The sequence below is a fragment of the Dryobates pubescens genome, chromosome 35, assembly GCF_014839835.1.
Source record: "Dryobates pubescens isolate bDryPub1 chromosome 35, bDryPub1.pri, whole genome shotgun sequence".
Taxonomy (NCBI): Eukaryota; Metazoa; Chordata; class Aves; order Piciformes; family Picidae; genus Dryobates; species Dryobates pubescens.
This window is the reverse complement of record NC_071646.1, coordinates 5208820-5276893: the sequence shown is the minus strand read 5'-3', so window position 1 is coordinate 5276893 and position 68074 is coordinate 5208820. Positions and strand designations below refer to the sequence as shown.

Here is a 68074-nt window from a genome sequence, read left to right as displayed (position 1 = left end):
AAAAAAAAAAAGAGCAAAAAAAAATACACCCCCCTGGCTTTTCTGTGGTGTGTGTTCTGGTCTCTTTGCCATGCTCCTGTGCAGGATTGGATGGGCAACACCACCAAGTTCCCTTCAACTTTCAAGGGATGTTGTTGTTGATGGCGTCTCTGCCATGGTGTCACACCTTAACGTGTGCGAGGCTACACAGGGCGGTGCAGCAGACAGCTTCTCATCCCAGCTCCATCCTCGTGGGAAAAGCAAGGGCTTCACAAGCCAAGAAAGGTTCTTTCTTTTTTAAGGTTTCAATCGGGATTTGTTGTTGTTGTTGTTGGGTTGCTTTGTTTGGGGGGTTTCTTTTGTTGTTGTTGTTGTTGTTGTTGTTTTGGGGTTGGTGGTTGTTTTTTTGTCTTCCTGAGATGGCAACTTTCAAGGCGAGAAGGCAATAACCAAAACCAAACCGAACCCAAACCAACACAACCCCAAAAAAAAATTCCCTTAAAAAAAAAACAAAACCCAAACAACAAACAACCAAAAAAAAAAACCCCCCAAACCCCAAACCGAAACAAAATGTCCTCTGGATCACATCAGCGCTGCCAAATCCATGGAAAGGTCAGCACTCAGATTCTCCCCCACCACCCCACCTCCCCAGAAACAAACAAACAAACAACCAAACAAAAAACCCCCCCTCCACAAAACCAGAGGACACACAAGAGGTTAAAATGCTACCGTCCGGCAGTGACCGGCTCGAATCACAGCAAGCCGATGTGTAAAACCGCCCGCCCGTCCAAACCCAAATTAGACCCCGGTGCTCTCTGGTACTTTCTAAACAGAGAAGAAAGCAGGGGCTTGGTTTATTGAATCCTAGAGAACAAACCTTTCCGTCCGGCTAGCCCGCGCAGCCCCGCGGCTCTGCCTGCACCGAATAGCCTTAACGCTGCTAATACAAAAGCTCAGTTTGGCAATTCCAGGCATTTTCAGTGCTCAACATACGCCAAAACTACCCACTCTCTGCCTCTGACTTTGGTCTCGTTCCAAAAGGTCCTTTTTCTTTTTTTTTTTTTCCCCTTTTCTCTCTCTCTCTCTCTCTCGCTACAGCCGGTGCCACGTAGAGTCAGGAGAGTTGGGCTCAAACATGGCTGCAGCCTCCAAAAAAGAGCCAAGTCCCAGCGTCCTGGCTTCCCCCTTCCAGGCAGAAAACAAAATGGCCATGCAGCAGCCATTTTGTTTGCTGCGGGATGGGAGGGAGAAGGGAAGGGAGGGGAGACGCGGGGCCAGGCAGGAGCACACGGGAAGGATGGGGGTGGAATAGGGAGGGAGAGGGGAGGGTGTCAGTTCGGCAGGAACCCAAAAGCTCGGCGGCGATGCCCGGGCGTGTTCCTCCCTTCCTCCCGCTGGGGCCAAGCGGCCCCGGCCAGCCCCGCAGCAGGACCGATGTGCAGGGATGGACATGGAGTCAGCTTTTCCAGCCTCTCCAGGCCGGTTGAGCTCCAGCTGTCCAGCCTGACAGGGGTTACACCTTCTTCCCTGGGCCTGGCTGGCACCTCGTCCTGCCCACAGCACCTCATCCTGCCCGCTGGCACCTCGTCCTGCCCACAGCACCTCATCCTGCCCGCTGGCACCTCGTCCTGCCCACAGCACCTCATCCTGCCCGCTGGCATCTCGTCCTGCCCACAGCACCTCATCCTGCCCGCTGGCATGGGCAGACTCCTGCCCGGCCACAGCCAGCCCCACAGGGCTCAGGCTCTGCCGGAGCTCCCGATGGGAGCCGGGCAGGAGAGCGGAAACCAACCCAGCAACGTCAAACTCCTGAACTTCCCTGGGCAGGAAATGGTGTAAATAACACCCGTGGGGAGGGGGAAAGGAACCCAGAGCAGGCCAGGAGGCATGGGGACAGCAGCATGGGGACAGCAGCATGGCTTCTGCAGCCCAGAACCTAACAGCACCTGTGGCCAGGAGGCCTGGGGTGAAGCCATCCAAGGTTCCCTTGCTCGCTGTCACCCACACCAGGCTTCATCTGGAATGGAGTCGCACGGCTGAGGCCTGTGCGGCGTCCAGGCTGACCTGCCACGATGCCTCTCTGCCCTCGAGCAGTCCTGGTACCTGCACGTGACATGGGGTACCTGCCTGTCCCTGTCCCTCCAAGCACGCCAGTGAGGCTGTGGCTTGCAGGCAGCTCTCCCTGCCTGGGGACCAGCTGGGTTTCTCCTGCCATACCTTATACCTTCAAAGTGAGCTCCATGGCTCGCAGACCTTCCAGGGACCAACTTCACAGCTGCCAGCCCACACAGCACACCTATGGCTTGAGGGACCAGAGCAGCATTTTCCCCCAGCCCTCTCCCCACTAAAGCACAGGGCTGAGCTCCTAGTTGGCAACCTTACCGAAGAAGCCAGCAAGCTGCCCAGATAAATCCCACCCTCCACCACAGAGGTTAAGTCCCTGCAAGTCCTCACCAAAACCAGACAGGACGTTTTTAGACCTTGCAGGAGAGTACCCAACACAGGAAAATCCTTAGGAGAACCCAAATCAACTACCCCCTGTTCTGAGACCATCCATAAGAGTCAGGACTATTCCCAGGATTTGGAATGGGCAAGAGCTCCCAGTTACAAGCCCTAAGGATGCAGGGAACTGGAAATGCCAACACCCAGCATGGTTTTGAAGCTATTACAGATCTTGGAGGCAAATCCTATAAGGAAGGTTGTTAATTGGACTTTGTGGGATTCACAGAGTCCAGTTCATGTGGGATAAATGTAAGCACTGTAGGCTGGACCTTGCTAAGCTTTACCTAGTCAGAGGGGAAGGCAAATTCTACTACAGAGTAATTCAGAGCAGAAACCTAATGCTAACATCTTGAATTATCCTGTGAGGAAACCTCGAGGCTTTGAAAATCGCTATCTGAGCCTCACCAATGCTCTGCAAAGTGACCTCAGTGACCATCTGCAAATTGTTCTGGATTTATGGGCTTGGCCATTTGCTGTGATTGATTAGGCTTGTTAAAGTGATCCTGAAAATAAAGCATCACCTGCAGCAAATTCTGCCAAGTGCCTGCCCATCCTGACTTCTCCTGTGGGCCTGCTGGGGACCTGCATGACCTCAGAGGTAGGTTTGTGCACTTCATCTTGAGCTTGTAGCAGAGGAATTTTGCAAGTATTTGAGAGATCCAAGTCTGGTTTCTTTTAATAGGATTTGGGAAGGAAAGGCTCACCAGAAAACCTCAGGCTTTGCACTGAAAGAATATTGCATTGCTTGTGCAATACTCTTCCAGGAAAAACATCACAGCAGCTTGCAGAATAAAGACCAAAGGGCTCTAGATGCCTGCAGCAAGAGGTCAAGAAATGGCTGCATGCAGCATGTTGGTTTTAAGTCAGGAATGAGAAACTATTTCAGCTGCTCTGGTGCCAAAATCTCTTCTTTAAAAACAAAAGCAGAAAAAAACCCAACCCTGCCAAGCCCTGGGGAACTTGGTCCTTCCTCTGAGTGAAGAGTGTTTTGCCTTTCCTAGGAACAGGGTCCCTGGAACAGCTGGGCAGCACCTTCCTGGTGGGTCCTGAGGCAGAGCAACAGGAGATTCAGGACATGCAAGGGGCTGGGATTGCTGAAGCTATTGATAGCTCCCACAAACCTGCATGCAGCCCCCCGTCATTAGGTGCTTGTTCAACATATGGGGTGGGGAGTGGGGGCACAGGGTGAGAGATGGGAATGAGAACTCAGGAATAAAGAAGAGGGTGTGTGAGCTTGGGAGGCACGTGGAGGGGAAGGTATCTGAGTGTGGGAGCACGGGAAGGAGATGACAAATGTGCAGATTTTGTGGACCTGGGTTACAGAGAGAGCTGAGATGGTTTGTGTTAGGAGAGGGAGGTGTGAACACCATCAAAATGCTGGAGTAGGGTTGGTATTTTCGTAGCCTCAAGTCTAGGCTGCTGTGGGCTTAGTAAGCGGTGGTAGATTAAGACATGGTCGTGAAAGGAGTCCCTTCACAGGACAGGCAGCTCACTCGTGGTGCTTTCAGAAGTTGCTGTTGTGGGCTCACCAGAGCTCTCCTTCAAGGTACAGCCTTGACACTGCTCATCAAGATTGCAGCGTTGTGAAGGGCTCACTGCCTGGGCAAAAACTGGGTGGAAGCCAGGAGCAAAAGACTGGTAAGGCACAGGGGCTTGTATTTGAGCCCCTGGGGACCCTCTTCCTCAGGGTGAATCAATGAGCACAGGACTTGGTTCTTCTGCTTTCTGATGAGGCTTGTCATTTGAAGAGCACAGAGCAAAGCATGCTGCCAGGCTTCAGAGCTAGGTGGGGAGGAGAAGGCTCCCATGCCTGGTTGTGATCAGGACTCGTGAGAAAGGCTCTGTGATGCTGTCATGGGTCTTGCAAGCCAAAGAACTCTGCCCTTGTGCTTTAGCTCTGGTTTTTTCCTACCACATTGTAAAGCTGTGGAAATCAGCTGCTCATCATCATGTGGCTGAGCTGGTGGAGTTCCCCAGCATCAAAGCTTCCCTCCCCTCCCCCCCAGCTGCTTGCTGGTGTCTCTTCAGGTCTTATCCTGCTGGTGTAGTCACATCCCAGTGAGCCCACACCAACACAGCCCCAGCATCAGCTCTCACATGCTCTCTCCTCCCAGCACTGGCTTTTTTTGCTTCTGATTCAGGAAATTTAGAGTGGAAAATGTGAGTAAGGAAGGAAAGGAATTTAATTCACTTGCTGGTGAGAGAGACTTCCTTTGTGGATGGAGAGGAGCAGCTTTAGCTTCTCCCTTAGCTGCTGCAAGCATGTGGTGAAGCAGGTTGCCTTCTCTGGGTATATTTGGATGGATTCTTTTCTTCTCAGGGTTTGCCCAGTCTCAGCAGGTCTGAGCATCCTCTTGAGAGTCCTTAAGACTCCTCCATCTCTGTCTCATAAGGCAGCAGCAGCAGCAACAACAAAGTCATTGGGGAAGGAAAAAACAGACTTAAGAGCTGCATGGCTGAGCTCCTGCATCCAGTCTCAGTGAGACACTTTGCCTCTGTTTCCTCCTTTGGGAGATAGATGCTCTCTACCTGGAACACTGAGAAGGTTAATTAGTTAATGCACTAATTAATCAAATGTGCTTTGAACAATGGAATTGCTCTAGGCAGAAGATCTCATGAAGGTCTAACTCTAATACTGGCTTTAACAACAGTGGGCTCCCAGTTCTTATCAGCTAGGACACCTTGCCCTCAGCCAGGGAGAGAAGAATTGAACTTCTCTGCATTATTCATCCTGTTACCACAGCACATCTGAAGCAGAGTTGGCCAGAGACCAGCCAAAATCTTCCCTGCTTGTTTCTTACATCAGGGCTGAAGGTGCAGCTGACTTTCTTCTTCTCACAAAGAAGGGCTCCAGACTAAGGAGTTGGAGAAATTCAAGCTAGGGATCGTTTGGGGGTGTTTTTTCACTTTGGTACATGCCCAGCAATTCGTTTGTGACTCACACCCCACCTGGCTCTGGAGTATTGCATGCACACAAGGCAGTGTCTCCTCTTTCTTCCAGAAGATGGGTGGTGGTAGAGAGCACTCTGCCTGCGAAAGTGCGAGGTGGCTTCACTTTTCACATCACTGGGACCCATCCCAAACTGGATTTGGAGTGGCAGCTGCAATGAATCCTGCAAGCCAAACCCTTTCAGACTTTGGCTCGTCCTGAGCTCCTCCAAAAGCCATTTCATGCAGCTTCAAACACCTTCTGTGCCTACAGAGGCAACTGAAGAGTGAAGTCAAACCCCACAGCAGAAGCTGTAACCCAGCTCTGAAAGGTTCCAACAAAGATGTAACCTCCAGAGCTGATGGAGGCTGTTTGCCTTACTTGGGCATGAGTACAGCAATCCATCTAGAGCCTGCACTTCATCAGGGTGCCAAAAGTTACCCCTTAAGAGGGAGACTGTCCCCAGGCCGTCCTGTGTGGGCTGAGTGGAAGAGAAATTGTGACAGTTCTGATTGCTCCAGGAATTGAGGTCAGGTTTGATTTCCAAATGTGAGACTAAATTCTTCTCACACTACAGTTCTGCAGGCTCCAAAGCTCTGCAGGTTGAGCTGGGTTCCTAACCCAGCTGGGAAAGCAAATGCAAGGCAGTGTCACAGCTCTTTCTCCTGTGCCACATCCATACAATGCAAAGGCCTAACCTTAAGGAGCTGAAAAACCACCATTAGGCAGGCAGGAGCCTACAGGCTGAAAAACTGCACCCCCCCTCTTTCCAGCCTGCTCTGCTCTGAGGTGTGCATTGTATTAGACTCTTAGGGGCTGAGCGTGCAGAGCTGCATTTCAGAGCTGAACTGCTGCTGAAAGCAGGCCCCCTAAAATAAGCAAGATTAGCAAATGTTCCCACCTCCACCAGCTCTGACGATGACACCAACAGGCAGATTTTCATCACCCTTTTGGCTGAGCCCTTCTGCAACTGTGGACACATTTTCTGCAGGCAGAGTTCTTTACAGAACTCCCCTTTTTCCCTTTTTCTTTTCCCTTTTTTTTTTTTCCCCTTCCCAACACAGCAACTCTACAGATTCCTACTGGCAGCCAAGTTTGACCACAGATAGCATAACACAGATCCATCTCTCTTCCCTCTCTGTTGATGCGAAAATGCCTCGGAGGAATGATACCAATATGTCTTTGCTAATTTGGTGCTGTTGTGTTGGCTTGGACCCATCAGTTGATTGGCCATCCTCAACCCTCATTTCCTAAAAACAACATTTTTGCTGCTTGTTTATCTTCCCCTGGCCTTGTTTGCACACAGCCACCACCAGAAAACCTTCTCTCTGTCCGGGCAGGAGGATTTATTGCCTCTGTTTTAGTAGCAGCAGAGCACAGAACAATGCTGGGCCTCTGCAAACAAGCAACTGCTGTTTTTCTTTTGCTATTCACTTAGTCCTTAGTGGTGAATCAGTGCATTCCAAACCAAACAACAACAAAAAGATCAGAAGATTATAGGACCCCAAGAGCAGTGCAGAGCAATATAACAGGGGCTGAAGACAGGTTGCATTTAGAAGTTCAGCCACAAGTAACCCCTGAAGCAAAAGAAATGTTTGATCTGTGATGCACAGGATCATAGAATCAATAAGGTTGGAAGAGACCTCAAAGATCATCCAGTCCTACCTGTCACCACAGACCTCCTGACTACTAAACCATGGCACCCAGTGCCACATCCAAGCCCCTCTTGAACACCTCCAGGGATGGGGACTCCACCACCTCCCTGGGCAGCACATCCCAATGGCTAACAACTCTCTCTGGGAAGAACTTTCTCCTCACCTCCAGCCTAAACTTCCCCTGGTGCAGCTTGAGACTGTGTCCTCTTGTTCTGGTGCTGGTTGCCTGGGAGAAGAGACCAACCCACTCCTGCATACCCCAGATTGTTTCTGGCTGGGAAGGATGTTTTGGCACTTTGCAAATGGCAGCAGTTCAAGTGCTTGGATCTCTTAATGCTGCAGATAGGAGAGGTCCTAGACTGAGAGTCTGAACTGCTCAAGGCAGGACCATCTTGATCTTCCCTGTGTGGGCAGCACTTGGTACAGTGGATGCCTCAAGACACTTCAGCTCCAAATGTGACACAAGAGTTAATATAAGTGCAGGCTGGAACAGTTTGAGTGCATGGGACACCAGGAGTGGGAATTATAACCCTGACTTTTTTTTTGTCCTGACTCTGTCACCAAGCTTGACCTTTCAGAAGAGCCTAAAAGATGATGCAGGCTTGAGCCACTGCACTATGAAACCACACAGATGCACACACAGGCTCCTCCTCTGACTTCATTTCAGCCCAAGCTAACACATTGGCCTGGCATTTGCAAGCCCAATGCAGGGCTGCCATGTGCTTTTTGCAGAGCTGGGCAAGTTTGCCAAGGCCAAGAAGGTGGAGCAAATCCTGAGGGTCCTGCACCAGCACCGATCGGCTTGAACCGATGTCCTTACAGAGCAGGACTGAAAGCCCTTCAACAGCCACGTGGGGACTCTGTAAGCCCTACTCAGGATCCCAGGTGATGAATGAGACTTTACAACTGACCATAATCCACCTGTACCTCCTTGTGGTAAAGCTGAGCTCAGACGAGCAGGCAGAGCCTGGGGAGCTGAGCTTAGCAGCCTCTTACAAAGCTCCCTTTGAACTCTCGTTCAAAGCCCTGTGGAGAAGACGCCTGCCTGCCCTCCCTCCAAAGAGGCTTTTCCTGGGCTTCATCTGGCTGTTTGCAGCCAATGCAGCTGCCCTGTGGGCTGCAGCTCTGCTGGGCCTCCCTCTGGCCTGTCCCAGGCTGCTGAGCCCAGCGGGGAGAGGAGGCAGACGGCGTCACGGCACCCACGGCTCAGAGCAAGGCTTGCTCTCAGCCTGCCTGGAGCAGCCATGGCAGACAGGGAGGGAAGCCCTGCCCGGGAGGCATCTGCCTGCAGCAGGGCTGCACTGGTGATGCACAGGGATGAGCAAATGGGTTGATTACACAGGGAGAAATGGACACTAATCGTATCCAGATTCACCAGCTGCAGGATTTCCTCCTGAGCCCTACAGCACAGGAAGCTCTTGGAAGCTCTTACCTGCTTCGTTATCCTGGCTCTGTTCATTAGCTCTTCCCCCTGCCCTGGGAACCGCGGCTCAGCTAATCCCCTGGGCCGGGGAGGGCCCAGACTTGCAAAGCTGAGCTCCAGATGGGAGCTCCCACAGTGCTCACGGCTGGATCCAGCTCCAGGTCAGGGGCCTGTCCTGGCTGTCGGCTCCAGCACGGCCAAGCTCAACCAGCTCACATTTCCTTACTCTGGAGCTTGTTGCCAGGCTCTTCCTTTGCTGCTGCCTCTCTGAATGGTCAGGAAGATTCCAGAACCAAGCAGAGCAAGTTGTGTAACAAAGACCATGCTGGGGTTCGGCACATTGTGTGTCTCCATGTCTCTGCTGAGATGCAGCTGCTGCTGGGGTGGAGTCCAGCGTGTGTTGAGCAGCACATGGCTGACAAAGCCAGCAAGTGAAGGAGCTGCAACGGAGCTGCAGCAGAGGCTGGCCAGACTGAACTGGGAGGTGGTGCTGGACCTCATCTGCACTCCTACTCCTGGGAGACTCCAAGCTGTTGAGTGGTCAGGTTTCAGCGCCTGCTTAGCTTTTGTGCAGTGCCAGCTTGGAGAAAGGAGCAAAACCCTCCTGGCCTCAATGATCTTACAGGCCTGTTCCAACCTAAACAGTTCTACAATTCTGTGATTCTATCCATGCTCCCCTGCAGCCACCCCAGCTCTCTCCAGCCACAGAGATTAGCTCCCAAGGCAGTGCTGCCGGAGGGATGATCCCAGGCATCCTCCCTGTGGAGCTGCTTGGCTCCCAGGCTCTCAGCCCAATCTTTCTCCCACAATGAGGAGCCCTGGGAGCAGCTATGCAGAAATTCAAGCTGTTGGTCGTGCTGGTATCAGCACCACCCTACCCTGACTTTTGGTGGAGTTCCCACAAGAGGAACACAGCCTGCTTGAAAAATGTTAGCACCCAAGCTGTTGCTCCAAGTCAGGCTGTTTGGGACCCTCTCTCCTTGCATGCCCAGGGTGCCTCCACTCCTAGCCTTCACGTTTCTGTTGTCAGACTCAGTGCAGGCAGATTAGCCTGCTCCCTGCTCCCAAGCCATCCTGGCTCCACACACCAGGATGCCACGTGCTGCCCCTATGACCTCCCAGTGCCCAGCACTGAGAAAGCCAAGACTGAAGGAGAGAAGTGCTCCCTGAATTCTTGGTCCCAGAACCTCCCTGCCCAGCCAAAGCTGCTTCAGATCACTATGCCTGGCACTAAAACATCAGCAGAGGCCATCCTGTCAGTTCACACCAGGCCCTGAAGATCCTAACTGCACAGTCAACCAAGCCAGAGGTGGCCGCAGTGCCCCGCAGAGCCCTCAAGCTGGGAGGGAAGGAGGAAGAAGCACAACCCTTGTCGTGGTCTTGCAGGTGAGGAGATACCTCCTGCCTTGTCCTACATGGGCCAGGGCTGCCCTGGGGTGCACAGCCATCTCCTCTGGGCTGGTCCTCAGCCCCACAGGCCCAGCAGGATGGTGACACTGATGTGCTGGCAGCAGGCACAGGTCAGAGCAGCACTGATGGGAGCAGGAGAGGTGCTTGCGAAGCCTGCTTACAGACCTCCTAAAGCCACAGGGTGCTATCAGCAGGGTGATTTTTGGCTGCCATCATCACAACAATGCAATTTTCCTCTCTTGGTCTCCACAGACCTCCCTTTATGCAGCATATTGGTGATGCTCTTTGCTGGGCTGCTTCTTCTCTTACACTTTGTGTAGCCAGGACTATGCCACGAGCGACCTTAGCTTGCCAAGCCCAGTGTGCATCAGCCCTGCCTATCTCCTGGGCTTTCCAACCACAAAGCCAGACAGCACAGCTCAGTGCCCATGAGCAACCCCTGAACAACAAACCTCTTGCTTTGTCCTCCCAGACCTCACCTTTCTCAGCAACCAAGGGCCATCAAAGATAAACAGTAGCCACGAGCAACTCCACAACAGCAAACAGGAACCAGTGGAGGGAAAACGAGGAATGAAAGAGGTGGAGAGAGAGAGAGGGAAAAAACCAAACTGCAGGAAGGAAAACAAAGTAGATTGATTCTGAGTGGTAGTTGTAGGGTGGTGTGGAGGGTGAATGAAATCTGGGTACTTCTGGACACTATTTGTTCCCTGTGGCACATGAAGCTGCTAGCATCAGCTCCTCCTTGGATGTGTTTCTACAAGGATCCCATTAAACTGCACCCAAATCCATGGGACCAATTAGTGGAAAGGCTCAGGACAGAGCCCACAAAGGCCAAATTCAGCCTCTTTGCCCTTTTACCCCCTCTTTCCCCCCAAGAAGTGGTCACTGGAGTGCTGAAGCTGATGACATGGCTGGTCCAGGGTGGAGGAAGCTGATCCCTTCAGGTCTGCTGGCCTGGGCAACACAGAGCACAGCACTTTCTGCCACTCTTAAGTCAGGGCATTTTCAGCAGGGCAAGTTTTGCTCTGAGGTTTTTCTGGGGGGAGGTGGGGTTGCAAAAGTAAAAAGTAAAAAGCCTGCTTTGGCCAAACCTGGCCCTTTTAAGGAAAGGAAATTTCCCAGAGCCACCCTTGACAAACCTGGAGGCCTGATCCTGCTCTCAGGAATGTCAGTGTGAATCCAGAGTGGCTCTGCTGGCTGCTGGGGGTTAGAGCAGCCGAGCGAGGCTCCTGGTCTCCTGCCTGGAAATGGAACAGAGCACCAGAGCAGCCTGAAAGCAGCCTTGGGATTCAAAGCAGCAAGATCCAACTCCCAGTTTCAAGAATTCATCTTTTTTTTTTTTTTTCTGCTGAGCCATGTTCTGGAGCCCAAGGCCTATTTTGCTGTGAGCTGTGTGGAATAAAACAGCTGCGTCCCTTGGCTGGATGGCTCTTCCAGGGGTGCCAGATGTTTTGCTTAGGACACGTCAGAAGTGTCTCTTGCCTTGAGCCCAGACTTCTTCTCTCTCTGTCTCTCTCTCTCTCTTGGGCTGCCCACTGCAGAGCCCACTGGAGCTTTAGTTCTTATGTCCACCCTCCTCCAGCTGTTCCTAGGGAAGCAACAGGGATTGGGAGCAAAGTGGGGGAAAAGTCTGGGTTCACCTCAGCTCTTATTTGTATCAAGAGTCTGTAAGGAGAAAGCTGCACTGATGAACAAAATATTTGTGCTGCCTTCTCTGTGCACAAAGGAAGGGTCTGGATGTTGAGCAGTGTCTGTGCACAGTCCCATGAAGGGGCAGCCCAACACATCTTGCACCCCATAAATGCTCCCAGCTCCCTCAACATGGGAGTTGCAGCTTCCAAACCAACCACAAAGGAGCCTGAAAACCTACCTATGGCTATCAGTGAAAGTCCTGGCTGCCAAACCTGGGTGCAGGAGGCCTGGCAGCTCACTGTGGGACCAGGAGGATCCAGGACACCCAGGACAGCATCTCTAGGAGGCAAGGGGTAGGGGAAGCAATTTTGGAGGTGTCCCCAGAGCACAGCTGAGGTAGGCAGCATGGTGGGTCACAGAAGCAAGGCTGGGCTGGGGTGTTTGGGTGCTTTGTGGCCAATTCAAAGGCTTTCCTGCAGGGCCATGTGTCACTCACTGAGAGAGGGATAGGGAGGAGGAGGAGAAGGAGGAAGAGGAGCAGGGGGGAAGCCAGGCCACACGGAAGGAGGAGGGGAAAATTGGGTGAAGGAGAGGGGTGGCCCCGTGTGCCTGCAGAGTGCAGGGCAGCCGGGAGGGAGGACCCTGCCCCGCAAACAAGCTGCTTTTGTTGCACCCCAAAGGGGGCCGAAAGGAAGTGTGACAGGAGGAGGGCAGATCCGCAGGCGCTGCGGCCGGGCTGCGGCCGGGCAGACCCTGCAGCGCTTCGGCGTGGCGGTGCCGAGTGCCAGCCGGGTGTGAGGGCAGAGCCACAAACCTCCACGAGGCAGGAGGTGCCGGGCGGCTGCCAGCAGCCCTGCAAATCATCCCAAGGCCTTGGCGAGGCAGCTTCCTCCCAGGAACGCCCGGCTCAGGCCGGCTCCAAAGCCTAAAGGCCTCCAGCGCCCTGGGAAAAGCTGCTTCCAGAGCATTCCCTCGGCTGGCTTCATCCTCTTACCGCGCTGCTGGGCATCTCCCCGGCCCTGCTGCCCGCCCTGGCACACGGTGCCAGCCTTGAAACACAAGCCAGCTTCTAAACAGTTAACGCTGACAAAAGCAGCCCGCTTGAGTTCCCTCCTTCCCCAATGTTCCTGGTGTAATTCACCCCCCCAAAAAAGCGAAATCAAACGATCCTCCTCCTCCTCTGACCTCGCCCAGGCGTCCTCCCTCCTGTCCTCCCTCTCCCTCCTCTCCCACCCTTCCCATGCCCCCACCCTGCGCTGGCAGGGTGGGCCGGGAGCACGCGTGCCCGCTGCTCTGCTCGGCACCAGGAGCTGCCACCACGTTAGCTGCGGCTGCCATGTTGAATTGCAAATCCGACATGATTCGACAGATTTTTTCCTGCCCGCCTCAGTGGTGCCCAGTGGGGAACCAAAGAAGGACCCAGGCGACGGGCACCCAGCCCCGGGTGGCTCTCGGGGACGTCCCGGGTGGCGGGGTGAGGGCAGGGAGAGGAGTCGCCCTCCAGCCCCGCTCCAAACACCGCAGGTAGGGACCTGCCTATCTGCCACACATCCCTCTCTCTCTCCAGGAGACCCATTTTAAAGTGGGCTGCTTTAGCACCAAGAGCCAGCTGGGCACGGCGAGAAGGGGCTGGTTTTTGTTGAGGGGGGGAAGAAGAAGGCAGCTTACAGCAAGAAGAAAGCGCCGGAGCAACTGGAGGAACAAAAGGTTACTTCGAATCAAAGGCAAAAAAGAAAAACACCAAAACACCAAAAAACCAAACCTAAACAAAACCCAAAACCAAACAACAACCAAAAAAAAAACCCAACAAAACAACAACAAACCAAACCAAAAAAAAACAAAACCCACCCAACCCCACGGACAAAAAAACCCAAACCAAACCCAAAAAGAAAAACCCCAACCAAAATTAAGAGCGAGGTTCAGTTTCGTACCAAGGCAGCAAGGGAGACGCACCGTGGAAGGGAGTGGGTTTGTGGTGGAGCGGTGGCTGGGTTTAGCTCCGCTTTCTCCGGACAATCACCAGGGAAGGATCCTTTTCTGAGAAAGGCCAGTTTGAGTGAGACAGCTTTTTTTTTTTCCCCCTTCTCTCGCTCGCTCTCTCTCCCCTTTCCTTCTCCTCGCAGCTCAACGCCAAGAAATGGGCGGTGCCTGGATGCCAGGCTCCATCTGAACGAGACACCCAAGGCCAAAAGGGAGGCTGGCACAAAGGCAAGCTGGCAGGAATTCCTGCACTGGGAGCCGCGCGCCCGCGGGATGAGCTCCCGCCGCCTCCCGAGAAACCAACCTCTGACACCGCCCGCTCCGCCAAGTTGCCCTGTTGGTTCGGGAGATGCCCCGCCAGGCTCAGGCACGGGGGGTGGAAATCAAAGGGTAAAGGGAGGAATAAAAAAACAACAAACCCAAAGCCCAAACCAAGATCACCCTTTGCATCAACGCAGGTTAAACAAAAGGCCTGGGGAGGTGCATTAATTTTTCCCGCCCCCCCTGGGCTCTTTTCCTGCCTGCCCATCCTTCTCCTCCCTCCTTGCGCCCTCCATTGCTGGCTCCCTCGCCCGGCGCCCCAGCGTCCAGGCAGAAATGAGCCCTGGGCTCCCTCCTTCCTGGTTTTAGCAGGACAGGAGGTGACGGCTCCTTGAATAGGAACACACACACCCAAGATGAGAGGATTCCGGGGGGGGGGGGGCAGGGAAAAAAAGAACAAAAACCCCCCATATATATATATGTACAAACAACAAACCGCCTGCCATGGAGGAAGGCTGGGAGCAGTTGCTGCCAAGGGGGCAGACTGGGGGTGGTTTGGGTGCCAGGGAGTGTTTCTGGCCTTTTCTTTCTGCTGCTCCTAGCACCTGGGTTCTGTCGATTGTAAAAACGGAGAGTCACGGCGGGTTGTGGAAGGGACCGGAGAGAGCAAGGCAGGGGGGGGAAGAGGGGGGGCAGCCAGGGCTGGTAATGCTGCTGGGGAGATGCCAAAAATACAAAACAAAACACGTTTTCATTTTGTCTGCACCAGCCTGGGCGCAGGCGAGAGCGGGAGAGAGGGAGAGGGAGAGGGAGGCGCGCGCCACCAGCCAGCCGCCGCGCTCAGACGCGGGCCTGCGGCCACGTCCCTCCACAGCTGCCCCAGCAGCCGCTCCCTCAGCCCCCTTCTCCCTGCCCACCCAGCTTCGCCTGCCAAGTCCGAGTTGGCACAGCTCCCCCGGCTGTGCCGAACAAAGCCATCACCCATCCCCGAGCCGCCGCTGACAGTAAGCAAAGTGACAGGCGCATCTTCCGCATGTTAATCCAAATGGCGAGGAAGGCGGACGGGAGCCAGAGCCCCCCCCTGCCATGCACACACACACACACACACACACCCCACCCTGCCACCGACCCACACACCCCACCCTTGGCACCCAACAGCCCCACTGGCCTCGTGCAGGGATGGCGAGGCCCCCGCCGGCGGGAGAAGCGAAGCCTTCCTGTCGGCGAGGTTGAAATGAAGCCCAAGCCCTGCTCAGTGGGCAAACGAGGCCACTCGGCATCTGCTGTACCTGTTCCCGCTGCCTTCATCTCGCCTTGGAACCGTGACAAGAGCACACTCGCCTCTGGTGGGCTCTCAAAGCCGCGGGTCTGTAACCCTTTGCAGGAAGTTGGCACCGATCCCAGGTAGGACTTTACTCCCCGGCTTTCGCTCGCTCTCCCCCCCAACCTCCGCCTCCCGCTCCCTCCCCTCCGCTCCCCCACCCATCCTGTCCCTTGGGCCCCTCTTGCATCCCCCCCAAAACACCACCCGGCCCCCCATTCCCTCTCCTCCTCACGCCCGCCTCGTTGGCTTAGGGGGGCAACCACCACGAGGGGAGGCCAAGCAGTGCTGGCTGCCCACCGAGCCCCACGCGCCCGCCGCTTTTCCACACATACCCTTTAAGGATGACCTGGGCAAGACAGAGAACAACAACTTCCTGCTCCGGCTCCCTAAAACGCCTCTTTCCACGCAGGGGTTAGGCGGTGCAGTGAGATGGGGGGAGCTGGGAGGAGGTTTGGGGGTTTGTCGTCATTGAACCATGCTTGCTTTTTATTTTTGTCTCTTTTTTTTTGGCCTTTTTCCTTCTCTTGTTTTGCATTTTCCCACATTTTTTGCCTATTTTCCCTCTTTTGGGGCTTTTTTCCCCTTTTTTTTTCTTTTTTTTTCCCCTTTCCCCCCCTTTTTTCCTTTTTTTTTCCTTCCCCCCTCCTTTTTTCCCTTTTTCCCCCCTGCTTTTTTCCTCCCCCCCCCCCTTTTTCCTCCCCCCCTTTCCCTCTTTTTTTCCTTAATGCCTTTTTTTATTGTTTTAACATTTTTTCTCTTTTTTTTTTTTCCCAGCAGCCCAAACCCAACATGAAGGAAAAGGAGGAGGGAAGAGACATCAAATAGGAAGAGAATAGCTCCAAGTCGGCAGGACAATGCACGGGAAACAGGGAGATTAAGGTAGCTCTCCAAATCCATCTCCCCCCACCCCGTTTCTGAACCCTTCTCCCCCACGTCCTCCTCTTTTTTAATTCTCCCAGCTCCTGAATTATTCCAGTCCACGAGCGGGAGGGGAACGAACAGTCCGGAGTCCCTCGGAGCTGCCAAGAGCATTGCAACAGGAAAGAAAGAAAGAAAGAAAGAGAGAGAGAGAGAGAGGGAGAGCCAGGCAGAGCCCTTCACAATCGAGCAGCGAGAAGAGCAAGGAGAAATTAACATCCAATTAGTGCCGTGTTTAACGAGGGAGACAGAGGCGGCTGTTGTTTTATTGCCCTGTTCTTTTCAGGCGCATCTGACAGGCAGCAGGGAAGGCACCCCTGCTCCAAGTGACGTCATCATATTTTATTCTTTAATTATTTCCCCCCCACACCCCCTCCCCTCCTCTTCCCACCTCCCTTCATCTTTCCTCCTCCAAGTTTCACCCAGACCTCAGCAACTCAGCCAAGCAAATTGGGGACTTTAAGCATTTGAGCCACCAGCTCCCCCCACCCCCAGTCTCCTTCCCTCTTCCCCCCCCCCCCCCGCCTCCCCCCCATCCACCAACACCAACCCCGGAAAAACAAACGTGCCAACCCACCCCAGAGTCTTTGTTCTTCCAAAAAAAAAAATAAAAGAAAACGTTAAAAAGGGGAAAAACAAAACAAAACATGATAAAGGTTGGTGCTCGGGAGCCGGAGGGAGCCCAGAGGAGGTTTCTCTGCGTGCGAGTCCGAGTGGCTGTCCCCTCTCCGGTCCCTCTCTCCCCAGACGCTCGCTCGCCTTGTAAAACTTTGCGGCATGTGACGCTGCTCCAGCCTCTTCTGGCAGCCTGACAAGAGCTGTGCTGCCCGGCTGCACGGCTGCACGGCGCAGGCGGCTTGGGAGGGAGCAGCTCCATCCCTCCCCACCGCAGAATTAACGACGCTTCCAGCCGGGGCACGGATGGAGCCCCGCGCAGCCCTGCCGACCCTCGCCACGCCGGCCTGGCCCTCGGCTTGCAGCACAGGGAGAGGAGCCAGAGTGAAAGCTGGGGTGACTTCCCCCCCCGGCTTTCCCAGCTGGATGGGCCTCCTGCTTCTCCCTCAGGATGGGGGGCCCACGGCAGCCATGGGGGGAGGCATCTTGGCTGACCCCGGCTGGCCTGCGCTGCCACCTCTGAGGTCTCCACAGTGTGGGACGAAACAGCACTGGCTCCCCCCAGGAGTGCTGCCATCCTGGGAGGAGACAGGGTGGAGTTGAGGGAGTTCTGCCTCAAAAACAGGGGTCACAGCAGGCAAAGGGGATACAAGAAGCCACTCTTCCCCTCCTGCCGCAAGCCGGCGGCGCTGGATGAAGCCATCGCTGCCGGTGTGACAGGTCAGGCCACCGCACTGAGCTATCCAGTCATGACCTTTGTGACCTTTCCTCCTTGTTTCCAGACAGGATTTTTCTCGTCCAAGACAGGGTGAATCCAGCAGGACCTGGCTCTTCCCTAACCCTGCCACTTCCAGCGGAGGCCGTGCCAGGGGACAGGGCCACCTTGCTCCCGGCAAGGACAGGGCAAAGACAAGGCACAGGTCCGGGGCAGCTGCACCGCTGGCGCCTGGGTGTGCTCCAAGTCCCCACCCTGCACATTTCCCGGCAGCTCCCCAGCAGCAGGATCTCCTGCACCAGGGCTATTCTTTTTTGTATCTATCTGTCTATCTATCTATATATTTAAAGAACTATTTGCCTACGTGCTGCCGGGCGCTGCGGGGGAGCAGCACAAACAGCCTTATCGAGGGCGGCCGTGCCGCGGGGCCACTTCCTCCTGTGCAGCCCCAAGACGAGGCCCCTCCATCGCTGCTGGGGCTGCCAAGGGGGGGACCAGCAGCCCTCGGCCTTCCCCCCTGACCAGACACCAGGCTGACAGGCACCCTGCAGCCGTTGGAGAGGTCTGCCTGGCTGCTTTCCTCCTGGCTCAGCTGCGGGGAAGCAGCAGGGCTGGGTGGGGGTTTGGTTTTAACTGAAGGGATTACAGCAGGATGGGCTCTGCGAGGAGAAAGGGAAGGATGATGGAACTGATCCCAGCTCAGCTGCACTTTCCCTGGGCACAAGGGCTTCACCAGCACCTCCTTTCTCAATCCTGCCAGACCCAAGTGTCTGCGCCCTGCGGAGACTCCGGGCAGCCTTGACCTGAATTCCCCTCTCCCGACTGCAGTCGCTGCCTCCCTTCTCCCCCCTGGCAGCTGGGAGCAGATGAGGCCAAAGTCCTGGCACTCTCCATTTTCCAGGGAGAGCTGATAAACGGTGAGGGCAGGGAACAGCAGCCACCTCCACCCATCCCGGGGCTGTGCAGGAGAAAGTCAATATTTAAACCCACGTTTGTTTCCTGGGCAGACAGCAGTGCACTGTGTGGGGGAGAAATCCCTGGCTCCATCCCAGCTGCTGGACTCAAACCTCCTCCTCCACCTCTTCATTTGTTCTCCCAACCCTGAATCCCCTCTCCTGCGGGAGCAGGGCCTGTTTCCACCAGCTGTGCCCTACAGACACCTGCTAATGGGGCAGGAATTTAAGGGCGGGGGGTGCCCAGGCAGGGTTTGGCTGCCCCCTTGCCTGCTCCTGCTGTAGGTGCTGTCCTCACGGAGGGGACACCTCAGATGAAGCATGGGGCAAGAAGAGGGGTTAGAAACAGGAGGAGACGTGGCAATATCTCACCACCCTGACTGGCAGCCCCTGCTCCAAGGTTAGGCAGTGCCCTGACAGCCTGGACACCTGCTTCTCATTTCAATTGACCAAGAAATTAGACTCAAGTGCTGTGCTTTCCAGCAAAGTCCCAGTGAGCTGGGCAGCAAATGCTGGCAGGATGCTTGCTCTGGGGCAGGTTGAGGTAAATTCCTTTGGTGAATTCCTCAAAGGAAAGGAAATAGCACTTCTGCTGACAGTGGCTGCAGCCAGGCTGTGCGCAGGGTGTAGGAGGTTTTACAGGCATGTGACTGGCAGCAAGTGGCCTTCGTTTTGAGGGTTAAAGACAGATGTTCCTGAGCAGGTGTTGTGTGAGCTGGGAAATGCAATGCCCAGTGCTGGGGTAGGGGAGAAACCAGCTAATGCCATAAAAAGCTGGTGGCTAAGGATCCTGTGCAGGGAGGGGGAATGGAGTGGCTGAGTTCACTTGATGGATCTGACAGCAGTGAAAGGTCTCCACCATCCCTTCCAGAAGAGCTGATTTTTGACTGTAAATCCCTGCTTTGCTGTGTGTTGTTTCAAGCAGCCAAGCCCACAGCTGCCTCCACCCTGACTCCAGGTGCACCCAGCGCAGTTTGCTCAGCCTAAACCTGCTGACTTTCCACGGGAGGGGAGGAAAACCAGAGGGAATCTGAGTTTGCAGCCACTGGATTAGCTCCTGCTTTGGGGGAGAAACCAAAGGAGTGCCTGTTTTAAACTGAAACCTTCCTATCATGCAGGGGAGAGGAGGGGGGAGGGAAATAACACTTTTGGAAAGAAGAAAGACCCCAGAGCTGTTGTTTGATAGCTGTATTTTGGAACATAGTTAAATCCTCTTTGAGATAATCTCTGGTGTTAGGGAACAGGGCCATGCATTATTTAACTTCTGTTACTGTAACATAAACTGGAGGGGAGGAAAGGAGGACAGACAGGACCCACTTGACGACACCAAAGGGAGCTGGGTGGGGGCTGTCGGTCCCAGTATGTACCAGCACTGTCCTGCAAGCCCTGGCTGGGAGGTGTGGATCAAACCTGGCTGATGGAGGAGAACCTCTGTGAGATGGCAGGCTGGGGGCCTCAGGGGACCAGGAGATGTGACCTCAGTTGCTGCTGCAGCCACACATGAGAAACCTGCTCAAGGCAAAAGCCTCTCTCCAGGGAGTGCAGCAATAGCTCTGTACAGAAGACTGCTTCGTGAGGGGACAAAAATGGGGGAACCCTGCCTGGCTGCCCTGCCAGCACAGACTGGTGCAAAAGAACTTCTTGTCTGGGGGGCTAAGTTTAAAACCAGCTCTGCTGCCACCATGAGCTCTGAGGAGCCCTTGACCAGCCTGACACCTTGCAAGCCTGTGGCCAGCTCAAGTTTTTTTTCCTTTATGCCAGATGGCAATGGACTGAGTGCCCTCCTGCAGGGAGAACACAGGCAGCACCTCAGCACCACAACATGTGGCTCCATGTCACCAACAAAGGGGTGGTGATGGGGTTCAGCAGCAGCCTGCTAGGGGTCATGATCCTGCTGCTGCCACGACTGCACCACAAGAGTGTCCCAAGTCCAGCCTAGGACCCCCCTGCCTGCCCAGGGCACACCCAGCAGCTCTGTTGGGTGTATCCTAAATACAGCCAGGCCTGCTGCAAAACTCCTTCCCAAAGCAGCTGCCATCTGCACTGCACATCCCTCCCCACGTGCTCTCTCCATGTCCAAGTCCCAGCACTCCCTGGAGCTGAGCCATACCTGCCCCTTCGGGACAGCTCTCTGTAGTGGGACCCTGCTTCCCTTTTCTGCTGCTTTCATGCCCAGGGAAGGTGGAGTGCTCCCCAGTGTTCAGGTGCCCTCAAAACCTTAGCTATGGGTCACACAGTTGGTGCTGCCCTGCCCTCTCCAAAAGAGGTGAGGTGGGAGTCTGGCCAGCTGGCACAGCCGTCCCAGCAAGGTCACCTCAGATCTCTTGCTGCTTCTCAGCTGGGGCAGAACGAAGCAGTCTTTTGTCCCTGCCCCTCAGGGCTGGCTCCTTTAGTACCTGGGCAGTTTCTGGTTTCCTGGACTTCTCCAGTGTCTCCAGAGCTACAGCCTGGACCAAAGAGACAAGACAACAGCCTTCTGCTCTCTCTGCTACACCTCCTGGTTGAGACAGCCATGAGGATGGAGCTTTGGTCCAGCTGGAGCCTGAAGCCAGATGTCCAGAAGCCAGCTTGTTGCTGGCCTTGCTGGAGATGAGATGTCTTGTTCTGGCACCAGGGGCTTTGGATTGGAAAGAAAATAATAGACACAGATTGAAACAAGCTGAGGATGTCTGGAGGAGTCCAAGGGCCTCTCCCCTCCCTGCTGGGTCAGTCGGAGGGGAAGCAGCCGGCTGGCATCGGGGCCCTGCGGAACAGCAGGCTGGAGCCACGGAACAGCTGCCCCTGGGGAGGAGAGAGCAGAGGGTCAGGGCAGCCCTGCCAAGACCTGGCTGGGCAACTGCAGCTGGTTTAGCAGGGCCTGACTTGTGCCCACAGCAAGGCCTGAGGGCCCTGGGCTGCTGCAGAGCGGAACGTGGGGTTTCAGCCCCATGGGCACTGGGGTCAGGCATTTCCCCCTGATGGACTGACGGAGAGGGGCAGAGCCACCTTCCAGAGAAGTTGTGGAGGCTCCAAGCCTGGAAGTATTCAAAGACAGACTGGATGGGGCCTTGAGCAGCCTGGTCTAGTAGGAGGTACCCTTGCCCATGGCAGGGGGTTGGAACTGGCTGGGTTAAGGTCCCTTCCAACCCGAAGGACTCTGAAGATTAAGTTCTTTCCTTTCCTAACTTTTCTGTGTGAGGAAGGGATGTGCATACACATCTCTGGGCTTCATATCTGGAATGTGGAAGCACCTTGTGCTGCTTCCAGACATGCTTTTGGTGTTGGCAAATATGGAGTTAACTGACTTGCAGAACCACTTTGCTTTGCTGCATGCAAGGCATTGGCTTTGAAAGCCTGCAGGCTGCAAGCTCTGGGCAGGTAACAGGCAGAGCAGTACCAGTGGCAGAACTGGAGGGATGGAAACAGGTTACAGAGCACATCAAGGAGGTAGCACCTGGAAAGAGCAGGAACCCAGAGCCTTTGCTCCCTCACCTGTGCACTGAGATACCTCCAGCAATGGATCCAGGATGTGAACACAGGAGCGTAGGGAGGGAGGCCTGCACGCAACCTGCATGGCAACAGGAAAGAGCTGAGCTGGTCCTGTGCAGATGTCACCTTACCCAGACAGGTAACACAAGAGCAGCAGGAAGAGTAAGTGAGGACACAGAAACAGTGTCCACCCCGGGCTGACAGCCAAATGCCCAGCTCAGTATTTACAGTGCACCAGATCAGGTAATCTAATGAGCCCCGGAGCGCAGAGACACAGAGGGCCTGGGATACACCAGGAGTCCAGCACCATGGGCAGTGCTACACCTTCAAGAGCCAGCAGATACTGAGAAAACACCACCCCAGGGCTTACATCCAGTCCCCATCCCATAAACAGACTTCTTGCAGGAGTGGGGCTGGGAAAGCGAGTCTGGCCCTGCTCCTGTCTGCATCCACACGCTGGGGATGTTTGGTCTGGAGGGGGCTGAGGGGAGATCTTCTGGCTCTCCACAAATCCCTGAAAGGAGGCTGGAGTGAGGTGGGGGTTGGTCTCTTCTCCATAGTATTAAGTGATAGAACAAGGAGAAATGGCCTGAAATTGTGCCAGGGGAGGCTTAGGTTGGACATTAGGAACAGTTTGGAACAGGCTGCCCAGGGAGGTGGTGGAGTCACCAGGCCTGGAGGCACTGGAAAACCAGGTAGACAAAACACTCTGGGACATGGTTTGGTGGCCATGGTGGTGGTGGGTTGATGGCTGCACTGGATGATCTTGGAGGTCTCTTCCAACCAAACCTATCCCATGGCTCTCTGATTGAGAGCTTTGCTTCTCCTTGTGTTGCTCCCCAGAGCCAGCATGGTCCCTTTGATCCCTTCTGCCTCCAGCCTAGCTCCTGTCAGACCACACCACCACGATTCTCCCTATTTCTCTCCACCTGAGCTTTTCCACTGCTGCTGCCTGTGCCCTCTGATCTAAAATTATAAGCAACCTGGGGCAGGAAACAAGGCAGCTCCACGAGGTGCCAGATAGTTTATGGGTCTGTATGAAAGCTTTACGACCCTTAGCAGAGGATTCAGACGACAAGGGGCTGGAAGAAAGGCAGGGAAAGCCTCAGATCTCAGTGTGAGGAACATACCCACAGTTGTTCACCGCCATGAGATCTCCCACAAGAAGGAATGGGTACGTCAGCATGCTCACAGCGATCTGAAAGCACAGAAAAGCAGTGGCCCAGCACATCAAAACAGCTATTCCCAGCTTTTGCTTGCCAGTAAAGTTCTCCTCATCTCTGGAGATAAATTACAGGCCAAGCTTTGCCCTCAGAGCAGGAGCTCTCACCCCCCAGATGGCAGGCAGAGGAGGAAGGGGATGGCAGCTGTCTACGTACCCCCATCACGAACTTGGTGTAGCTCCGGATCACCGATGCCTGGCTGAACTGCAAAGAGAGACCAAAGGGACTGTGGAGGAGGTGGGCAACACCAGGCTGTCACTGCCACTGCATGGCATCCCTCTGAGCCCGAGATGAAGGCAGGAAGCAGCAATAACCACACTGCAGCCCAGCTGAGAATGAGGGAAGACATTTGCTAGCAAACCTGATGCCCCGAACCGAACCACAGCAGCTGAACCACAACCCTGAGCAGCCAGCACCTTTGCAGGGTCCTACCCAAAGCCCAGTGTCTGGTTTTTGTTACATTAGGCATCAGCCTCCCCTGACCCTCTCACAGCTGCAGGTGCTTGCTGCAGGTCTCCCAAGCCCCCCCACCAGGCCCTTCCACTCACGTTGTCGTCCACAGCGTAGGTGTTGATGAAGTGAGCCAAGAGGTTGCAGCACCAGAGGAAGATGACATCCCCCAGGATGTGAGGGACTAAACCCCTGCAAGGGCAAAACAGAAGGATGTGAGGTGCAGAAGTGTCCCAGAGCCACCTCCCAAGGTGCCCAGTGTAGAGGAACCTCCCCACCCCCAAAATGCATCTTTCCTGTGGGAGGAACCGAAGAGGGGAGGGTTAGGCAGACCTCCCGAGCACGCTGCTGCTGCTGCTGCACAGGGGTGGTGAGGCCAGGAGAGGTGAGGGCTCCACAGTGGATGTGTTTGGGGGAGGGCTGAGGGCAGAAGAGCAGCAGTTTGGTCCTACAGATGCATTTTGTGTCCCCCCCTCCGCTGGCAGTGTGATTTCCTGGAGGCATTGTAGAGCCCTCCTGAGAGGCTCTGGGCTGTGTGAAAGCCTTCCCTGTGAACTGCTCAGCTTAATTAGCCCACGACAGGGTTTACTTAACGTGGAGGGAGGGAACGTGGCAGCTCCTTTCCCATCACTTCCTCAGGAGGTGAAGGAGAGGGAGGGCTGCTGGCAGTGTGCTCCAGCCAGGCCCCACACCCCAGGAGCATCCCAGAGGAACCTGGGCAGGTTCCACAGCAGAAGAGCTGTGGGCTGCAGGAGGAAGAGGCAGGGACACCTGACTGATGGGGTCCCTGCAGATCCTCAGCCCTTTCCCCACAGGGAAGGACAGGGGGAGACTGTGATTGCTCACCCCTCCCTGACGTGTTCATGTGGGTAACAAGGGTAACAAAGCTGGAGAAGGGCCTACAGCAGCACTCATGAGGGGCTGAGGGAGCTGGGGGCTTTAGCCTGGAGAAAAGGAAGCTCAGAAGAGGCTCTCTACAGCTCCCTGAAAGCAGGCTGGAGCCAGGTGGGGATTGGGCTCTTCTCCTAAGGAGCAAGTGACAGGACAAGAGGAAACAGCCTCAAGCTGCCCCAGGGCAGGTTCAGGTTGGCCATCAGGAGCAATTTCTTCCCCCTGAAGGCTGTCAAGGCCTGGCCCAGGCTACCCAAGGCAGTGGTGGAGTCAGCCCTGGAGGGGTTTCAAAGCCGTGGAGGTGTGGTGCCGAGGGCCATGTTTCAGTGGTGACCTGGCTGTGCTGGGTTAAGGGTTGGACTGGATGATCCCAAAGGCCTTTTCCAACCTAAACAATCTGAGGCCTGAATTTTGTGACTGCAGAGCCAGAGACATCAGGCCTGAAGACAGCCTCCTGAAATTTGAGAGCTGCCTTTACTACCATCAAGAGCATCAAGTGAGTCACCTCCCCACGGGGAGCAGGGGCTGCAGGTGGTGCTGCTTTTAGACAGACAGATGGGGAAAATAGGCAAGAAGTGTCAGTTCAGGGGTTTCAGCCAAAAGGTGTCCACTAGACTTCCACCATCAATTCTCCCTGCTCTGCAAGTGCCTGGAGGCTCCTTTCAGCTCCTCCTGGTCCAAGCAGTGAGGGCAGGGCAGCACCACCAACCAGCAAGCCTGCTGCCAGCAGGAGCCACCTGCTCATTACAAGCCCCCACGGTGCTCTGCAGAGGAATGTGCTCCTCATCCAGGCCCTGGCTTTGGTTTCAACAAGGGGGCTCATTGTTGCACTTGATCCTGGGGCCTGTTGCACAAACAAATGCTTTAAATGGCCTCTCACTGAAAGACAAAGAAGCATCAAGGGAAAAAAGAAAAAGGTAAGGAAAGCTGCAGGGTTTCCTCTGGGCTCTGAAGGTTTGATTGAAGATAAGATCTAGGGCAAACTTAATGGTAGGCCTGGAGCTCTGTCAAAGGCACAGATTTCATCTGAGCCCAAGGGAGTGATGTGAGAGTCCTGCTCTCAGGCAAGGTTTCAAGGGGAGGGAGCTCAGCACCACTCAGAGGCTGGCAGAGTGGCCAGGAGACCATCAGGGCCCTCAGGCTGTGGGAGAAGGTGGGAGAACAACAACTCACTCACACAAAGAATCCCAGGATGCCTTCTTCCTTAAAGATCCTGCCGATGGCACTGAACACTCCACTGCCAAGAAAGGAAACCAGCTGTAAGAAACCTGCTGTAAGCCTGCAGGGGCTGCTCCAGCTCTGGCCCAAGCAGCTTCACAAGCCCTCAGCAGCCAGCAGGCCAGCAATGCAATGGGCAGCTCTGCCCTGCTTCTCCTCAACCCATGGAGTAAGACCTTGTCAGCATGATCCTTAAAGGTCTTTCCCAACACAAACCCATTCCATGATGTTCACCATCTCCAAGTTGCTGGAGGCTGCTCTGAGGAGGAACCAGAGAGGTGGTCGTCCCAGTGTGACCTGTGCAGGTGGTTATTTCCTCCCTCTTCATCTCCATTCCCTGGCTGAGGTGTGTCTGTTGGCTTTGCAGATACCACCAGGCATGAAGCCACTCAGTCACTTCATCCCCTGGTGCACCAGCACTGCTGACACCTGACAGGTTTCACTGATTGCTCCTCTGCCAGACAGAGCCCATACTCACATCCTCTCTCCACTCTCACTCACAGAATGACTTAGGTTGAAAGGGACCTTAGAGATCACCTACCCCAACCCCCCTGCCATGGGCAGGGGCACCTCTCACCTAGACTTGGTTTCTCAAGGCTTCCTCCAACCTGGCTTAGAAAGGTTGGAAGAGCCCCTTGAAATCTTGGAGCCATCTCTTGGAGGTTCATCTCAGTTCCTCATGTGATGGTTGGACTCAATGACCTCAGAGGCCTTTTCCAACCAAAGCAATTCCATGATTCTATGCCTGCACCCTGCCAGCCTGCAAGAACACCTGGGGCAACACTCAGCTTGCTGACAGCAGTTTAAGTGCTGGAGCCAGGAGAGCTGTGCTTGACTCTGTGTGAGTGGGTGCACGTGTCACACGTGTCACTGTGCTTTGCTGAGCCTGGTTCTCAGCCCAGCAACCCTGGGAGCTCATGCTGGCAGTGGTGGGTTAGCTGCCATCAGCTCTAGCATGCTGTCCAGCACAGCTCTGCCCTGCAGAGGCACAGGGATTAGTGGAAAAGGCTTGGACAGCTCTTGCAGAATAGCAGAGCTGCAGCAGCCCTTCATATTCCCTCCTCTGACCTCCCTTTCTATTAAGAGCCAAAGCAAAGAGGCAGCAGACTCACTGTGTGATCAGCAAGGTGTGCCAGAGCCACCAGAACCCCCAGGGGCACAACAGGACAGAGCCCAACCTCCCCACACCCCTTCACCCTGCAGTCTCCCACCCTCTAACCACAGCTCAGATCCACTTCTCAGTCTCCCAAACCTCCTGGGCTGCCATTTCCCCCACTGCCCCTGGGCACCTGGCACAGCTGCCTGCCAGACTCACCCTTCTGTGTGCCCAGGCCCTGCAGGGCTGCAGCCACTCACCTGTACTTGACCTCCCGGCCCACAAACTGCACCATGCAGCGCACGGAGATCACTAGGAGGAAAGAAAGACAGGGCTGACAAAGAGGCAGAGCCAGTCTGGGCTGAAGGGATGCAAAAGAAAATGAGACCTGACCCTTCTGCCCTCCCTTCCTCAGCTCTCATCACCTGCAGACCCCCCCCCAGAGCTGCTCATTGCTGCAAGACTTGTTGGAAACCACTGCCCTCCCCTCTGCTGGAAGGCCTGGGGAGGATTTCTGACCACAACCCCAAGAGGACCTCCCAGACAAGGTGTTGGATGAATGGGGAAGAGAGAGCACCTCACCACTCTCAGAATCACACAACTGGCAGGGTTGGAAGGGACCCCAAGGATCATCTAGTTCCAACCCCACTATGGGCAGGGACACTTTCCACTAGATCAGGTTGCCTAGAGCCACATCCAGCCTGGCCTTAAAAACCTCCAGGGATGAGGCTTCCACCACCTCCTGGGCAACCTGTGCCACTCAGCTGGGTTAGTCCTTGATGGTCACCCCAAGTGCCAGCCTCCCTGAGCAACACTCAGACCCACATCTGCTCTGCTGCCTTCACAGCTTCAGTGGTTTCACAGGGAGCCACTTCTGAGAGAAGCAGCTCAGGGAAGGGGTTTGGGGGAGATCTTCAGTCCAGAGAGGGCTGCCAAGCAGAGGCCCAGGACTCACCATGCAGTGGGTGTGAGACAACCCGGGACATGCACTGCATCATCATCTCATGAGATGTCTGGGGAGAAAACAACTGGCATGAAAAGCTGCCCTGCTGCACCTACACAGACCAGCTCACTCTCCTCAGGGCAGTGAAACCCATTCTGGGTCCCTCCTGAAGGCTGCTGTTCAGGGCAAGCTTCTGCTCCTGTAAAAGATTTCACAGCTGGACACAGAGTGGTTACTAAGTGCCACAACCTTTTCACCCAGAGCTGCTCAAACTTCAGCCACAACCCACAGCTGAAGCTTCCTTTGCTCTCCAGGCACACAGAATCATCCTATCATAGAATCACAGACTGGTTTGGATTGGAAGGGACCTTCAAGACCATCTAGTCCAAGCCCCCTGCAATATACCTGGACCTATTCCACCAGCCCAGGTTGCTCAAGGCCACATCCAGCCTGACCTTGAACACCTCCAGGGATGAAGCATCCCCATCCCCAGTCACTCCTTAATGTGCAACATCCACTTCTCACCTCTTTCACCACTTTCCTGAGGGAGGTCTTCACATCATCCTTGTTAGAAACATGCTCCATGTCCTCCAGTGGGAAGGTCTGAGAAGGGAGAGAAGAAACATCAGGTCAGAACCGATGGGAGGTACTGAGCAACAAACCCTCAATGTCTGAGGGCAGGAGGAGAAGAAAACCAAGCAAGGAGGAAGGCAGGAAAAGGAAGGATGGAAAGAAAAACAGGGAAAGGGAAAAACTCCTGACCATGGGTAAAAGGCAAGTGGCTGTTCAAGTGAAACTACAACTGCTCTAAAAATGAGGGTTTGGGGTATGGACACTGTTCTCTTCCTGTGCTGCAGCACTACCCCAAGCTCTTAGTGACAGAGAGGGATAGGTGCTGTGTTCCTCCTCCTGTTCTCCTGTGCTGGAGGTGCTAAGCCCTTGGGAGATGGAGAGGGATGGGTGCTTTATTCCTCTCCATGTTCTCCTCTTGTTCTGCAGGACCTGAGCCCTAGGGAGATGGAGAGGGATGGGTGCTTTATTCCTCTCCATGTTCTCCTCTTGTTCTGCAGGACCTGAGCCCTTGGGAGATGGAGAGGGATGGGTGCTTTATTCCTCTCCATGTTCTCCTCTTGTTCTGCAGGACCTGAGCCCTTGGGAGATGGAGAGGGATGGGTGCTTTATTCCTCTCCATGTTCTCCTCTTGTTCTGGAGGACCTGAACCCTTGGGAGATGGAGAGGGATGGGTGCTTTATTCCTCTCCATCTTCTCCTCTTGTTCTGCAGGACCTGAGCCCTAGGGAGATGGAGAGGGATGGGTGCTTTATTCCTCTCCATGTTCTCCTCTTGTTCTGCAGGACCTGAGCCCTAGGGAGATGGAGAGGGATGGGTGCTTTACTCCTCTCCATGTTCTCCTCTTGTTCTGCAGGACCTGAGCCCTAGGGAGATGGAGAGGGATGGGTGCTTTACTCCTCTCCATGTTCTCCTCTTCTTCTGGAGGACCTGAGCCCTAGGGAGATGGAGAGGGATGGGTGCTTTACTCCTCTCCATGTTCTCCTCTTGTTCTGCAGGACCTGAGCCCTAGGGAGATGGAGAGGGATGGGTGCTTTATTCCTCTCCATGTTCTCCTCTTGTTCTGCAGGACCTGAACCCTTGGGAGATGGAGAGGGATGGGTGCTTTACTCCTCTCCATGTTCTCCTCTTGTTCTGCAGGACCTGAGCCCTAGAGAGATGGAGAGGGATGGGTGCTTTATTCCTCTCCATGTTCTCCTCTTGTTCTGCAGGACCTGAGCCCTAGGGAGATGGAGAGGGATGGGTGCTTTACTCCTCTCCATGTTCTCCTCTTGTTCTGCAGGACCTGAGCCCTAGGGAGATGGAGAGGGATGGGTGCTTTATTCCTCTCCATGTTCTCCTCTTGTTCTGCAGGACCTGAGCCCTAGGGAGATGGAGAGGGATGGGTGCTTTACTCCTCTCCATGTTCTCCTCTTGTTCTGCAGGACCTGAGCCCTAGGGAGATGGAGAGGGATGGGTGCTTTATTCCTCTCCATGTTCTCCTCTTGTTCTGCAGGACCTGAACCCTTGGGAGATGGAGAGGGATGGGTGCTTTATTCCTCCCCAAGAAGTGGTGGCCGAGTGCAGGCCCAGGCAGGCTCCCTGGCTCCCCTGCAGTAGCAGCAGGAAGCTGATGGATGGTGAGAGAAGCTGACCTCGACCTTTACCTTCTTCACGCTCCCCCTGGTGATGGTTGATAGAGTGCTGGAGATGAGGCGAGGAGTAAGGCCACGGAAGAGGCCTCTTTTCCCATCCACTTCCACAATGTGTCTGGCTGGGTAAGAAAACACCAGGCTGCTGTCAGCTGGGAACTGAGGAGCACCCCAAACACCTCCAGCCTCAGCTGAAACCACACCAGAGCTCGGCACGGCGCAGCAGCTGCTCTGCAGTCCCACCCAGAGTGATTTATTGTGAAGTCCTGAAGACATTTCCTACAGGATGCAAAGAATCCAGAAGTATTCCCTGCCACATCTGTCCAGCCTGGAAGGATAGCTCCAATATTTGGGGCTACTTCTGGTCTTGCTCACCTGGAAGGGCTGCAAGGTGATTTGGACTGAACTGGGGTGGGGTAGGGAGGGCTCAGCTCATGTGTTGTGTGCTGTCACCTCCTCCATCTGCTCCAGGGGGTCAGACTCAGGGCTGATACAGATCTCACAGTCCCTGCCCCACTACCTTCTTCCAGGCAAAGTTCTCCAGGGCTCCAGCCAACAAAAAAAACCCCAACAGATGCAATTCATCCCTGATACAAGGAGGTGGAAAACCCTACTGCATGCCTCTGGGCACCAACTGCTCTAGCTGCAGATGTCCCTCTGACTGCAGGGGGTTGGACTGGATGACCTTCAAAGGTCTCTTCCAACTCAAACCATTCTGTGACTCCCTAACTGCTCCTGCCCTGCACCCTGCTGTCCCAGGGATGTTCTGCACATCTCCATCACCCAGCACTGTAAACCCCTTTGGGAAATGCATCTTCCCAAGGGCAGCACCAGAGAGCATCCAGCCCCAGGTGTCCCAGGATGGCTCTGAAGCGCCCTTGTCCTGCTCCTTGTCTTGGGTCCCTCTCCAACCCCATGGCTACTGTTGTCTGATTTTGGGATCTGCCCAGCTCTGCTAGCAGGACCCTGCACTCCCCTTCCCCATGGTCACAGAGCATTCACCCACCCTGCTCCACCCTCCCAGAGATAAAACACCTTCCTTTTTATTCCCTTCTAAACATTTTACTTTCCCCTTTCTTGGCATTTCTGCCCCTTTAGGGCTCCGTCTACAACACAAATGAGCAGGGCAGGGGCACAAGTTATTGCAGGGCTGGGTGCCTGGCTGCCTTGAACACACCCAAACCCCTCCACTTAATCCCCCACAACCCCCTCTGCAACGGTGCAAACCCAGAGCAGCGTGCCCCAGGAAGGAGATGCAGCAGCAGTCTCAGGGCCACCACACAAACCACTACCTTGTCTTCAACAACAGGTATGTAGATGTGATAGCCTTGCAGCTAGTTGTGGTGGTTTGTGTCTCACTGCAGCCTCAGGATGATCCCAAGGGGATGGGGGGGCTCAGCTCAGCTGCCCTGGCAGCCTCCACCCCATTTTGGGGCAGGAGCCTGTGCTGGCAGGGAGGGAGGCTTGCTCACCGTAGGTGAAGAAGCCAGGCAGGTACAGGACCTTCCTCCCCAGCACGTTTCTTCCAACAATTGGAGGTAGTGGCTCATGCCCAACCTGCCAAGAGAACCCCCATGAGCATGCCCCTGCCCCTGTCCCAGTGTTCCCAAAGCCCCCAAAGGGCCCTGTCCCCCCCATCACACTCAGACACAAGGAGATCCCACGACAGGGGCAGTCCCTTCCCCATCATGCAGAGTCCTTACAGGATATTCATTATCCAGGGGTTCCCCATCCCTCCTTGCACAGGAGCCCCCATTGCAGCAGGCATCCTCCATCTCCCCCCCCCCCCCCATTTTACATAGGTCCCCATCCCACCGGGTGTCCCCAGCTCCTGTCACCTGAGGGGATCCTGATATCCCTGCCATGAAGGAGCCCCCACTGTATGGGGGATCCTCACCCCTCCATTATACAGAGCTTCCTCTGTTACTGCATAGGGGTTCCCATTCCATTACCTGTGGGGTTCCCATTTTGGGAGGGGTCTTCATGCTCCCATTATGCAGGAGCCACCATTATAGAGCTGCCCTCCTCCTCCCCGTGGTAAAGGCAGCCCAACAGCAGGTGAGCTCACCCTCTGTTCCATAGGGGGGTCCCTTATACAGGGATGTTCCACTCCCCCCCAGTCTATAGGTGTCTCCAATCTGTCCCCCATTATAAAAGAGGGGGAGGGGTGGCATGTATATAGTGGTCCTCAGCATACGGGATGGGGCATATATATATATATATATATATATATATATATATATATATATATATATATATATAGGGGTTGCCCTCCCTTCATTATATAGGGCGGGGGTCCCATCTGCCCTTCTTCGCCCCCCCCTGCGACCCCGGACCTGGACGAGCAGCTTGACGTAGAGCAATGGGTGGCTGGCGGCGGCGAGCCCGGCTCCAAGCACCACGAACAGCCCCTCGGCGCCCTCGGCCCGGGCATCTCCCCCCGGTCCTGCCTCCGCCGCTGCTCCCCCCAGGCTTGGACCAGTCGCCTCCGGGCGCCCCGCGGCACCGCCAGGGGGCGCTCTCGTCGCCGGGGGCAGCGGCGCCGCCACCGCCATGGCCCCGCCGCCGCCACTGCGCCTGCGCCGCCCCCGGGGCGCTTGTGCGTAATCGCGTCATGCGTCACGGCGGGGGGGGGAGAGGGGGGTGCGGACGGGACCATTGCGGGAGCCGCCGGGGGAGCGCGGGCGGAACCATGGCGGAGGAGCCGCGGCGAAGGGAGGGGCCGGGGGCGCCATGGCAGGGGCAGGCGGGCGAGGGCCGCGCTGGGGCAGGCAGGAGGCAGCCAGGCCGTGGGGCGCAGGGAAGAGCCTGGCCTGGTGGAGCTGTGCTTTGTGAGCGGCTCCCCCGAGGGCTGTGCTCATGACGGGAGCTGCTGCAGGGCACGCACCGGAGGGGGTGGCCGTGGGGCTGCGGCCCGCGCCTCGCTCCGGCCTCTTGCAGGCCTTCAGGGCCCTTCTGGCAGCGGAGAGGTGCGGACTGGAGCCTGCCCAAGGAAGGGTCTAGAGCACAAGTCCTGGGAGGAGCAGCTGAGGGATCCGGGATTGTTCGGCCTGGAGAAAAGGAGGCTGAGGGGAGACCTCCAGTTCAGGAACCCTCAGTTCAGGAAAGATGTTGAGAGGCTGGAAGGTGTCCAGAGAAGGGCAACAAAGCTGGGGAGGGGTCTGGGGCACAGCCCTGGGAGGAGAGGCTGAGGGAGCTGGGGTTGCTTAGCCTGCAGGAGAGGAGGCTCAGGGGAGACCTTCTTGCTCTCTGCAACTGCCTGCAGGGAGGTTGGAGCCAGGTGGGGGTTGGGCTCTTCTGCCAGGCCCCCAGCACCAGAACAAGAGGACACAGCCTCAAGCTGTGCCAGGGGAGGTTTAGGCTGGAGGGGAGGAGAAAGTTCTTCCCAGCAAGAGAGATTGGCCCTGGGAATGTGCTGCCCAGGGAGGTGGTGGGGTCCCCATCCCTGGAGGGGTTTAGGAAGAGGCTGGCTGAGGCCCTTGGTGCCATGGTTGAGTTGATCAGATGGTGCTGGATGATAGGTTGGACTTGATGATCTCAAAGGTCTCTTCCAACCTGGTTTATTCTATTTCATTTCTATTCTATCCTATTCTATCCTATTATCCTTGCTCTCTACAGCTCCCTGAAAGGAGGCTGAAGCCAGGTGGGGGTTGGTTTCTTCTCCCAAGGAATAAGCAGCAGGACAAGAGGAGATGGCCTCAGGTTGCACCAGGAGAGGTTTAGGTTGGCCATGAGGAGCAGTTTTTTCTCCAAAGGCCTGGCCCAAGGGCAGTGGTGGAGTTCCCATCCCAGGGGGGGTTTCAAAGCCATGGAGCTGTGGTGGTATGGAACAGGAGTTGGTTGTGGCCTGGCAGTGCTGGGCTAATGGTTGCACTCACTTTTAAAGGCCATTTTAAACCTGAATGATTCTGTGACTCGCACACAGCCCATGCAGGGCACCCCAGGCTCCAATGGCTGGGAGCTCCCAGCAGATGGACATATGCCTGTTTGTACCTTTATACAAAACCTCTGCTGCTGCTGCTCTGGGCTTGGTAATGCCCCAGCTTCATCCTACATGGCAAGATCCCCCCCCAAAACTGAACAAGTTCCCATGTTTGCTCAGCATTTCTCCTACTTGCACCCCCTTGTGCTTCCCCTTTCCTCTTCCTTTTGAGGCCAACCCAGAGACAAACTCTCTTACTACAGAAAGAAGGACAGCAGGGGATCTTTGCCTTGTGCAAATCCTCATCCCCAAACAACATCCCAGGTCCCAGAAACACCTTAAAGGAGAGAGGAAGGGAGAGAAACCATCACCAACCACCCCTGCAGCTCCTTTACACCCAGGACTTGCTCCCAGGCAGTGCCATGGAGGGAGAGGCCAATAACCCCCGGGGTGTGTGGAACCTGGTGGCTGAGTTTGAAGAGCACTGGTAAGGAGGGGGGGTCCTGGGTGCTGTGGGTGCATTCAGCCTCTCTGTGGTGTGGTGGTTGGAAGGAAAGAAAAAGCCACCAGGGAGGTGGTGTGGGGCTGTGGGGAAGCTGAGCAGGTGATTGCAGCCCTCAGGTCTGCTCTGGTGTCTTCCTTCTGCTGTGGGTCACAGACAGAGGGCTGAAAACCTCAGGGGGATGGGACTGACCTTGCTGGAGGTTTCTGTGCCTGGCTGTGGGCCAGGTTGTGGTTACCTCCCTGCTCAGCACCTTTGGTAAATGCTTTCCCCCTGCTGCTGGGCCAGGAGGATTTTGTGTTGCCAGTGGGGCAGGGGAATTCACTGTGAGTGGCTGGGAGGACACAAAGCTCAGGCACCAGCCTGAGACTTGGGCAGTTGTGTGCAGTGATGTGGCTCCTGGGAGAGGGAAGAGAAAGCTTGGTGTGAAGCAAGCTCCTTTGGGGCTCGACAGCAGCCCTGTGAAACAGCTCCTGCACTTGGAGCCTGAGCTGGCACCCACAGACTGTGTGCCAGGGGCAGAGCTAGGGGCTCTGCCTTGCCCCTGGTGCAGAAATAACTCTGAGGCTTGGAGCACATCTTCACTGTGGTCTGTGCCTCAGCTTTCCATGTGTTGAACTGGGATACCCAGCCCTTTATTCCCTGGTGTCAGTGAGGTGCTCTCAGCCTCACTGGTAAGGTCTGCAGCACTTCCTAAAGCTGCTCAGGCAGATCCCCTTCTGGGAATTTCCCCTGCACCTCCACTGGGTGATCTGCTCTGGCTCTTGTGCTCCACATGGCTCCAGGGCACTGTGCTTGTCCCCATGGTCTCACAGCCCATTTCTAGCCTGTGGTGATGTTGTGTTGGAACAATTCACAGCGTTGGATCTGCCTCCATTTGACTGCTGCTGGTTCTTTATTGTGAGGTGTGAGATGGATTTAGAGGAAACAGAAGTAACTGACAGCTTTTTGGAGGCAGCTGAGGAACCTGGGAGCAGGTTTTCTGGAACAGAAAACAGTTTAGCCCATGTCAGTGTAAACAGAAAGAGAGAAGTTCCAGCAGTGAGTTTAGGCTGCCTCAGGTCTGGGAGGCACCAGGAGGGACTGATAAAGCCTCTGCCCTGTGAAGGGTTCTGCCAGCCCCCATGGACAGGAGGGGATTTGTGCATGGCTGTGCATGCCCCCTGAGCTCCCCAGCAGGGGGATGGGCCTCTCTGCAGCTGGGTCTCTGCTGCTGAAGTCATCTTTGAGGTGTTCTGTCTGTCTTCATTTCTGGTTCTCCTTTCTCCTCATCCCACTCCTGTCTGCAGGCCACCACTGGATGTCTTTCCGCCCAGAGCATTTTGCCACAGGAGCCAGTCCTTGGAGGACAGACAGCTCACTCTTGTCATCTTCAAGGCCTGTGCTCTCTGAGGCTTCTCCCCACTGGCTGCTCTGGATCTGGTTTCCTTGTCTTTGCTAGAAAAGGGAAGAGAGAAGCCCACCAACAATCTACCCCCCTGCCAAACCACCCACACAGGTCCTCTCAGCTGGCACCTGGTTGGCTTCTGAAGCCCCATGTCCAAGGTTGCTGGCTCTCTGGTGGCTGCAGGCAGAAGGCCAGGGCTGAGCTTTGGGGAATCAATGGCTGTGGGTGGGTTGAAGGGTGGGATCTAGAGCAGATGGGGACTGACCACAGCAGCAGGAGGCAGTGGGAGAAGAGGGATTGGATCCTGCCCTACTTCTCTACAGCAACCTGAAAGGAGGTTGCAGCCAGGTGGGGCTTGGTCTCTTCTCCCAGGGACCAGAGGAAATGGCCTCAAGTTGCCCCAGGGCAGTTTTAGGTTGGCCATGAGAAACAATTTCTTGCTCTTGAGGGTTGTCAAGGCCTGGCCCAGGCTGCCCAGAGCAGTGGTGGAGTCCCCTCCCTGGGGGGGTTTCAGAGCTGTGGAGATGTGCTGCTGAGGGCCCTGGGTTGGCAGTGCCCTGGCAGGGTTGGGGTAAGGTTGGACTGAATGATCTTAGAGGTCTCTTCCAACCCCAACAATTCTCTGGTTCTCTCTGGGGGCTTTCAGACCCCAGGTTGTGTCAGGGTTATAGGAGGGGGGCTGGGGTGCTGCTGTGTCTTACAGCCTTCACTTGAGCACAGTGGCTGTAACCTGGGAGCTGGTTGGGCCACGCTGTGCTGGGGGAAGAAGTGAGCTGATGGTGCTGATTCTTCTGTAGCAGGGCCAGCAAATCTGCCTGGAGGGACACACAGGCTCCACAAGGCCAAAATACTGCAGCCAGCCAGCCCCAGCAGCTCCCAGCAGCTCCCACCAGCCAGAGCCTCTCCCAGGTGGCTGCCAGGCACCCAGAGAAGGAGGAGGAGGAGGAGGAGGAAGAGGAGCAGCAGGGTCAGAGGGGGCTTAGCTTCAAATGCCTCCGGTCCTTCCGACACAAGATCAGGGAGGACAACTGGAGGAGGCAGCAGGACCCCGAGCCCAGCAGCAGGGTGAGCTCTGGAGGAGGCTCAGGTGGGGCTGGTGGGGAGTTTGGGGGTTGTCTCTCTGCCCACAGGACTGAGCTCTTCTCCCCACACAGGAACCAGAGGAGAAGAAAATTGCCCTGGAGCTGCTGGAGACCGAGCAGGCCTACGTCAGCCGCCTGCACCTGCTCGACCAGGTGAGCTGGGGGCCAGAGGGGCCCTCACAGGTCTGGCAGGTGAAAACCCTGCTGCTGTCTGTCCCCACCAGCACTGCTCAGCCACTCCATGGTGACAAACTGGGCAGGACACACAGCTCTACACTGTGCTCCACAGCAGGGCTTTGGGCCCTGTGGCAGTACCCTGGCTCAGTTCAGGGCAAGCAGAGGCCAGGGACTGTTCCTGGAGGCTTTGGAGAGGAAGAAGCTGTACAGATGAGAGCTGTGCTGGGCTGCTGGCTGCCATAGCCAGAGTATGGGTCTGGTCTTTTCCTTCCCTCCACCCCACACCTCCAGGGAGCAGCTTTGTCCCAGCAGAGCTTTCCAGTGCCCCTGCTTCTCTCTTGGGACGTGGGATTTCCCTCCTGTGCATCTAGGCCTTTTCAGTGGGTGATGTGCCAAGGAGTGGGATCCTTACACCTGCCTGGCCCTTTCTTACTCACCCTCAGGTATTCTATGCTGAGCTGATGAAAGAGGCCAAAACCAGGAAGACAGTCCCAGAGGAAGTGGTGAAAATGATCTTCTCCAACATCTCCTCCATCTACCAGTTCCATGCCAAGTTCTTCCTGCCAGAGCTGCAGAAGCGGATGGAGGATTGGTGAGCTGCAGGAGGGGAGGGCAGGAGCCAGGATGGGGGAGCAGCACCAGAGCTCAGCCTGGCTTGTTCCAAAGGCCTTTGTGCTGCAAAGCAATTCCTTAAAACACTCCAGGCTAGAGCAGGATGTGTCTGAGAAGTGACATCTCAGGTGGTTTAGGGCTGTGCACAAGCATGAACAGCTCAGCTGCAAGCTGGGGATGTTCCTGTTCTGGAGAGCAGGAAGCTGGAATCATAGACCCTTAGAACTGTTGAGGTTGGAAGAGACCTTGGAGATCATCAAGTCCAGCCACACTCCTAGAGCTCACAGTCCTGTCACTACTGCTGAGCCACTGCCACTGAACCACATCCCTCAGCACCACATCCACACTTCTTTCAAACCCCTCCAGGGATGGTGACTCCACCACCTCCCTGGGCAGCCTGGGACAGTGCCTGAGAACCCTTGCTGGGAAGAAATTGTTCTTAATATCCAACCTTGAACCTCCCCTGGCACAACTTGAGGCTGTTTCCTCTTGTTCTGTCACTTGTTGCACATGAGAAGGGACCAACCCCCCATCTGGCTCCTCCTTTGAGGTAGTTGTGGAGGAGGATAAGGGGAGACCTCATACTCCCTTACAACTACCTCAAAGGAGGCTGAAGTGAGACTCCAGTCTTCTCTTCTGAAGATTAAACACCCCCAGTTCCCTCAGCAGCTCCTCACAGGACTTGTGTTCAAGGCTCTTCACCAGCTTGGTTGCTCCTCTCTGGATACATTCCAGCCCCTCAATGTTCTTCTAGCAAGGAGCCCAAAACTGAACCCAGGGTTTGTGGTGTGGTCTCCCCAGCGCTGAGCAGAGGGGGACAGCCACATCCCTAGACCTGCTGCCCACACTGTTCCACCTCCAAACCAGGATGCCATTGAGCTGCTTGGCCACCTGAGCACTCTGCTGGCTGATGTTCAGCCAGCCATCAGTCAACACCCCCAAGTCCTTCTCCATGAGCAGCTCTCCAGCCACCCTGCCTCTAAGCCTGGAGCATGGCGTGGGGTTGTGGCCCAGGTGCAGCTCTCAGCACTTGCCCTTGTTCAGTCTCATGCTGATGTTGGCCTCAGCCCAGCCAGCCTGGCCACATCTCTCTGCAGAGCCAGCAGATCAACACATCCACCCAGCTTGGTGTCATCTGCAGGCTTGTATGGGGATGTGGCAGGTCACAGCAGTCAGATCTCTGTCCTTCAGCAGGAGGCTTCCTTTTGCCCCTGGCTGGCTGTGCTCTGAGGCAGCTGCTGCTCTGTGCTTCCCTCCTGCAGGAGCTGCAACCCACGGATCGGGGACGTGATCCAGAAGCTTGCACCCTTCCTCAAGATGTATGGAGAGTATGTGAAGAACTTTGAGAAGGCTGTGGAGCTGCTCACTGCCTGGTCAGAGAAGTCTCCTCCCTTCCAGGAGCAGATTGCTGACATCCAGGTGATGCCCCCCGGCAGGCTGGGGAGCCGCAGCAGCGCTCCCCGGGACCTGCCTGCAAGGGGAAGCGTTGGAGGCTGGGAGCTGCTTTGTTCACTGCTCCTCTCTGGGTGCCTGCTGTCTGTCCCCAGAAGAGGAAGGTCTGTGCCAACCTGACGCTGCAGCACCACATGCTGGAGCCCGTGCAGAGGATCCCACGCTACGAGCTGCTGCTGCAGGAGTACGTCCGGAAGCTGCCTCCTGCCTCCCCGGACAGGGAGGGTGCAGAGAGTGAGGACCTCGTGGGGCTGCCCCTGCTGGGGGCATGGCCAGGGGGGGCTTGCAGGGGTCATCAGGATTCTCTCCCCAGCTGCCCTGTGCCCTTGGATAAGAACTGAATGCCAGAGTGGGGGGGACTGCAAGGGACCTCAGGACATCATGCAGTCCAACCCTCCTTGCTCCAGCAGGGCACCCCCAGCAGCTTGCCCAGGGTCACAATGGCCGGGGGGGTTGGAAGTTCTCCAGAGAAGGAGACTCCACAACCTCTCTGGGAAGCCTGCTCCAGGCTCCAGCACCCTCACACCAAAGAATTTTCTCCTCCTGTTCAAGTGGAACCTCCTGGGTTCTAGTTTGTGCCCATTGCCCTTTGTCCTCCCACTAGGCACCACTGAAAAGAGACCATCCCCAGCCCCCCGCCCCCCACCCTTTACCTCTTGCTGAGCATTGAGCAGATTGCCTCTCAGGCTGCTCTTCAGCCCCGACAGCCCCAGGGCTCTCAGCCTTTCCTCCTCACAGGCTCCTCAGCATCTTTGCAGCCTCCATTGAACTCTCTCCGGTAGTTCTCTCAGTCTTTTGGGGCCGTTCTGGCTGTGTCCAGCAGAGGGCAGCAGCCTCCAGTGGTCCATCTCCCCTCCCTGAGGGAGAGCCCCGGGGGCTATCTCCCACAGCTCCCCAGCAAGTGTTTAACTTCTCCTTGTCTTCTCTCTGCAGAGGCCCTAGAGATGATTTTTATGGTGGCCAAGCACGCAAACGCAGCTATCACTGAGATGGTGAGTGCCTGGCCCAGCTGGCAGCACTTGGTGCCTCACAGCAGGGAGAACTGCCACATTTCCTCCTGGCCTCATTGCTGGGGGACTCAAAGGAGCTCAGCTGCACCCAGAGTGGGGCAGGAGCACTGTGGGTTCAGCAGAGGTGGGGGGTTAGACCCTGCTGGAGGGGAGCCAGGGGTGGCAAATTGGTAGTTGCTGAGCTCCCTGCACAGAGCAGTTCCTCTGCCTGCCCCAGGAGCGGCTGCAGAACCTCTGGGTGGTCTACCAGCGGCTGGGCCTGGAGGATGACATCGTGGATCCCTCCAACGAGCTGATCAAGGAGGGCCCAGTCCAGAAGATCTCCACCCGCAACAACAGCGCCTCGGAGAAGTACCTGTTCCTGGTGGGAGCTGGGATGCTCAGGGGGAGGGACAGGGAGCAGCTGGGCAAGGGGAGAGGGCAGCACAGCCTCCTGGGGTGTTGCTGAGTCATCTCTACACTAGGGGCTGAATTCAGAGCTGGGGGTTTGACTCCACTCCAGAGCAGGGCACCCTGTACAGGACATGGTTGGGAGCCTGCTGCTCAGCCCTTGGGTTGTGCTCCCAGAGCACTTCACTTTTGCAGGGGCAGACAGAACCATAGAATTGTTCTGGTTGGAGAAGACCTTTAAGATCCTCCAGTCCAACCCTTAACCCAGCACTGCCAGGGCACCACTGAACCATGGCCCTCAGCACCACATTTCCAGGGCTTTGAAACTCCTCCAGGGGTGGGGATTCCAACCTGGGCCATACCTTGGCAAACCTCAAAGGGACAAAATTGCTCCTCATCTCCAACCTGAACCTGCCCTGGGGCAACTTGGGCCCCTTTCCTCTTGTGCTCAGTGGGAAAAGAGAGACAAACCCCCACCAGGCTCCAGCCTCTTCCCAGGGAGCTGTAAAGAGCCAGAAGGTCTCCCCTCAGCCTCTTTTCCTCTAGACTGAACACCCACAGTTGTCTCATCTGCTCCTCCCCAGCCCTGTTCTCCAGACCCTTCACCCAGCTTTGTTGCCCTTCTCTGGACCCACTCCAGCCCCTCAATGTCCTTGGAGTGAGGGGCCCAGAACTGAACCCAGTGTTTGAGGTGTGGCCTTGGCAGTGCCCAGCACAGAGTTACTCAGTTTTTAGATTGGAGTCTTCCCAAGCACCACCTCAGCCCCAGGGGTGAAGGATCCCAGATTCCAGGGAAGCCTCCAGCTCTGAGCAGGCAGGTTCTGGGCTCCAGCCGACCCTTTCCTCCTCCCCAGTTCAACAACATGCTGCTCTACTGCGTGCCCAAGGTCATCCAGGTGGGTGCCGAGTTCCAGGTCCACCTGCGCATCAACGTGGACGGCATGAAGGTCAGCTGGGCACAGCGTGCCGCTCCCTGCGGCACCCACCCCGGGCTGGAGCGTGGCTGCTGCCCTCTGCGCCCCGGGGCTGGAGCCAGGGGGCGCCTGGTGGGTGAGGAGAAGAGGTTGGTGGGCAGCAGTGAAGCCTTGTGGGATCTGTGGGGCTGAAGGGAGCTCACTGTCCCCCACACCCTGGAGGAAGGTTCCTGCGTGCTGCGGGTGACCTCAGCTGCTCCTTCGTTCCCCTCTCAGGTGCGGGCGCTGAAGGATGCGCAGCTCCCAAACACCTTCCTGGTGTCAGGAGAGCAGAGGACGCTGGAGCTGCAGGCCAGGTAAGGGCAGCAGTGCTGGGCCTGCAGGCCCTCAGGGAGGGAGGGGCTGTGCCTTATCCATCTCCCTTGTTGTACCCAGGTCTGAGGAGGAGATGAACGCCTGGATCAAGGTACCACCGAGTGCTGGGAGAGGCTGCTGCCATCTTGCTCAGCCCAGCCTTGTGTCTGAGCAGCCTCCAACGGCCCCTCCAGCCCTGTCTTCCCCTCTAGGCCTTCCAAGATGCCATTGACAGGAAGGAGAAGAGGACTGAGACCTTTAAGGCAGCAGTACAAGGGATGGAGGCAGGCTCCCCTGCTCTGAAGGTAACTCTCCTGCCCTCCCCATGCCGTGAAGCACAGCTGCGGGGAAGCTGTAGTGGGGAATAAAGGCTGGGGGGAGGGGAGAGCAGAGGGGCTGGCACCAGGTAGCCCCAGTGATGCCATCTGCCCCCCCAGGCAGAGGAGCTGGGGCGCCGAGCCCCGCGGTGGGTGCGGGACAGGCTGGTGTCCATGTGCATGCGCTGTCAGCAGCCCTTCAGCGCCATCGTGCGGCGCAGGCACCACTGCCGAGCCTGCGGATACGTGAGTGACCCCCAGCCCCCCGGCCCCGGCGTCCGCCAGCCCGGCCCCGGCGTCCGCCAGCCCGGCCCCGGCGTCCGCCAGCCCGGCCCCGGCGTCCGCCAGCCCGGCCCCGGCGTCCGCCAGCCTCCCTGTCTGCTGCCTGCAGGTGGTGTGTGCTCGCTGCTCTGACTACAAGGCTGAGCTGCAGTACGATGGCAACCGCCTGAACCGCGTCTGCCAGCACTGCTACGTCTGCCTGACAGGTCAGGAGGTGCCAGAGGACCAGGACAGGAAGCACAGAGGCATCCTGGAGGTGAGCTCTGCCCATCAGAGAACCGTTTTGGTTGGAAGAGACTTTTAAGATCAAGGCCAACCCTTAACCCAGCACTGCCAGGTCACCATGGCCCTCAGCACCACACCTCCATGGCTTTGAAACCCCTCCAGGGATGGGGATTCCTCCACTGCTCTGGGCAGCCTGGACCAGGCCTTGACAGCCTTCAGGGGGAAGAAATTGTTCCTCGTGGCCAACCTAAACCTGCCCTGGGGCAACCTGAGGCCATTTCCTCTTATCCTGTTGCTTGTTCCTTGGGAGGAGAGACCAACCCCCACCTGTCTCCAGCCTCCTTTAACAGGGAGTTGTAGAGAGCCAGAAGGTCTCCCCTGCTGGCCACAGTATTGCTGATCCAAGACAAGATGCTGGTGACCTCCTTTCCCACCTGGGCACAGGCTGGCTGTTGACTTAACACCTCCAGGTCCTTTTCCGTTGGGCAGTTTCCAGCCACTCTGCTCCAAGCCTGGGGTTGTTGTAACCCAAGTGCAGGACCTGGCCCTTGACCTTGTTGTACCTCATCCCTTGGCCTCAGCCCATGGGTCCAGCCTGGCCAGATCCCTCTGCAGAGCCTCCTACCCTCCAGCAGATCAACACTGTCACCCAGCTTGGTGTCATCTGCAAACTTAGTGAGAGAGCCTTGATGCCTCTTCCAGATCATTGACATTGAAGAGAGCTCCTCCTCTGTTCCTCTGAGCCACCCACCCTGGTCCCCAGCCCTGCTGTCCCACTCTGGCTGTGCAGCTGCAGCAGGAGGGCTGGGAGTCAGAGGTGCCTGTGAATTGTGGGGCTGGTGGGATGTGCTGGGCTGGGAGGAAGCACCTAGGGCTCTTTCCACCACGGGACCTCAGCAGGACCTTCACAGCTGGGACCGCCCCTGCCCCTGCCCCGCTCTGGGGGGGTTTTAGGAGCGGGCAGCAAATGCCCATGGCTTGGCACCCTTTCTGCCTCCTGCAGGGGGGATTCAGGGCTTGCTTTGTTGGGTTTTTGACAGAAGGGAGCTGCAGAGGTCTCAGGCAGGAGCTTGCTCTGCAGCTCTCTGCAGCTGCTGGACAAGAGCGGCAAGGGGAGCACGGGCGGCTGGTTCGTGATCCCGCAGGATGATCCCCTGGTGCTGTACATCTATGCGGCCCCCCAGGTAAGGCCAGGCTCAGCCCCTGAAGGACAAGGGACATCCTGCTGTGCCCACCCTGTGCCCCCCACCGCTGTCTTTGCTCTTGGCAGGACGTGCGAGCCCACACCTCCATCCCGCTGCTGGGCTACCAGGTGAGGGAGCTGCAGCAGGGCCCCTGCCGCCACCTCTTCCAGCTGGTGCAGTCCGGGCGCGTTCTCACCTTCATGGCTGACAGCGAGGAGCTGAAGCAGCGCTGGATGAGGGCCATGGCTCGTGCTGCTGCAGGCATCACACACCCCCAGGAGGAAGGTGTGATCTCCTGTGATGAAGCAGAATGAGGCCACGTCCACCTCCGGGGCAGCCCCCTGCGTCAAGCCTCCCCTTGCCTCTCCTGCTCCCGGCTGGCTTCGAGCAGATCCTCAAACTCGCTGCACTTTGGGTTTTCATCACAAAAAGGGCAAGATGGTGATACTTTTGCCACTGTATGGACCAGCTGAGTCCCCTTTCTCTTCCTTCCTTGCCCTCTGCACTGGGCAGAGATGATGGAGGTACCCGAGCTGAGGAGGAGGGAGAGCCAGCCGGGGCGTTTTGGGGAGCCTGCGCCCCTGCAGCCAGCCCTGCCCTGGCCGGCTGCGCCGTGCCGTGCCGTGCCGCCGGCTGCCACCAGAGGGCAGCAACGCCTCAGCCGTGCTCCGCCGGTGCCGGTGCGCGGTTGTGTGGCAGCCTCTGCGCTGCTCTGATAAACGCTGACCTGCAGCCCCCCTGAGCGGTCCAAGGAGCCTTTTTGGAGAGTGTACTTTGCGAAGCATCCCGTGGGGTTGTCACTAGGGCCCTGCATCACCTCGTCTGTAACCACCCTCCTCTGACACCCTGCATTTGGGATATCCCTCTCCCAGCCTCTCACTGCTCCTGGCCTCCCCCTGCTGTAGTCCCATGGTGTGGGTGCCCCTTACCCACTGAGCCAACCTGTGCTGTGCCCATCCCAGACGTTCACCAGACCTCACCTTCCACCCTTGGACCCCTCCTTGGAGACACTTTGGGATGAGGCTGGGTCCACACAGGGACTGCCACACCAGTGTGCAGCAGCAATGCTGGGGAGACACAGGGGAGGCCCCCCCAACATCAGCAGCAGAACAAACAGCCCTGGTTCTGTCCCAGCACTGCAGGCTGCAGCCCCATGTTTTTAATCACAGAGTCAGAGGCTGATTTGGGTGGGAAGGGACCTTTCAAGCTCATCCAGTCCAACTCCCTGCAGCCAGCAGGGACATCTGCACCTAGAGCAGGGTGCTCAGGGCTCCAAACCACCTGACCTGCAATGGTGCCAGGGATGGGGCATCTCCCAGCTCTCTGGGCAATGTGACCCAGGGTCTTACCAACCTAAAAGAATAATTCTTCCTTCTCTCCACTCTGAATCTGCCTCTTTTAGTTCCAGACCATCACCCCTTCCTGTCACAACAGGCCATGCTCAAAACTCTGTCCCCAGCTTACTCACAGGCTACTTAAGTCCTGAAAGGCCATCAGGAGGTCTTCCCAAGCAAGAAGGTTTCTTTCCATGTCGTCTTTAGTTCCCTCAGAAATGTTGTTCAGGCAGAAGTTGTCACTTCCAAGCCTGCCGGGGGCTGAAATGGGCTGCAGGAAGCTGGGGAGCTCAGTGTCCCTGGCAGGCTGGGATTGCTGGAGCATACAGCAGCTCCAGCTCAGGGATCACAGGATAAATGGATCCATGGAGAGTGTTTTGGAGCCTGATATTGCAAGTGGGGAAAGCACTTGGGGAGAGGATGGGGAGCAAAGGGGAACCACAGCTGTCAGCGCTCTGGAGGACCTTAGGGAGCCAGCACACTGTGAGCATCATCCTCCTTCCTCAGCCCATCTTGGGAAAGAGCAAACTTTCCTCCACCTTCAAAGATACCATCAAGGAAGGTGGATAGGAGCTAGATGGAGGGGGGGAGGAAAGCTCTGCCAAAACAATCACCCCTGGAGCCTGGGGGTGCCACCCAGCACAGAGCCAACCCCAGAAGCAAAGAGCACAGAGGTTTCCCGGGCCACCCCAAACCCACCCTCTCTTCCCACCACCACTGTCTGGTGTGAAGGGGAAGCCCCAGCCCCCCTGGCAAGGCGGGGGCCGGGAGCCTGCTGCTGGAAGGGGCAAGAGGCAGCGAGGGGAAGCCCGCGGGGCTGGAAGGTTCTGCGCGGTGGCCCTTCCGCCGCGGCGTCACCCCTGTGTCAGCCGGGAACAAAACAAGCCCGGAGCGAGGGGGGAGCTGCCGGCAGCCCGCGGCTCATGAATGGGCCTAAGAATAGATTTCCTGTTTACCCAGCAAAAAAAACTGCTGCTGGGGCACAGGGCACCTGGGTGCTATTTTTACCGGCTCTTCCCCACCCTGCTTCTGGTCCCCAGCCGCCCTCAGGGACCCCTGCTCTGCTGCAGCACCCTTGGGCTGCTGGGGAAGAGAGGTGGCCAAGGGATGGAGGGGGGGGACAGGGCACCGGGGCAGGTTACTGCCACCACCTTGGCACCGCGCTGCCCCCAAGGAGGATGAGAGCATCGCTCGGCTGCACTAAGCATCCCTGGAACAGGCTGTTGGTGGGGGACCAAACTCGTGGTGGGGTTCATGATTTCTGCTTCCCTAGGAGGGAGAGGGGGGGGGAAGAAGTTTTTGCAGCCAAGACGTGCAGCAAGTGCCCCTCAGAGCGCTGGTCAAGTGCAGCAGTTTGGCCTCTCACCTCCTCTCGCAGAAAGTGAAACCCTCTGGAGAAGTTGCAGTTTCCTATTCTCCGGAATGAGGAAGGCTCAGAGGCCGCTTACTGGAATCCCCCCCGCGGCCACAGCCCTCCCCAGGGCCTCTTCTTGTAAGCAGTGACCAAAATACTTGTGAAACCCACAGCTACGGCAGCGCCGGGCCGCCCCTCATTGAGAAAAGGCAGCCCGCGGGCCCTGGGCGCCGGGCACGGCGCAGCCGCTGCGGCGCTGAGGCTCCGTTGTCCCGGAGCCTCATCCTGAATCCCGGGTATGGGTTCCCACGCTGTGCATGGAGAGGTGGCTGCCAGGGATGCAGAGATGCTTTGGGGGTGCCCTGCTGCAGGGCTCTGTGCAGTGCAGTCCCTCCTGATCCCCAGAAAGGAGCTCAGAGGGTCCTGGGGCTGCTTTCCCAATGTGCCCTCCCTCCACATCCCCCAGCCATGGGGCAGTCCTGGAGCCATACGTCCCCACACCCCCAGCCTGCAGGGCTGCTCTGCTTGCCCTGGGTCCTGCTCTACAGGTGTCTGCATCTCTGGGCCAGCAGCTCTTGCTCTGTAATGACCAGGGCTGGGTTGTGCAGGATTTGGGCTCCATGGGGGCCAGCTGGTCCACAGGGGACTGCACCACAGGGGCAGCAGCCATTGCTCTATAATGCCAGGGGTTAGGCTGTGCAGGAGCTGGGCATGGGGCCAGCTGGTCCATAGGGGACTGCACCACAGGGGCAGCAGCTCCTGCTCTGTAATGCCCAGGGCTGGGTTGTGCAGGAGCTGGGGTGCTCCATGGGGGCCAGGCCTCCGCAGCAGAGGCTCTTGCTCTCTAGGTGCTGGGCTCTATAGATATCAGACTGCACAGCTGTGCCTCCTGCCCTGCAGGGACTGTGGTCCATAAAGGCCTGTAGCCTACAGGGGCTGTGCCCCATAGGGGCTGCGCCCCATGGGGTGCAGCCCACAGGAGTGGCCCTGGGCATGGCACCGAGGTGCTGGGGCTGCAGCACTGTGGCCTCTCCCTGCACAGCCTCTGCAGTCCACGGAGGCTTCCACTGCTTTGGAGAATGGATCTGGGGAGGCTGAAGGCAGCGACAGGACCCTGCCCCAGTGCAGCCCCCACTGCAGGGCTGCAGGGGCACTGGGGACCTCATCTGCCCCGAGGCTGGGGACATCCCCCTGGGCAGAGGGTTTAATGATCAGAGATGGTGCTAAATGACACTAAATATCTGTGCTCACACAGCCCACCACCCCCAAGAACCCTCCAGAACCAAGATTGTGCAGCCTTAGCGCTGGGTACCCCCCATCCTGCTCTGCTGCCCCCCAAATCCACAGGAAGCAATGCAAAGAGAGGCGACACCCCACGCACCCAGCAGCTGCACCCCTGCTTTGCATCGCACTGGCAGCACCTCGCTGCTGGGGTATCCCCCAGGCTCAGGGGAGCTTTGGCGGCGGGGGGGTGGTGGCGGTGCGCAGCTTCCACCTCCTTTTGTGGGGGAGGGGGCATGGGATGCAGTGAGCAGCAGGTCGCATGTGGGTGGCGGTGAGGCAGGAGGTGTTTCCCGGTGGCGCAGGAATTCGCTGTTTTGCGCCTGTGTTGCAGGAGCTGGGGGGAGGAAGGAAGGAAGGAAGGAAGAGGGAAGGGGGGGGCGGGGCGGAGCGGGGGGGGGCGGTTTGGGGGGGGGTGGATTGGCAGTTGTTATTATTTAATTTTATTTTCCTGCCTCCATCCAGGAATCTCTGCAATGTGCCGGCTGCTCCCCGGGAGGCTGGGGCGGCCCTGACTCACTGCTGCCGCTGGAACGTGACTCAGTCCTGCTGCTCGCCCTGGCAGGACATGACCAGACTGCCAAAGCTGGGCACAAACCCCAGCGCCGCCGCCTGCCCGCGCCCGCAGACCACCGCACACTCCCCCCCACCCCTCCCCCCCCGCTGGAAAGCTCAGCCCCCTTCCTCCCCCCACTGCTTCCCACGGGGGTATTTGCCCCGGTGCCATGGGGCAGAGCCCGGGCTGGGGGCTAGAATGGTTCTCCTGTTTGTTTGTATTGATTTGTCATTTCCCCCCCTCAATTTTATTTAGTTTATTTTTTCTCTCCCTTCTATTTATTCATTTATTATTTATTTGTATCGATTTAGTCTCTTTTTTCTCTCCCCAGCCAGGAAAACCTTCCCCACCCACAGCAGCTCACCCAGGGGTTGCCATCCCAGGGCTGTGGGTACCTTTGGCTTTTTGCTGCCCCATGTTGCAATCTGAACCCTACAGGGGAGCAAGGAAAGCTTCTGGCACCTCCCCTGGCTCTGCTCCTGCTCCACTTCCCATGCCTCAGTTTCCCCATCCGGTGGGATGTAGCCATTTGCCCATCCAGGGACTGGGGTTACTTCAGGTTGTGCTTTGAGGTGGGTGAATAGCTGGGGGGAGGGTGTTATTAATATTAATAGCCAGGCTGGGTCAGGGCTCAGGTGGTGGGGAGGGACAAGGGGGCAGACGTGAAGCAACCCTGAGTCATGGGGCGGGAGCAGAGGGTGGCCCAGCCCTGCGCTGAGCTCTGACACACTCACTGCATCCCAGCTCCACAAACAACAGCCAGGAGTTGAGGCTGCCCTGCTCATCTCACCCCCCGGGGCTGGATGATGCCAGGCACAAGCCCTCCTCATCCTCACACCACTGCTGCACAGGAAAATGGGCTGCTGGGATGGGAGAAGTGTGGGGGCAAAGCCGAGCACTGGGACACTCGTTACACCTAAGGCCTTGGTGGTCGCAGCTGCCTGTGTCAGCTGTGATTGAAAGGCAAGCCGGGCTGGCAGGCCTGGCTGTGATCTTGTTAATTAAGAAATACATTTAATTAGCAGCACCCCAGCTGTGACTCAGCTAATCACCATGATCGAAACAAGAGCCGGACGGAGTCCAGCGCGGGGGGCACAGCAGCACCAGACCCCCCAACCAGCCTTGAGGTCCTAGTGCTGCATAGGACCCCATCACCCACTGGGCACAGCCTGGTGCCCCACTGGAGTTCTGGGGCGAGGTTTGTTTTCCCCCCTGGGTGGAGGCAGGTCGGGGCTGAGACCGTCCCCAAGCAGCACCTCACACACGTCGGGTGTCGTCCCCACCCAGGGCAATTACCCATCGCCACGCTGCGAATAATCATATTAATAACCCATTTAGTGAGCTATAAATAGCCCTGCTAATAACAGCCTGGGCTTTCCAGGAACAGAGCTTCAAAAACATGGGGAAAGCCTTTCCCTCCCCAGCCCCGATTAGCAGCTGGGGAAACTGAGGCACGGCCGGTTTCGGGCATGGCCCTCACCCGCTGCACCCAGCTGGCTGCCAGGCAGCTGCGGAATCTGCTGCCCGGTAAACCGCCATGGAAATGAGCCCTGATGTATGTTTATAGGCAGTGTCCTGCCAGCTGGAATCTAACAAGGGAGAAAATGAACTGGGAAACAGCCTGGAACGGGAAGGTGGCACCTCACACCTTGGCCCCACGTGCTGCCGGCACTGCCAGGGATGGGTGGATGTCCCTGGTGCTGAGTACTCGGTCCTGCACCCCACTGTGCCCGGCTCTGGTCCTAGATGCCCAGCCCCGGTACTGGGTAGCTAGCCCTGCACCCTTGGATGCCCAGCCCTGGTCCTGAGTACCCGGATGTCTGGTCCTGGGGTGCCCAGGGAGCCGATAGCAGGTAGTCTGCAGCTCCCCCAGCCTGCAGTGGGCTTTAGGGGTGGACAGTTTGGGCTGGGTGTTGCGATGAGTGGATGCAGGGGGTGGCAGCAGGTGAAGCTGCAGCACATTCGGCATCTTTGTGCACGGACAGGGTGTGGCTGGCACAGGGGGTCCCTCCCTGCGGAGCAGGGCCGGGGTGGCACCTCTGTGCCCCGAGACCATGATGGGTGCCCCTCGCTCGCTGTGCCAGCCGTGCACACGCGTGTGCAGCTGCGGGCAGCTGTGTGGTGCACACTCGTGTGGCAGCGCCGCGCCGTCTGCGCAGGGCGTGGAGCACCCACCCAGCAGGCAGCCAGGGCGGGGGTGGCCGTGGCAGCAGGGCAGGTGGCAGCAGCCATGGCAGGAGAGCGGCGCCACGTGCCCGGGGTGCCCTCGCCAGGGTTTCCCGCAGCCTCCGCAGCGGCGCAGGGCGGGGGCGCAGGCGAGGGCCATTAGAGATGCAGACAGCGCTGCGCGCCTCGTGTCTGCTGGCGGCAGGAGACAGCAGCAGCCTGGCAGCCACCAGCGCCCCCACAGCACCCCACACCTCGGCAGGTGCTCCGTGCCAGGGTGCAGCCCTGCCCCCCATCTCCAGCTTTTTGGGGTGGGGAGGCGGTGGGTGGACAGAGAATCACAGAACGGTAGGGGTTGGAAGGGACCTGTGGAGATCATCTACGTGATCCCTTTGGTCCCAGCAGGCCACTGAGGGATGCGATGGCACCGAGGCCAGCATGACCCAGCAGACAGCCCAGGGTGTGGGGTTGTTTCTCCGTGGAAAGAGAGGCGGGAGGAGTGCTCTGGTTAGGGGGGGTCGGCGAGGGATGCTGGCAGCGCTTGGTGCTGCAGCACCTCGCCCGCCCTCCCTCCCTCCCTCCCTCCCTCCTGCTGCTCCTGAGTGCTTGCCGCTGCCGTGATTCCCTGCAGCGGGCTAAAAATATCCCCAGGAGCTGCCGCCGCACACCGGCACTGGAGGGGGTTATAAATAACCCGGAGGGGCTGCTCACGCTGACCCCACATCATTCCAGCCCTTCCTGACTGCTGCAGGAGGAGGTTGGAGCCCCCAGCTCTGCCGTGGTGCTGGAGGGGTGGATGGACAGATGGAGAAATGGGCATGGAGCAGCCTTTGCCCCTTGGCCACCCCGGGAAACTGAGGCACGGGGCGGGGGGGGGGGGCTATGCTGGCAGGGGACGAGGGGAGGTGATGCACACATTTGCCCCCAGTGCCAGTGGAGAGGAGATCAGCCCCATGCTGGTGTCAGAGCTGGGGGGGGGGACATGCAAACCCTTGTGCTCGTGTCACTGAGTCACAGCCACCTGCCTCAGAGCCATCCCTCTGCACCAGAGCCGGCCCTTCACAGCAGCTCCAGCCCCCTGCAGCACAACCAGCCTCCCGTATCCGAGCCATCCCTCAGTGCTGGAGCCACCCCTCCACACCAGCTCCATCCTGCTGCTTGGCTCCTTCCCACCCAGCTCCATCCTGCTGCCTTGGATCCATCCTGCTGCCTTGGATCCCACCCCAGACAGCCTCTCTTTTCCCACACCACCCTCCTTGGGGTGGGGGGATGAGCTCCGGGGACCAGCTCAGGGGGAATCTGCCCCCCTTCCCCCCACTCTCCATCTCTGATCCATGCACTGAGCTGGAGCCTTTCTTCCTCCAGGCCACAGGGAACAGGCTGCAGAAACAGAGGTCCTGTGCGAGAGGAGGGTCCCCATTTAGCCCCACATCCCTGCTGGGCCCTAGCACCCCAGGGGAGCCCCCCCGCTCCCGCCATCCCTCCCTCCTCGCTCCCGTTCTCGCCACGTCCCACCCACCCCGGCAGCGCTGCCAAAGCACAGGGCAAACGGGGACAAGCCGGGAGAGAGAGAGAGAGAGAGAAGAGAGTCTCTTTTTTTGTGAGCGTTTATTTTCCTCCATCAAAATCCACCAGCCGGAGCGGGGAGGGGAGGCTGGGGAAACCCAGCAGCTTTCACGGGAGATGCTGCTGCCGGCCCCCGCACCGGCGCTGGATTTATGTCGTGTGTCCCCCCCAGCCCCGGCCTCCCCCCTCCCGGCCCTGCAGCACATCTCCTGTCAGCCCTGTAACCAAGCAGGGTAATAAACATCAGCGTGCTGGGAAGCGGTGAATCAGCGCCGCAGACACGTCGCATGGCACAGGCTGCTTCTGTCCCCGGCCCTGGCTCCCCCTTGGGTCCCCAGCCAGCTAAGCCCCCGCCAGCCCCAGCCCCGCGCCGCAGCCAGGCCACGCCGGCCGGTTTCGGCCACGGCACAAACATGTTTGGCCGCATTCCCCTGGCTCCCGCCCCGGGCCGGTGTCGGGAATCTGCTCCAAAAATCTTGTTCCGTGGGAAGGCAGCCGCTAGGCAGGGACGTTTTGCCAGCTGATGGGAAGCTGTGGAAGAGCTGGGGATGCTCCTGCTCCCCCCACCCCCCGGGTGTTGGACCCCATGATCACCCCTTCCCAGGGTGCCTAACTGGTCCCAGTGGGTTCACCCAACCCAGGGACAGATGTCCCATTTTTCAGCCCCATATCCACTCCTAAACGTTCTTGACACCCACCAGCACCAGGGCCTGCTGGCTGCACTCATCCTGCACCTTTTGGCCTCACCCAGCTGGTCCCTGGGGGATGGAGGAGGACCTTGACCCAGCTGTGGTTTCCCTCCCCACCAGGTCAGTGTGTCCCCAGCTGGAGAGCCACAGTGACACATCTGTGATGTGCAACCCTTGGCAGGACGCCCTAGGCTCAGGGAGCAGCTCCTCCCACCCCCCCTCAGCACCAACCCTCCTCCAAAGCAGCTCCCCAGTGACCCCAAACCCACCCTGGACGCCAAACCCAACCTGGATCTCGCTGCTGTAATGGAGGCAGCATATCTGGGAGGCACATCTGGGGCAGTGCATGACCCCTGGCTGGGTGTCACCCTTGGTGGTGAGTGCCACAGCCCAAGTGCCACCGGAGAAGTGTGGACCCTGGGAGCTGGAGTTCAAAGTCTCCCCGAGTGGCTGATCCCCTCCACAAGTTACAGAAGGTCCTTGGACCTCGTGAGCAGCTGGTGTGAAGCTGTAATTACCTTAATTAGCTCTGGGATTGCATTCCCTCCCCGTGCTAATTTCGTTTCTACAGTAACCAGCCCGAGAGGTGTGTGTGCACTCACAGCAAGACGGAGCCAGGAGCCCTGGCAGCCAAACCAGGCGCCCCGAAACCGCCCCGAAACCGGGGGCCACCCCCAGATCCCCACACCCTGGGGGCTCAGCCAGCCCCACTCTCCCCTTGCAGAGGTTCAAGAGTGTTTCCCACCAGCCCAGTGGGGTCCTTTGCTGCTGGGAGTACCCATCCAGCTCCGGGGAAGGGACAGTCGGGGGGGGCAGGAGCAGAGGGTGGCAGTGCCCAAATGCACCGGGGGGGAGGGCTTAGGAGAGGGCAGAGCCTGAGCTGCTGGCGTTCGCTGTAACCCAATAGCCCCTGCTGTAGGAGCCATTTGGGAGGAAACCATAAAAGCTTCAGGAAATGGGGATTAATTCACATTGTGGCAATAAAAGAGAAGGAGGGCTCCTGGGCAGCCTCGGGGAGAGAGGGTGAGCAGGGCTGGGAGTGCATCCTCCGCCTGGCAGCGGCCAGGAAAGCTTGGAGTGGATCCCCCTTAACCGGGAATCAAACCCATTCTGAGTGTTTTGGGATGGAAATGGGAGGGCTGCAAGGTGGGAGCACCCAGGTCTCGCCTGGCTGAAGCATTGCCAGCCCCTCCAGCTGAGCATTTGCTTGGAGCTGGAGCATGGCTTGGGGTGACTTCCTCACCCTAGAAATGTGGGGTGGGTCCAGCTCTTCCCCTGCAAAGGCCAAACTGTCCTCTGGCTGCATCCTTACCTGATGCCAATCAGCCTGGGCATGGAGAGGGCAACCCCCAGCATAAGCAGAGGCCAGGGCTGCTCCTGACCCATAAAGCAGGCAGCAGGGAGTGAAGATGGGGGATGCCCACACTCACACCCCACACAAGGGCCAGGACTAGGGGATCTTGCTGCCATGCTGGTCCAGCACTACATCAAGCATCATCCTGCAATTAAAAAAGCCCTCAGGCTTAGCAGGATCTGTCCTGCTGCTTGTGGAGGGAGCAGGGCAACAGTTTGGGGAGCCCCAGGTGGGATGCATCAGGGTGCCCTTCCATCTGGCACGCTGGGGGCTCTGGGCTCAGGGTGCCATGGGCTATAAATAGCTCTGAGAAGGAGCTTCCAACGCTGCCCTTGTTCCTCTGAGGTTTCAGCAGCCCCCACGCCGATTAGAGCCCAGGGGACAGGGGCCGGGAGGGTGCAGAGCAGGGCCCGCGCTCCCGCTCCCCGCGGCAGCAGCGCGGCCGGGCGCTGCCGGGGCCGGGCGCTGCCGGGGCCGGGCGCTGCCGGGGCCGGGCGCTGCCGGGGCCGGGCGCTGCCGGGGCCGGGCGCTGCCGGGGCCGGGCTGGCGGCGGGCAGCGGCAGCAGGACAGGCGGCGCAGCTGAATTTCGCTGAGTGGCTGCTTTTTAAAAATAACTCTGCCTTTGTCAGCAGGTCAGGGCTGCTCCAGATTGAATAATCACAGCCGCCCAGCCCTCCCCTGCTCCCGGGCGCTCGCTGCCAGCCCCGGCCCGGGAAGCATCCAGCAGATGCTGGACCACAGCCCCTTTGCCAGCATCCTTGTCCCCGGGGCTTGAACATCTCGTGAGGGATGCGAGGCTCTGCCTCCCCCAACCTGCTTCCCCTCTAAACCCAACCCAAAAGCTGCTGCTGGTGGGGCTGCCCCGAGCTTGCATCCCCAGGGCTTGTGGGGGTAGTGAGGTGGGGGGGGAGGGATGGGTGCAGGAGGAATCAGAGAGCACAGGGAGGGAGCTGTTGAGTGTTTGCCAGAACAACTGAGTCAGGTCCTAATGATGCCTTCCCTGAGAGCACGTTTGAGCAGGGATGAAAGATGCTCACATGAGCTGAGGCCAGGAGCTCTCCCCCGCTCTCCCCCCGCAGAGGGCTCTGCCCCAGCCACCACTGCAGCAGGGAAGAAGCAGATCCAGCCACCTGCCCTCAGCAGCAGGGAAATGCAGCCTTGGGGCAGCAGCTGAAGGATGGGCAGGAGGGAGCATGGGGGAAATCTAGGGGAGGATGGACAAGTGAACAAGGGAAAGGAAGGTGAAACCCTGGGGAGCAAACCCTGATGGCAAAGGGCAGCAAAGCTCAGACTGGGCACGGCATGGCATGGGGACATCTGTATGGCACAGTTCAAGGGCTGGGCTGGATTCCAGGCAGGCAACATTCTGAAAGAGATGAAGCAGTTCAGCAGCACCAGCCTCGTGGAGCATCTACAGCACTGGGAAAGGGAAGGGAAAGCTTGAGCATGAACAGCAGCAAGCTTGGACCAGGCTGGCTCCAGGTGGCCAAAACTGATTCCTTAAATTCTTGCAGCTGGAGAAATGCTGCCTGATGGAGGGGAAATGGAAATGGCCTCTGTCTCAGCAGCCAAAGGATGCATTTAAGGCAGGAAAGCAGCTCCCTGGGTTTGTCCTCACTGCCCTAAGGACTGAGGACTCTGTGGGGCTAAGCTGCAGTGAAAGGATGCTGAGGATAATGGGGAGTGGAGAATAACCCCCCCCAGCCATGTCCTGTCCCAAGCAGGATAGGGAGAAGAGGACAGGTCATGTAAGGGATCCCCAAAGAGTCCCTGGCCCCACACCAGTGTCTCTTTGGGGCAGCTTGGGAGCAAATGTTGGTGTGGCTGAGAGAAACCCTGGGGTCTGGGAAGGGAGTGGGTGCAGTGCACAAACCACAGGTGCCTCTTCGCTCCCTGCAAAGACCCATAGGGCAAGGTGGGAGGGGAGACTCCTACTCAGCTGGGACTCCATCAGCATTAATGGGAGGATGGGAATAGAGGAGCCACTGAAGGAGTTCAGACTGCTGGGAGCTGCCATCCAGGCTCCTCTGGCCGATTGCCCTCAGTAGCAGAGTGGTGGCATGCTCAGCATCCTCACCCAGATGTCCTCACGCACCCTTTGCCGGGCTGGCAGGGCCGGGAGCTCTCCCTGTCGCGACGCTGTCACTGGAGCGAATGCCAGCGGCGGGGCCAGATCTCACCGAGCAATCTCAACCGTGTTCAGGTCTGATTTACACCCTGGAGACGCTGCCGCACTCGGCAGAGCCGCCGCTGATTGATGGCAGCGCGACAGAATCCCACCCCGCGCCATCTGCATCCCCCCGCGGCGCCCGGGGACAGCCCCGCACCGCTCGCCTCCTGCAGCCCCATCTGCCCCTGGTGCCACCACCCCACGGAGCTGTCCCCACCGCTGGGATGCGGGGATGATGCTCCTCAGCACCCTGCAGCGTCTTCATCCCCGTGGGACCATGAGGGTGGAGGGGGTGTCTGTGCATCCTGATGCTGCTGGGGTGAAGCATCGCTGGGATCCACCGACCCCTTCCCCTGTGCCTGGTGGGTACCAGCTCTGCCAGGGGCTGATCCAGCAATGAAGCCATGGGGGATGTTTCCACATCCCCACGGCACATCTCCCTCCCTCCTTGCCCTCCCTGAGCCCTTCCCATTAAAATCAAACCCTTTGGGTTTGGGGTGAACGTTGAGGATGGGGTGGATTAGCGTCCCACCCCTCCTCCTTCTCCTCCTCCTCCTCATCACCCCCCTAAGCCATTTCAGAGGTGAGAAAGGAAATCGCAACCTTGCTTTTCCTCCTTTATTTTCCTTTCTGTCATCAAACACTGAAGGCAGGGAGCGGTTTGGGATGGTGCCGCTGGCGGAGGGGCTGGCGGGGAAATCGGGGGCGGGAGGAGGATATAAAAGGTTTCACGCAGCGAGCCGGGCACTCGGAGAAGAGGCTGAAAGGGGGCGGTGAGTGCTTTGTGTTTCATGCTTGAAGGCACCAAGGCTTTTACCAGCCTGCCCGCGACGATTTAGCACCAGTTCAGCAGTTCAGGAGGGGATCAGAGCTGTGCTTGGCAGCTCAGAGGGACCCCCCAGGTTTGCCCCCGGTGCAGCCTGCTCCTGGCTTGGAAATGCCCCGTGGGCACCTACCAACCAGGGGTGTTTGTGGGGCAGCTACAGGGGCAACGGGGGGCATCTCTGGGGCATGAGCCTGCTGTAGACAGCTGCCCTGGGATGTGTCTTATGGGAGCGGTGACAAGCGCTGGGCCCTGCTGGCCCCTTCATGCCCCTCCTGTTCAGCACCTCATCTGCAGCAGGAAGGATCTCATCCAGCTCTGCCCATGGAGCTCAGCTCCTCAGAGAGGGTCGTTTTCCGTCAGTGAGTCCATTAACCCTGCAGGGGAGGGTGGACAGGGACTGGGGGCCCTCTTTTGCCCCCAGGTACTCTTGAGTTTAAATCCCAAGAGGCAGAGCTCCCCAAAAGCAGGTTAGTGACCCCCAGGAACTGTGCAAATGGGCATAGGGGGTTTGCAGCCTGCTGCTCCCCAGCACAGGGATTTGGGGGGACCAGTCACATCCCCCAGACCCACTTGCTCTGGAGCACAGGGTGCAGCCTACATTTTGGGGAGTATTTGGGGCTCAGTCCACAGCACAGCCACAGCAGCAATGCATTTGGGACTGAGGCTTTGCTGCTCTTGCTGGCACAGCCCAGCAGTGTGGGGCCCACCAGGGTGGTCCATGCTCTGGGACCTGGTCCCATGAGCCCACCAAGTGCACCCAAGGGTGAGAACATCTCCAGGCCCCCTATTCCCCAGCCACCTCCATCTCTGCTGTGGGTCTCACAGCCCTGCTCCCTTCCATCTCCCCACCTGGATCTGACCCAGTCCTCCTCACCCAACCCCCCCAGGGCTATACAAGCCCTGAGCAGCCCCTGCTGCTTTTCCCCTCTCTGAGCTTTGCTTTTTTCTTCCTAATTCTGCCATAAACCTGGCCTGTGGCTGCTTGTCTCCTGTGCCAAGGCTCTCCTGCTTCTTCCTGGCTGAGGTGTGGATGGGAAAAGGGATGGAAAGATCAGGGATATGCTGCAAGGTAAATGCTGTGGATGGGTAAATGCTGTGGACAGCAGTGGAGGCTCTTGCCCCAGTGAGGTGTGTGGCTGGGAGCAAGCTGGGGTCAGAAAAGCTTATGAAGGGGCTGCAGGTTTGTCTGCAACTCAGGAAGGGAACTGGAAAGGAGAAGTGAGGGTGTGAGCAACGGTCAGGCAGGACCTGAGGTCTTCTGGGGAAAGGAGGGGAAAGTGTGAGCTCTCAGTGCAGGCCTGGGGGAGACCAAAGATGGGGCTGCAGTGGGGAGCATTAAGGGAGCAGCCCAGTTTGGGGTGCCCCAGGATGGGGAATGGAAACAGCTCAGCCCCTTGGGACACTCCAGAACTGCTGGTGCCTCTTGGCAGCCTGGAAAGGGCTTCAGGCTGCCCCAGTTCCTGGCCTGGAGTGACACTGGCCAAGGACAGAGCCCATTTGCTGCAGCTGTGCCAAGGGTCACTCCTGGCCAGCAGCACAGTGAGTGGGAGAGCCCCAGGTGCTCCCCTCCAACCCAGACCCCCTGAGATGGCTCAGCAGGGTGGGGACACAGGGACCCCTCACTGTGGGGGGCACTGGGGCTTTGCCAGGGGACAGGCAGAGCTGATAACCCCCCGGCAGCCGATAACCCCCTGGCTGCCCTTTCCGAGCAGAGGGAGCTGCAGATAAAAGCACTACAGGCAGAGCAGGGCTCAGCTCCAGGCCTGGCTTGGGCTGATACTGCTCCCAAAAGGTGACCTCTCCCTTGGGCTCAGCCCAAGCCGGTGAAGCAGCCACCTCCCCACTTCACCTCGACGTTTCCCCCCCACACCCTGGATAAGCAGCTTGCATGGCTCTGACCGACCCAAGTGATACCCCAGGCACGGCCTTCCCCTGCTCTTAGCCAGGTTTGGCCACACTTTGGGGGGAGGGGAGGGGGAAAGGGAAAAATCCTTCTTTATTCTAAAGCAGAGACCTGCAGCCATGCCCAGAGCTGTTTGCAAACCCCTGCGAAAGCCTCCAGCGCGGCAGGTCGAGGCGGCAAGGCCGGGAGGAGCTGGAAAGGGGCGGGGGCTGGGGGGGGGGGGAGGTGGGGGGAAAGCAGCTGCTTTGGGGATTATTAATGAGCAGGCAGTGATGGGAAAGGCTGAGGATCAATCGAAACAAAGGAGTTCAATGGTAAAAAGAAACGTTTGTGGGGTAATGGGAGTCCATTTCTCCAGCCGACTGTCGGAAACGCATCCTGTTAAACATCCATCAATTATCCCAGCTTGCAAATGCATTAAAGTAATGAGGAATTATCCATCAAATACACTTAAAGCCAGTGCCCCCCCCCCCCGCCAGCCACCCTGCAAAGAGCCACTTCAGGAAGGGAAAATGGCCTGAAGGTGGATGGAAATGTGGAGAGGGAGCAGCGAGGAGGCACTGGGGCTGTGTCCCCCCCCTAGCCTGGTGCAGCCTGGAGGATGCTTTCCCAGCTCCTGGGCTTGGCTGCCTCCTTGGCTCCCTGTGTTTGCTTCAGACAGCTGTGGTGGCACTGGCTGCTGTCCCCCGTGGGCAGCCCACGGATCTGCTCCGTGCCTCAGTTTCCCCCATCCCCCCTGCAGTGCTGCCAGGGGCCACCCGTGGGTGCTGCTTGTGTCTGTGCTGTGTCCCCTGTCACCTCTCTTCCCAGGAACAGAAGCAGTGGTGGGTGTGGTGTGTGGGCTGGTAGCTGAATTCCAAGAACTTGTTCTCTGTCCTCGCCTCCTCCTGCGTCACCCACACCGCCTGCACCCAGGGCACCAATTCCCCTTGCACCCAGGGCACCCTCTCCCCATGCACCCAGGGCACCCTCTCCCCATGCACCCAGGGCGCTCTCCCCCCTTGCACCTGAGGCACACACTTCTCTTGCACCCAGGGCACCCTCTCCCCATGCACCCAGGGCGCTCTCCCCCCTTGCACCTGAGGCACACACTTCTCTTGCACCCAGGGCACCCTCTTCCCATGCACCCAGGATGCTCTCCCCCCTTGCACCTGAGGCACACACTTCTCTTGCACCCAGGGCACCCTCTCCCCATGCACCCAGGATGCTCTCCCCCCTTGCACCTGAGGCACACACTTCTCTTGTACCCAGGGCACTCTCTCCCTATGCACCCAGGGCACCCACCCCTCCCCACCCCCATGCACCCAGGACAGCCCCACAGTGCAGAAGGGTGGTGGGAGTGGAAAGGGCCTTGCAGCCCCTTGAGATGCTGATCCCTGGGACGGGCTGGATGGCTCCAGCATCCAGGCAGGCAGGATGCTGCTCTGCCATCAGCAGGAAGAGGGGCCCAGAGTCCACATTGCCCCAGTGGAATCTAAGGGGCTGCAGGTTTGGTTGCTTTGTGTGTTGGGGTGAGCTCATCCCTGGCACTGGGATCTGGGCAAACAGGGAAATGAGGAATGTGTCACAGCATGGGAGGCTAAAGGGTCTGGGGCTGATGGTCCTGAGTATTAACAGAGTTTGACCCCTTTGGTGCTGGATCCAGGACTTTTCCAGCCCAGGTGATGCAACCTGGCAGGGAGCCCTCAGTGGAGGCTTCAGTGGTGCAGGGCCCATGTCCTGCTGGCCAGGGCCAGGGCCAGGGCTGCCTTTATCAGGGCGTTCCCCCAGCAGCAGGATTTGGGGAGCCAGGGCTGCTCCTTGGTGCTTTGGTGTGGATTCTCTGATGTCTGCTGCTGTGGTTGTGGGCAGGCTCCTGCCTCTCCCTTCGTGTTAGTGGAGGAATGAAGAGCAGAGTTTCTCCTGCCTGTACACCTGCCAGGTTCTCAGCTCTGCAGGGACTGCTTGGTTTGGGGCTGGGGGTGGTCAGGAGGTTCAGAAGTCCCTGGGAGGGTGTGAGTGGACAACAAGTGGTGCCACAGCCTGTATCTCCATAAGGAATGGGGAGAAAAAAACCACCTCCTGGCCTTGTCCTTCCTAGGACTGGTATCTTCATCTCCTAAAACCCCCTGGCAGCTCCATCTGGGCTCAGCAGTACCAGCTCAGGCTGGGTACCAGAGCATCCCTGCATCTGTGGCCCCATGGCAAGCTGAGCCCTTCTTGGGAGAGAACAGTAACTGCCATAAGGTGTCACAAGAGCATCAGGTCTTTGCTCAGGGAAGGTGAGCATTGGCCTAGGACAGGAGGGATGAGATGGTGAAGTGGCCTTGAAGCAAGAGACCAGGGGAGATGAGCTCTGGCTGCTGGCATGGGACTGCACGTCTCTCATGCCACCACCATCCCTAGAGGTCACCATCCTTCCACACACAGCTGCTGCCCAGCCTGTCACCGCCTGGGTCTCCTGCCCTGGCCCTGGGGACATGCAGGAGGTGGCAACAGCTGTCCTGCACCTGGCCCTCCCCTAACACCAGAGTTTATGGCACAGAAGCCACAGCAGCGGCTGCTCTCCAGCGCTGGAGCCTCTGCACTGCAGCTCCTCCCTGCAGCCCTTCCCACCTGCAGCCAGGGTCCTCCCAGTATCCTCCCAGTGGCCCAAAAGAAACCCAGGCCTGAGACACCTGCAAAGCTGTTCTGCCCCACGCAGGATGAAGGGCAGGGCTGGGCAGGCTCTGGGTGCTCACCTCTGGAGGGATGCTCTGGGGTTGGTGCCCTCCTGGGATTCCTGCTCCATGCTCGCTCCCAGCAGGGTCCTGGCCCCGTGCCACCTCCCACCACCCTGTGCCAGGGGCAGCTGCCAGGCTCAGATAATCTGCCAGGAATTCACCATTCTTCCCCCAAATGCCAATTTCCTCTTCGATTTTGCAGTGTAACCTGGAACAAAGCAGCAGCCAGGGCTCAGCACCTCGATAAGACACCACAGGGAGAAAACCCTTTCTCTCCAAGCTGGGCACCAAGCTGTGGCGAGCTGATAACGCCCAAACCACCAGCTTCCCGGGGGGGAGGGCTGGAGCAGGAGCTGCCTCAGGCAGCATCACTCCCCTTTCGCTCCCACCGGCCAGAGGGGATGGAAGTGGCCAAGCGGGAGAGCCCCAAGCACTGGGCTGGGACAGCTTCCCAGCCCTGGGTGACCTCCCAGCATCACGTCATCCCTCTCTGCTCGGAGAGGCTGAGTTCATGTCTGGCCTCCCTGGAGCTGGGGACTGTGCCTGGCCTGCCCATCCCATCCCGTGCCCAGACGCTGGGGTGATGGCCACCTCCACAGCACCAGCATCTCCACTGGGTCCACACCCTGGGTGAGGACTGCATCTGCCCTGGGCACCTCGTGGGGTGTAACAGGGGGGTCTGGGGGCACCGTGAAACCCTGCTCACCCCAAAACCCAGGGTGCAGGGCTGGCAGCCTCGAGTCACCATTGCCAGCCAGGAGGACAGTGAGGGGCTGGTGGCTGGGGGATGCTTTGCCTATGACTCACACATTCCTTGTGGGTCAGCAGCAGCTGCAGGACACCCCAACAGCCCTGGCTGCCCCTGCCCTCTGCCTGAACTCCACTGGCAAAGCAAACTTCCCTCTGCACCAGGGATCCTTGGTCAGACCCAGAGGAGGCTATAGGGTCCCCCGGGGTGGCCCTGGGTGAGGATGGGGATGGATGACAGAGCCCCCGTGGGTACTGGTGCTGGCAAAGTGGCCCCTCTGAGACCTCAGGGTTTCATAGAACCACAGAATGTTTTGGATTGGAAGGTTTGAAGGTTTCTTCCTTCTCCACCTGTTCTGCAGAACCCCAGAGAGGAGCATGTCCCCCACAAGCACCCTAGATGCAGCCGTGGCCCTCAGCCCTCCCCAAGCCTCACCCAACTCTGTGCCTCGGTTTCCCTGTGCTGGAGCAAGGGGACATGGTGCTAGCCCTCCAGTGCCTCCATGTGTGGAGGTGAGAACACTCCCACTGCTCCTCCCTCCCAACTCTTTTTGGGAACACCTCATCCCCTTTGCTGCTCAGGTGTCCCTTCACTCAAAGCATTTCCTTTTATCTTTTCAGCTTGAGCCCTTTGGATCCCCTGCTGGGGACCCTCGGGGTGCTCCCCTCAGCACAACTCTGCATTGCATCCTACCACCCCCTTCCATCTCATCTCATTTCATCTCATCTCATATCTCATCTCATCTCATCTCATATCTCATCTCATCTCATCGTCATCTCATCATCATCTGGGTTACGTTGTCACAGGCATCCCTTCCCAGCCAGGACCAGGACCTGGACCAGGGCAGGATGAGAGCAGAGAAGCAGAGCCAGTGAAAGTGAAACGTCCCACATGCAGCACAGGAGCAGCCACCGTGGCCGTGGCCGTGACCGCGGCCGCCCCGGTGCTCAGCAGGCAGGAATGCCGTGAGCTTGCAAAGTGGTTTCACTGAGACGTTATCTAATGGAGGAGGAGGAGGAGGAGGGTGGATTCAGGCAAACCCACAGCACCAGCTTCCAATTAAAGCAGACGAGTTTACAGCTTCTCCTGACACAGTAAACACCCTCTTGGAGCCTCTTGGAGAGCGGCCGGTGGGGTCTTGACCTGGCATTTCCTCTCCGTGCCCTGGCAGCCGAAGGCAGCAGCGTCCCAGCAGTGCTCCTCTTGTGGCAGTGAGGAGCCCTCTGGGCTTTGCATTATTCACCACCATGCAAAGTGCAGGGAAACGTGGGTGATGCTGCGGTGGGCACCGTGCCCTGGAGCCATCCCACCTCGGGGATGAGGAAGGGATCCGGGAGAGGAAAAGCCCCAGCAGCATCCGCAGGGTGGGAGAGGTGCAGACAGCCCCCGGGGTAAAGCAGAAGCACCCTGGGATGGATGCTGATGCTTGGTGCAGGCAGCCCTGATGCTGGGCTGTCTGGTGGCTCCCCTCCTTCTCCCTGCATCAGTCCTGCACATACCTGTGCCTCAGCTTCCCCCTCAGAGCAGGGCAGGGCACAGGCTTTTTGGGGCGTGGAGGGAGAAGAGTGAGCCAGGCAGCTCGGATGAGCCAAGAAAGGATCTTGCAACCAGGACTGGGAGCATCCTGCTGGCACTGCAGACTAGGGCTGGGTGCAAGGTGCACCCACACGTGTGCCAGGGCATGCCTGGCATCCACTGCCAGCAGCCTGGTCCTGCTGATCACTGAATCCAACCGAGATGGGGGACACAGCAACAACCTTGCCACACAGAAAAGGGGTCTGTTGGGGCCAGAATGGTGCATTCTGCACCCTAACTCCAGCATTCTGGGGTACCAAAGGCTTCCCAAGCCCTTTTGGCCACGGTGGAAGAGACTGTGGGCATCACACTGATCCCTGGCTACGGGAGATGAGGCCACGGTACCCAGGCCCGTGGCACAGAGAGCAGCACAACCTCCCAGCCTGCACATGCACCCCGGATGCAGGCACCTGGCCAGGAGGGTGACGAAGGAACCTGCTAAGGCTGCTTGGGGTGACGTCCCAGCACCGCTGCTGACGTCCAGCAGAGGGAAAAACCCTCCCTAGAGCAAACAGGCGTCCGGGCTGTGCAAACCCGGCTCGGCGGCTGTCTCCGGGCAGGTATCTGGGTCCCATCTGGCCGCTGTTTACCTGCCTGCTGGAATCCACCCTGCAAACTTCCTCCTTGCAAGCCCCAGATAAGGTGAAGAGCCCCACTTAGCCCTGCATCAGCCTCGAAGGGAGGACCCTGGCACCCCAGCCTTGCCACTGACCCTGAGCTGCGTGTCCCAGAGGGATGGCAATCCCCTGGGGCTGCCTTGGTCCCTGCACAGGGCAGTGCTATGGGCAACAGAAGGGATCCCAGCAGGGTTTTGGGGGATGTGAGCACCCTGCCCCTTCCAGGTCCCCAGGCCCAGGGCCAAACCCAGTTAGTGCCAGTCCAGCACTGTGCACTCCACGAGCTGCAAACCGGTGTCCATGGAGCAGGCAGGGCTGCTGGGTCCTTTTCCAGCAGGGTTTGGGCAGGTCATGGCATCCTCATTGCTCAGTTTCCCCTTTGGCAGGGTTCACCTGCCCCACACGTCCCACCCTGACCTGCAGCACTGGCTTCTGTGACGTGCAGGGACCTGCCACCACGCAGGGAGGTGGCCGTGCCAGGTACCTGCCCGGCCACTACGCTGCCTGACTCAGGCAGGACCCTGCCTGCCACTTCCCCTGCCCACGACTTCAAACACACCCAGGGGCTGCTCAGCTCCTCTGTGCAAACAGGAGCTCTGGGCATGGGGGAAACCAGAGTCCCCGACCTGCTCCCATCCCACCGCTGAGATGTACTGAGGTCCTACATCCACCCCACAGGAAAAGAGGATCAGGGAGTGTCTGGCCACAAGCTCAGCCCCGTGGTTCAGCCCCTGGTTCCCCCACCAGCCCCTTCTTGGGTGCTGCTAAGGAGATGAAGGACATGGTTTCTTCTCACTCCCCTACTCCAGATTTTGTGAGGGGGATCTTCCAGCATGGCCTTTGCTACTCAGGTGGCTGGATGAGGGGGAAACAAGGCTGAGACCTGTCACACCTCTTTACACCTTGCAGTGGAAGGCATCCATGCTCTCCTTCTTGCCAGCACAAGGAGTTTGAAGGGGTCTTGAACACAAGTCCTCTGAGGAGTGGCTGAGGGAACTGGGATTGTTCAGCTTGGAGAAAAGGAGGCTGAGGAGAGACCTTCTGGCTCTCTACAACTCCCTGCGAGGAGGTTGGAGCCAGGTGGAGGTTGGCCTCTTCTCCCAGGTAAAAAGTGATAGGAGGAGAAGAAATGGCCTCAAGTTGTACCAGGGCAGGTGTAGGTTGGAAACTAGGAAAGGTTTCTTCACCAAAAGGGTCACTGGGCACTGGCCCAGGCTGCCCAGGGAAGTGGTGAAGTCACTATCCCTGGAGGTGCTGAAGAGACATTTGGATGAGGAGCTTAGGGACGTGGTCTGAGAGCTGTGTACAGGGAGATCTTAGGTTATGGTTGGACTCAATGACCTCAAAGCCTTTTCCAGCCAGGCAATTCCAGGATTCTCTGAGTGTCACAGCATCACAGCATGGTAGGGGTTGGAAGGGACCTCAAAAGCTCATCCAGTCCAACCCCCCCCTGCCAGAGCAGCATCACCCAGGGTAGGTCACACAGGAACACATCTGGGAAGGTTTTGAATATCTCCAGAGAGGGAGACTCCACAACGGGGAGTCGGGAGCTGTGTTTCTACCTCTGTGGAGGGGGGCTGGGGGGGAACTGAGGCAGGACACGCAGGTACCCGCAGGGCCAGGCGGTGGCAGCGCAGGGAGCGAAGCCGGCCCCGGCCCCGCGTTGTGCAAGCCGCGGCGGTTATCAGGGCACCAGCGTCACGCTCGGAGCCGGCAGCTTCCAGGAAAGGAAGGAAGTGTGGGGTCAGGCAGCCCTGCTGCCGCCCTGTTCCAGCAAACACCCCCGGCCTGCTGATAACGGGGCCGTGCCAGCGGCCACACAGGAATTTGGGGCCACCTCAGTTCGGGGCCGCGAGATTTGCCCCCGGGTTCCTCTCCCATAAAAGCTGGTGGAGGTGCCAGGGCTGAGGTGGATGCCACTCAGCTCTTGCGCAGGGTATGGAGCAGGAGCACAGTTGGCAACGTCCCAGTTCCACCCCAGTGCGTCTTGCTGGGAGTCACTGGGCTGGGTTTGCTCCTGGGCTATGCTGAGGGTGTAGAAAGGTGCTTGAGGATGTGTTTCATGCTGGGCTGCCCTGGCACCAGGTGGGTAACGCTGGTGCCAGGTTGAACCGGGACATGGTGAGGCAGGAGGTAGGATGGGAAGCTGCTGCTCCTGCATGCCTGGGTGCAACCCCACCACTTCTCACTGGACACAGTCCCAGAGACTGGCAAACAGGCTGGGCACTGGGCAATGCCACCAGACAGATGGGATCCTGGAGCAGCGCCGGGGCAGGATCTGACCCTTTGCCATCATCTTGCCATGCAGAGTGGCCCAGGAAGGAGCAGGAACTGGTGCCTGGAGCCTGCTCCACCCCGATACTGAGAATAATTAGATGATTATGTGATTTGGAAGCAAAGTGCAGATTAATCTCTGATCTTGTTAGTCTGTGTTGTACCATCTGCTTTGCACAGCTAGGAGAAGCCCTTGCCCCGTGGCACAGGCCATGGAAACCCCTGGGGAGAGCCAGGGTCCCACGGGGCAGCAGGACCCTGGTGCATCAGGGTGTGGGTGCCTTAGGAAGGGGGTGCAGCGGGACCCAAGCACATCAGGACAAGTGGATGACACCCAAGGCACCAGCTGTCACCCACGGCCCTTTGCCCCAGCCCTGGATTCCTGGAAACCAGACTGGATCCGGCTCGGTGCTGGGACTCCTCCTTTGACCAACAAGGGCAGAGGATGGCAGCAACAGCCCTGAGCTCCCCAGGGGTGCTGGGAGGGAGATGTCAGGGTGCAAGCCATTAGGAGAGGTTTATTACAGTGCAGGTGGGAGAGAGATGGAGGGATCAGAACGAGGGCATGCAGGGGGAGTGTGGCAGAGAAGGGAACAGCCCCATGCCTCCTGGATTCCTCAGGGGCTCCCCCCATCGCCTCCTTTTTGCCAACCCCGCATCATGCATATCTCCTTTTGTGCTAAGCAGACAAGGAGGGTGAGATCTGAGTCTTATTCTGCTCTTGCCAAGAGGCCTGCACCTTCCCCAACAGGCCAGATGCAGTGTCAGGATCAGCCTTTGCACCACTGAACCTCTGCACCCAGCAAGGGGAGAGCCCAGCCTGCAGGCTGCCCTCCCTGCCACAGGGCTGGGTTGCCACTGGGATTTCCCCAGGCTGAGCCAACTTCCTCCAGCATCCATTCCCCCGGGAAGCTCCATATCCCAGTGAGACCGAGCCACTAGCATGTTGTGGACATCATGGGGCACACCTTGAGGTGGGAGGTCCCTGCATCCCACTGAGCTATGCAAAAGGATGAAGGCCAAACCTAATTGCCCATCACCTATGCAGGGGGTCACCGCTGCGGCCTGTCCATCCCATCTCTGCACCGTCCACCCCAGGCAGCAATTCAGCCTCTTTCAGCTTGGAAGCAGCATCCGGCCTCCCAGCAGCCCCCCAGGAGCCTCCCCTTTTCCAGGCACAGACAAAATCTCTCTCCTGCTCCCTGCAGGCGCTCCCGGGCCGCGTGTCGGCTGAAGACCCGGGAAAAGATGAAAGGGATTTCCCGGCTGACCTCCTCACCCCGCACTCTTTGCACCTCCTTTCCCTCACGCAGACAAACATTTTTCCCATGCTCAGGGGGTCAGCGCCCTCCCAGTACTCCCA

At 57.9% G+C, this 68074-nt stretch overlaps 2 protein-coding genes across 2 annotated transcripts; one reads left to right on the top strand and one right to left on the bottom strand.

Moving 5' to 3' along the window:
• Nucleotides 1–20551: 20551 nt before the first annotated feature.
• MTCH1 (mitochondrial carrier 1) lies at nucleotides 20552–32646 on the bottom strand. The gene is made up of 13 exons (XM_054176295.1): nucleotides 32442–32646; nucleotides 32122–32381; nucleotides 31258–31342; nucleotides 29801–29907; nucleotides 28111–28188; nucleotides 27598–27655; nucleotides 26903–26954; nucleotides 25506–25565; nucleotides 23536–23629; nucleotides 23144–23191; nucleotides 22895–22962; nucleotides 21768–21843; nucleotides 20552–21077 (listed from the first exon to the last, which is right to left on the bottom strand). The coding sequence occupies exons 1-13, from the start codon at nucleotides 32644–32646 to the stop codon at nucleotides 21003–21005; spliced, it is 1266 nt and encodes a 421-aa protein (XP_054032270.1). The 3' UTR covers nucleotides 20552–21002.
• A 1421-nt stretch (nucleotides 32647–34067) lies between these two features.
• On the top strand, nucleotides 34068–43926 carry FGD2 (FYVE, RhoGEF and PH domain containing 2). The gene is made up of 16 exons (XM_054176576.1): nucleotides 34068–34194; nucleotides 36394–36661; nucleotides 36751–36831; nucleotides 37299–37447; nucleotides 38730–38886; nucleotides 39015–39153; nucleotides 39853–39911; nucleotides 40147–40293; nucleotides 41174–41266; nucleotides 41510–41589; nucleotides 41669–41699; nucleotides 41800–41892; nucleotides 42025–42150; nucleotides 42296–42442; nucleotides 43452–43595; nucleotides 43682–43926. Exons 1-16 carry the CDS (start codon nucleotides 34130–34132, stop codon nucleotides 43907–43909), a joined length of 2007 nt encoding a protein of 668 aa, XP_054032551.1. The 5' UTR covers nucleotides 34068–34129; the 3' UTR covers nucleotides 43910–43926.
• The last annotated feature ends 24148 nt before the right edge of the window (nucleotides 43927–68074 follow it).

What these genes read in the sequence shown, in the direction of transcription:
- MTCH1 (XM_054176295.1), bottom strand. Translation starts at nt 32,646, where the DNA reads ATGAGCACAGCCCTCGGGGGAGCCGCTCACAAAGCACAGCTCCACCAG. An exon ending in GGCATCCTGGGATTCTTTGT is followed by an intron (nt 23,630 to 25,505) that starts GTGAGTGAGTTG and finishes TTGCCCTTGCAG; the next exon opens with GGGTTTAGTCCCTCACATCC. An exon ending in GGAGGTATCTCAGTGCACAG is followed by an intron (nt 21,078 to 21,767) that starts GTGAGGGAGCAA and finishes TCTCCTCCCCAG; the next exon opens with GGGCAGCTGTTCCGTGGCTC.
- FGD2 (XM_054176576.1), top strand. Translation starts at nt 34,130, where the DNA reads ATGGAGGGAGAGGCCAATAACCCCCGGGGTGTGTGGAACCTGGTGGCT. An exon ending in AGCAGATTGCTGACATCCAG is followed by an intron (nt 38,887 to 39,014) that starts GTGATGCCCCCC and finishes GTCTGTCCCCAG; the next exon opens with AAGAGGAAGGTCTGTGCCAA. An exon ending in CAGGCTCCCCTGCTCTGAAG is followed by an intron (nt 41,893 to 42,024) that starts GTAACTCTCCTG and finishes CTGCCCCCCCAG; the next exon opens with GCAGAGGAGCTGGGGCGCCG.